Source organism: Panicum hallii, chromosome 4, assembly GCF_002211085.1.
Source record: "Panicum hallii strain FIL2 chromosome 4, PHallii_v3.1, whole genome shotgun sequence".
NCBI classification, from domain to species: domain Eukaryota; kingdom Viridiplantae; phylum Streptophyta; class Magnoliopsida; order Poales; family Poaceae; genus Panicum; species Panicum hallii.
In genome coordinates this window covers 47,248,547-47,307,870 of record NC_038045.1, presented here as the reverse complement: position 1 = coordinate 47,307,870, position 59,324 = coordinate 47,248,547, and the positions used below count along the sequence as shown (strand labels likewise).

General features: G+C 46.1%; 5 protein-coding genes and 2 pseudogenes across 5 annotated transcripts; 2 read left to right on the top strand and 5 right to left on the bottom strand.

Annotated features, from left to right (window-relative positions):
• Positions 1-641: 641 nt before the first annotated feature.
• On the bottom strand, positions 642-2,003 carry LOC112890006 (uncharacterized protein At3g17950-like). The gene is made up of 2 exons (XM_025956833.1): positions 1,446-2,003; positions 642-1,326 (listed from the first exon to the last, which is right to left on the bottom strand). The coding sequence occupies exons 1-2, from the start codon at positions 1,518-1,520 to the stop codon at positions 778-780; spliced, it is 624 nt and encodes a 207-aa protein (XP_025812618.1). The 5' UTR covers positions 1,521-2,003; the 3' UTR covers positions 642-777.
• A 6,092-nt stretch (positions 2,004-8,095) lies between these two features.
• LOC112890005 lies at positions 8,096-9,954 on the bottom strand (annotated as a pseudogene).
• Positions 9,955-10,468: 514 nt separating this feature from the next.
• Positions 10,469-12,581, top strand: LOC112890568 (annotated as a pseudogene).
• A 3,553-nt stretch (positions 12,582-16,134) lies between these two features.
• On the bottom strand, positions 16,135-20,515 carry LOC112890953. The gene is made up of 6 exons (XM_025957841.1): positions 19,724-20,515; positions 19,293-19,628; positions 18,610-18,668; positions 18,372-18,500; positions 17,456-17,591; positions 16,135-16,794 (listed from the first exon to the last, which is right to left on the bottom strand). Exons 1-6 carry the CDS (start codon positions 20,510-20,512, stop codon positions 16,471-16,473), a joined length of 1,773 nt encoding a protein of 590 aa, XP_025813626.1. The 5' UTR covers positions 20,513-20,515; the 3' UTR covers positions 16,135-16,470.
• A 4,745-nt stretch (positions 20,516-25,260) lies between these two features.
• LOC112889752 (THO complex subunit 4D-like) lies at positions 25,261-31,603 on the top strand. The gene is made up of 7 exons (XM_025956523.1): positions 25,261-25,648; positions 27,243-27,516; positions 28,013-28,156; positions 28,255-28,323; positions 30,191-30,387; positions 30,502-30,558; positions 31,083-31,603. The coding sequence occupies exons 2-7, from the start codon at positions 27,283-27,285 to the stop codon at positions 31,306-31,308; spliced, it is 927 nt and encodes a 308-aa protein (XP_025812308.1). The 5' UTR covers positions 25,261-25,648; positions 27,243-27,282; the 3' UTR covers positions 31,309-31,603.
• A 168-nt stretch (positions 31,604-31,771) lies between these two features.
• LOC112889753 lies at positions 31,772-33,140 on the bottom strand. Its single transcript, XM_025956524.1, has 2 exons — positions 32,329-33,140; positions 31,772-32,218 (listed from the first exon to the last, which is right to left on the bottom strand). The coding sequence occupies exons 1-2, from the start codon at positions 32,554-32,556 to the stop codon at positions 31,874-31,876; spliced, it is 573 nt and encodes a 190-aa protein (XP_025812309.1). The 5' UTR covers positions 32,557-33,140; the 3' UTR covers positions 31,772-31,873.
• A 226-nt stretch (positions 33,141-33,366) lies between these two features.
• Positions 33,367-39,270, bottom strand: LOC112889797 (condensin complex subunit 3). The gene is made up of 12 exons (XM_025956567.1): positions 38,872-39,270; positions 38,350-38,553; positions 38,113-38,258; positions 37,738-38,003; positions 37,374-37,459; positions 36,176-36,323; positions 35,634-36,073; positions 34,967-35,481; positions 34,827-34,887; positions 34,459-34,731; positions 34,053-34,314; positions 33,367-33,944 (listed from the first exon to the last, which is right to left on the bottom strand). The coding sequence occupies exons 1-12, from the start codon at positions 39,268-39,270 to the stop codon at positions 33,592-33,594; spliced, it is 3,153 nt and encodes a 1,050-aa protein (XP_025812352.1). The 3' UTR covers positions 33,367-33,591.
• Positions 39,271-59,324: the final 20,054 nt, after the last annotated feature.

Here is a 59,324-nt window from a genome sequence, read left to right as displayed (position 1 = left end):
CAAACTTTGTCCGTTGTTGCAGTCTGCAAGAATTAACTGGGGAATGGTCGCCGTGAAAAGTGGAGCTGGAGAGTTACATGCATTTTGAAAAACTGATCACTGCTCTAAAAGTAGGGCAAATTTTATTTGAAATATAAAGCTGGGCAAATTTGATGCAGGTTTTAAAATTCGCTCTTGATTCTTTTGCCGTGCAAGTAGTGAGCGTAGAAGGTTGGACGGGGAGCAAAAGCGAGTGAATAAGGCCCCGTTAGGTTTTTAAAGGCTAAACTTTAGCCCCAACATATAAAAAGAATCTTACCATTACCATTTAGAGTACTAAATAAAATTTGTCTAATTTATTTTCAGATGTGTGCTATTTCGCAAGATGAATTTAATGAGCCTAATTAATTTATAATTTGCAACAGTGATGCTACAATAACCATCCTCTAATTATGATTTAATGTTCATCTCGCAAATTAGTTCAGAAATTCTACAATTAATTTTATAATTAGATTTTATTTAATAGTTCTAAATAACAAAATTCTTAACTCAATAACGAGACACCCGCAGGCGGAATGGGGCGCCATCAAAATGGCATCATGGCGAAAAGGACCAAAGTGCAATAATTAAATAATGGCGACACTATAAAAAAGAGAAAGAAGGGAGACAAAGAGGCTTGATTAAAGGATAGCGTAAGCGTCCACTCCACTGTCGCATGAACACCCCTCCGAAGCCACTTAATTGCAATTTCGCGAGCACCGTTGGTTTCGGTCTGGTTGTTTGTACTGCGATGTGTTGTTACCCCGCGCCGCCGCTGCAGATGCCGGTGAGCAGCACCGGCAGACGCGCCAGCGATGACGAGCCCTCCGACGCCCGCAGCAGCCGCCACCTCCCGCGCTCCTCCGCCGCGGCGAAGGACGGCGGCGGCCGCACCCTGCCGTCCTCGAACAGGGCGGTGGCCACCGCCGCGGCCTCCCGCCCCGAGGCGCCGGTGCCGTCGCAGAGGAAGTCGGCCCCCGCGAGCTGCCGCTCCATGTCCAGGAACTCGCCCAGCGACGTCGGCGGGCAGCCGTCGCCGTGGTCCCGGCACAGCCGCCACCAGCTCCCGCCCAGGCTGCGCCCGCGCCGGCGCCGGCGCCGCCTCCTCCGCCGCCACACCCCGCCGCGGCGCCTCTCCTCCTCCTCCTCCTCCCGCGGCGCGCGCTGCGCCCCTCCCGCTCCCTCCTCGCCCGCCGCCGGCGCCCTCGCCGCGCGACGCTGCTGCTGCGCCTGCGCGCCGCCGAACGCCGACACGCCCATCAGCGTCCCCAGCGTCGTGCTCCGGTCCGGGAAGAAGGACCCCGTCGACTGCCATCCCCCCCAAGAAGCCAAAACGTTATCCACACCATGTCAGCTAGATAGATGAATGCGGGTTGACCAGGCAGCCAATGCAAGAAGACCCAAGAAGAACCTGGACGGTGAGTTACCTCGGTGTCGAGGTCGGAGGAGGAGGGCGAGGAGTCGGCGGAGGGGGAGGTGGGGATGTCGGCGTCGAGGTCCATTGCATCCGAGGACCCCGCCCGCTGCGGCAGAGGCGTGTGGCCGGGCGTGGGGAAGGCGCGGGGTCGTGGTAGTGGTGGTGGCCACTGGCGCTGGCGCTAGCGGACGGAGACTGAAGGGAACCGAAGCGAAAGGGTTTATAGGGAGGCAGTTGGCGGGGCAGTTGGTTGTGGTGCCGTGACGGCGATGTGGGCGGGCCGCCCGAGAGCACCCATGGCATGGAGAGGGAGGAGCTGCCTTTGCCTTTGTTTTCTCACCATCGGCATCCGGTGAACGCGTATAAACTCCTGTGACCCAACAGATCAGATGCACGGCCAGGGTGTGCATGAGTTTGAGGACTGTTGCGTCATGAGATCTTGGAGCCTTTCATCTTTCTTCGCTTCTTCGCTTGGTTTGGAAGACGGTAATACCCGCAAGACGTTTCAGTTTTGCCGTAAGTCAAAGCCTAACTTTAAACATGTTTGTAGAAAGTTAGGCAAACAGATATAGGATCAAATTATTAGTTCATCTAAAATCGTCAATAATATGTCCTTATATTCCATTTATTGAATATTGTAGATCTTAATATTTATTTCTATGAACTTGATCAAAATTAGAACTTTGATTTATAACGAAACTAAATCGTCTTACATTTGTTCGGATAAAAGATATACCTTGTTTTGGGTTCTCTTGGATTTAAGATGCTTTCATGAGAATTTTATGCGTTCCAAACACATCTTGATATAATTTATGTCAGATTGGTTTAATTGAGATGTGTTCTGATAATAACTAGTTCTACATCTGATGAAAGTGCCCCTCTTAAGGTGGTCCTCTCTTTATTTTTTATTTTTTCGAGTGGAGGTCCTCTCTTTATTTGGTCTTTGTGGGGCTCTGGGTTTTTTGCCTATGCCTCGATCTTCAGATTTGGCCCAGACAGGTGTTGCGAGCCTTCAGGGACCCCAGCGTTATCAGGGCATATGATGCAAATGCAAGTGATCGACAACAAGATGGTGCACAAGAACTTGAGATGATGCTAGATATGATGACCCCTTGGTTCCACAAAACCTAGTACTTCGTGCTAACACGAATCTCGGTGTAATGGCCAGGAGGACCATTTCAGTCATTCACCTAAGGACACCCCACACCCCAAACAAGAAGAGGGGTAAAAATCAACGAAAGTTTGGAACCACGCAGCAGCCAGCAACCAACCCAGTAATTTATTTATCTAGAAACAGGCTGAACAATTTTTAGCGCATGTAGCTATGCAGGGCATCAAGATTCCCCTCCTAGAAATAAACAAATAAATAATGAGCTAGAGCAGATTCCACTAGCGAAATTTCTTCAAAGACGCAACAACCCAACGACGCCGGTGACTCGATATGAACTATATTAGAACATTGAGCTGAAAAGAAGCCTGTGATTAGCTCAGGAATGAGTTAACTTAGTTGGACGATCAGTGCTAGCGCAAAGTGCACTGTGCAGGACACGGAGACAAAGGACTAGTGTTCCATGGTCATGAGGTTAACATGCCGTGGAGTACCCAAAGCAGATTGCTGACCCTAGCTAGCTAACATAGCCGTACAATTCCCTTTTCTTTTGTGGTGGGTCCTTGTCTGGTTGTCTCGTCCTTTGTGAAAATTCACGATGCCGAGCTTTGGTTTCAATCACCTGGCCTGGCTGAGTAACAGGGCATAACTATCCTAAACTAGTTGAACAAAGAAAAACAAGCTTTGCGTAGCATCACTCAGCTGATGACCTAACTCTATGCTAAATACGTAGCAAGATTATGCAAACTAGCCATGGCAGATAATCCACATCTACCAATTTTCTATAACTTCGTGCTAACACAATAACCCTAATCATGTTGCAAGAGCCCAGACAGAGACCATTGATTTATCCAAGAAGACACCGCAGACCAAACAATGAAATATCGGAATCCAGCCAGCACGCAACCGACCCGTTAACTAGGGTCATCAGCTCGATTTCTTTTTGCTAAAATAAACTAAAATCTCATGCATCGTAATTCATCTAGTAGAGAGAAATGAACTAAAATGACATACTATGCTATTAGTTAGCTCACCCAAAAACATCGTTAAGATTAGTAGCCACTTGCATCCCTTCGGCAGTTTGTCTAGAACGGCTGGATCGTTTGTTTGTAGCAAATCATGCTGTGCAGAGCTTCAAGATTCCCCTACTAGAAAAGGAATAAATAAAAGAAATGAGCTAGAGCAGAATCCCCTAGCAAGGTTTTATGTTTCTTCCTAGATGCACAGCAACCAAGGACGGAGGTGAAAGGAAGCCTGTGATTTGAGAAACGTACGTTTAGTTCGTCAAACAGTCCATGCCAGCACCCAGCATTACTTTTTGCTTCAAAAAAGAAGTACAAGTGCACCACACGGAGACAAAAGACTAGTTTCATGACCAGCCATGAGGGATTATATATATAAACGTGCTTTGAATTGAAAGAAGATTGCTAGCTAACCCTAATCACTTGAACTTATCCCTGCACTTGTTTTGACGATCGTTCCTTGTCTAGTTGTCTTTTCCGTTGTGAATGCTGACGATGCGGAGCTTGGGATCCATCCTATCGCCCTTGATTGCCTGATTGATTGACAAGGAACGAAGGAATATTTCTGTTCCATTTCCCGGCGCTCTTCATTTTTTTTTGAAAAAAAGGAATAGCCTTTTTCCGGTCTATGCAACTCAGCCATCCATTATTTTAGTATTAGCCATAGACTATTTCAAGGTGCCATAACTCAGCTCATGAAGATTTCAACAATTATCGTGTCAGAGTTCTGCAGTGCCCATCTCAATTGTGCTTGGCCTTCCTGCTTCTGTAGCAATGCCCAAGAACGGGCCTAGCTAGTGTGTTTAGACGAAGGTAAACCTACATATAATAGTGTATTCTCGCCTTGTAAAAACAATGTCATTTCTATTCAACCATATGGTCTAGAAAAGAGCACTTGCTCAACCATAATTTGGGACCTAAGGCTAAATGACCAATTCCCAAACAAATGGGAGCACATGTTCGGAGGATGCAATCCAAAAGCAACTTGTAACGTCCTCCATTCTCCTGAATATTTGGCAATGTAAATTCCTGCAAAGTTTCTCTCTTCTAAGTAAAAAGTATCTCAACTGCCTAACGATGCGCGTTATTTGCGAGATGCTGCTGCTCCGTGCTCAACTGAGATTTGGTTTCTGGTATGCAACAACAAGCTGCTAGCAGCTCCAAAAGAACTTTTACACAACATTCCATACATGCCATGTGGGAAGGATTCTTGATGCTGGAGAGAAATAGAAGGAGCCGGATATTCTGTGTACGTTGCAACTAGGGGAAAAAAAAATACATGGAGGGCTTTCGACGAAGGCACAAGGCCAGCAAAGTGGCATCCATCCACTTCAAAGAATTGGCAAGTATTACTTTCGAGATAAAACTCATTATTTTTTTGGAACCCATCTTCACAGCAAATAAATAAACTGCGAATGCAACCTTTTCTTCTTCTTCTTTCTCCAGGGATGAGTGTAAAAGAACACTTGATTTCATCTTTACACACCAGGCTACGCCCTGCAGCATGCAGGTTCCAACTGAAAAGTGCGCTCATCATCTTTCGACAAAAAAAAAAGTGTGCTCATCAGATTGCTCACTCAATCTTGGAGGAATAAATAAACTTAACCCGGCGGTTGCGACATCAGTCAGTCATGGAGATTTGGTCGATTCAGTCGGGCAGATGTATGGTCAGCTTCGTTTGGCCGCATCCATCCATGCATGGACAGAGGTGGTGGCGGTTGGACCTCGCCGAACGTGAACCGGACGGTGGGTGGGTTGCGAGGGAGGGCAGGCACGAGTTCTGACTCTGATTCCCCTGACAAACTTCAGTTGGCTATACTCCAGTCATGAGCCGTGTGCATACGGAGGACTATCACCGTCTCAGCCTTGCAGTGCTCACGGAAGGCAGCTGAGCCAAAATCTCTCTGCAGTGCAGCGCGCTTGAGTATCCGCTACGCTCTCGATCACATGATCCTCGTCGTCTTGTTCATCCCTCTCCTGTTCTCGTTCGGGGTAAAGGATAACAAACAGCGTTTCCAATTCCAAGATGGCAGTCTCACCTGCTACCTTGGAGCTTCAGGAGGAAAAAAGATCAGGGTTTCAGCTTAGCCAACAGCTGCCTTTGACCTTTTGCCGAAGACATGGAGCATGATGTCTACTCAACTCAACCACTCCGAATAATCCGCTATTTATACTCTGCTTGCTTCATATCTGCTCTTTGGTAATATTGAGTAGATTGGTGAGGTTTCGTCACTCACGTTTGAGTTCTTTCCAGCTCGAATTTTGGTGCCTTTAATTTGACTAGATTCTCAGCTGACCTTGAATTCTTTTCAAACCCTTAAGAGGGGCAAACTATTTAAGCATTGAGCTTTGGCCCAAGCATGAAAACACGAGGCTTAAGAATTCAATCACCGATGAGGCGCTCCGTGTAGTGCTTGACCAACCCCACCAGGCCACTATGCTATTTTGATTTTGATTCCAAAATTTCATTGGATCTTTTGTGTATGTTTGAATATACCCCCCCCCCTCCCAATTATTTTTGCATGAAGTTCCTGATATTTTGTTTCATCTCGAAAAACTCAAACTAAGAGCTTGTTTGGCACAATTACAGCTCAAAGAATTCTTGAAGCTAGAGCTGAGGGTACATTTTGAGATTTGCGCGAAACCATTGCTTTTAATTTAACTAAAAATAGATATTTAAACTATTTTGACCTAGACGCTTTGGGATACTTCTACTCGCTTCATTCCCAAATATAAGGATTTCTTGAAATTTAGGACAAAGTAGACAAGGAAAAGTCTTGCATGCCCCTCGTTAAAGCATTAGTGACATTTTCTAATTGGCCAGCTTTTAATTAGATTGGCGTAGTTAATGACCATGCTAGTTACTGATTGGCCAGCTCTTGAATGGATATTCGGGAATCCTTATATTTAGGGGAAAAAATTCAAGTACCGGTCATTATATTTAGGGATGGGCAAAACACTTTATTTTAGTCCAGAAACTCTAAATTGACATGGAGTTAGAAATTAGAGCTCTACCAATGAGAAACATCTCCATTTATCTCCCAATAAGTGACTCCTAATAAGGTGGTATTGGAAGAGCCCGAATACCATTTTAGGGATTGTAGGGAGAGATGCTGCTGCAGCCTCCCAATAATCTCACCCCCAATGACAAGTGGACCCCTAAAAACAAGAAGGGTATTGGGAGCAGTATTGGGGGAGAGGAGGTTCTCCCTCTATTTTGAGAGGGGATTGGTTTTTGAGAGCCTTCCAAAAAATAGGATTGTGTGGGCCATATTGGGAGATTGTTGTAGCAAATCCAAACCCTAATACTAATTTTTTTACTGTGGGGTTCGTCATTAGTTGCACACGGGCAGTTGCTGTAAAAATGTGGAACGTGGAATAAACACGCTCACAATTGGTCAAAGTAATCAGTAAACTATGTGCAGCTGATGACCACATCAACGAGGAGACATGGGAGGGCAGCACAACACTGTGTGGGCCTTTGAGGATTTGGGCTTTCCTTTTCCCTTTTGTCCTTCATCTGCTTGTGGGTCTCATTTGCCGAGATTCTTTCCCTCAATTTTTTCTTTGCCGTGATTCTGTTTGCTGTGTGAGCGCCATGATACATTCTGCTTCTTTGAAGGCCCACGCATGCAAGCAAGGCCACCAACCTGGTTCTCGGACACAGGAAGGGACAGTGTCTACATGTTGCTTAGAAGTCATCAAGCACCTGGAGCTAGAGGATAGAACCTGTGCACTGTGCAGTTACCAAGCTAACATCTCTTGCATGAGTGATCAAGACCAAAAGAAGTAGCAATTTCCTGGCAAAGCAGAAACAACAAAGGAGAAGACCATGGTTGTCATCTTTAGTTTCCAAACCCCCCCTGACTTCTTTGTTTACCGCAGCACGACATCGGGGTTTAAAAGGCATTACAAAACGCCTCTAAAAGACAAGAAAAATTCCTCTCAAAGTCTTTGAAGGTGTTCTGGAAACTAACAGCTATAATCATGGTGTTAAAGGTTTTTTAAAGCAAAAGGCATGATTTATAACCGACTTAGTTTGTTCAAAGCGAGAAGGTATTTCCAGTAACACATTAATTAGCAAACCTTCAGAGGCGTTTTGGAGACTAACTTGCATGATCACACTAGGTGATTTGGTGACTGCCTTCAAGGGTCATTTTGTCAGGTGTTTTGGAGAATACTTCCAAGATTGTTGCTTGAACATATAATAGAGCTTAATTCTGCTAGTGTTGTCCCACCAAAAATTATCAACTCGATGTAAAACCTTGAATTGAATAAAATTTCCCTTCTCGAAAAAATAGACAAGTCTCATCATAATCAAATTCATCCCACCTCTAAAAGATAGAGGATGGGGCACATCCTTAAAATTCTACATTGTTCTCCATAGTGACATGGTATATTTATATATTTTGAACATAAAACAATAATGATAGATAATACATTGATATGGATAGCAAACGTGGTGACAATAACAAATGAAAATCATTTATGCCTGTCACAACATATGCAAATCAATCATGCTTATGCCTGTCACTTTTTCTGCAGGGATAGTATGATGATTGAGTACTTAGTATTGTCCTCCCTCTGAAGGTACTCTGCTACCTTACTCGCAAATTCTTTGAAGAGTGCCTCGATCATGAATTCATCAAAATGGCTCACAAGCAAAGTTTCCATGACTGTCCTTATGCTCTTTGCGATGTTCACTCCACTCTGAATGCAATCTAGCACGTTGTTGTCTTCTGAGTCAAGGATCCCAATTCGGCTCAAACAAATCGATGTGATTAATGTCAAAAAGCCCGCTCTGATTAACCACTTCCTTAACTTCAGTAACAGATGCACCATAAATTGGTAAATTGAAGGAGTTCAGTTTCTTCTGGTTCACGAGATCCTGTTACAAGATATTCAAAAATCAACTTATTAGTTACACAATTAACTTTCTACTCTAAAAAAGAAAAATCCAAGCAATCATATAACAGTAGTAAATTGGCTGGCTCTGGTTGGTACATTCTAATATTACTACACAAAAGTTTTGACCTACTATACTACACATGCATAATGCATTTGATCGGATGGCATAGATAAATAATAAGAGTAGTTCGGTGTATGCATCCTTAGTGTCACTAACTTTTGTGGTTCTGAGATCGATATACTTGTTATCCCCATGCAGCGCATAAGTTTGTGGTACGTGAAAGTGAAATATTTTCCATTCTACTCATTACTCATCTACCTTCTCAACAAGAGACTGAAGAGATTGTGCGAGAAGTTCGTAAAGATAATTCATACTGCCACTGTATATATCCTCCTCCTTCCTGCCAAGAAACGTTAGCACCATTTGTCCCCCAAAAGCTAGTTCTCGTATCGTAGCTCAAGGAATAGTGTCCCTTCAAGTCCTTCTAAAACTGCTCCTGGTATAGTTTCACTACAGATGGTGGTGTAGTCTTTGCAATGTAAGTGTTCCCTTTGTTGCCATCTAACACATCAGGAAACTGAATGGTAACATCAACAGTTTTAACAATCATTACAAAATATATTCATAAATTCCAAGAAAAAAGATATACAAATAGGAAGATCTAGAGAAAAAAATTTGTCCCTTTGATTTTGGACCCTAAATAAAATTTAACCACAATAATCAATATTTTCAATAGGGTTCCCCAGTTTAGTTCCATAGGTGATTAAGGCTAGTTTGCCGATATCCAACTTATATATATGGTTTATTAGGGATGATAGAGCTGAATGATGCCTATTTGCTACAATCAGCTTAAGAAAGAACTGTAAGATGACACTGAATTATTGAGCATGAAGTTGTACATATATATATCGCCATCTTTCGTATACTTGGGAATGCCAGTGGAGGCTAAACGAAGAGTGAAAGAGATGGACACTTTGGAAAGGGAAAAGCCTGGTATAGTAGGACCCAGGTACCCCAGTAATATAGAAGGGAGGCAATCTTTCTCCCTTATGATCTGCTGCAGTTGAGTTCTTGAGCTGTTCAAATGACTGGAAGATGGTTGAAATCGTTGCCTGGTAGATCATTCAGGAAGAACTGCATCTCCACAGGATGGCCTCTCGTGGCATTGATCACCTCGGAGAGGAAGATGAGTGTGTTTCTACCTGAACCACAGCCTAAGTCACAAACCACCAGATTCCGAGGGAGGACAGCAGAGCATACTTCTGCCACAGCCTTCTCAAGCACCGGTTTAGTCTCAACCAAAGCTTTTTGCTAGGATTCAGAAAACAGAAAAAAAAAGTAAGGACAAGGAAGAAAACAGTAGCATTACTTGTCCATGTCGGTAAAGAGAGTACTAGGTACAAACTTGATCCATGGAGTTGTTGACGTAGCTGGTTTCTCCTACTCCATTCACCATGTGGAAGTCACTCTCCATCCTCATAGCTTCTCCAATGCTAAGGATTCAACACACAGAGCAATGGAATGCGCGGGGATCTTTCTGTTGCAGGTACAGGAACAAACACTTCGTACTTGTGACACATACTGATGAATCAAGAATCGGCTCCGCTGATTATATTGGTATAATTGCATGTTTTGCAGTTTTCGGAAACCTTGCGAACATGCGAGAACTGAATTTGAGCAAAAACCAGTTCAACGGAAGCCTCCTGAAGACTTTGCTCGCACTTCCTCACCTTAAAGTCCTAGATCTCTCGGAGAATTCATTAGTAGGAGGTATTCCAATCAGTTCGTCTTCAGATGAAGAACCGGTTTCACTGGAAGTGTTAAATCTCAGCAACAACAATATGAGCGGAGCTCTTCCAACCGAGCAAAGGTAAAAAAAAAAGACCATTTCCTGCAAATTTGGGTTCAGTTTTTCAAATCGATATGTCAGAAATGTCACATGATCTTCACATTTTCAACAGCATTTCGATACCTCAGAAACATACGGGAACTGCATGAGTTCAAACCATTTTAGTGGGAACCTTTCGGCATTCTTGTTTTCACTTCCACATATTGAGCGGTTGGATCTCTCAGGAAACCTGTTTGAAGGACCTATCCCTATAAGTCCCTCTTCAAATCTTTCTTTGTCTCTCAAGAGTCTTCGCTTTTCTCAGAATAATTTGAGCGGCAAACTATCATTCTATTAGCTGCGTAACCTCACTAAACTCGAAGAGATTGACCTGTCTGGGAACACTAATTTAGCTGTTCATGTGAATATCCCTGGATGGGTACCTCCATTCCAACTGAAACGGCTAGCACTCTCTGGTTGTGATCTTGACAGAGCCATTATTGAAGAACCACACTTTCTACGCACACAGCTTTATTTGGAGGAGCTTGATTTGTCCAACAATAACTTGTCAGGAAGCATGCCAAACTGGCTGTTTTCAAAGGAAGCAACTCTGGTTAACCTAAACCTTGGCAATAACTCGTTAACTGGATCGCTAGTTCCAATTGGGCACCCCCAAACTGCTCTGCAATCTATGATCATATCTAACAACTATACAACAGGGCAGTTACCCGTGGGCTTTGGCTCAATGTTTCCAAGCTTGTCCACTCTTGATTTTTATCACAATAACTTCTATGGACAAATACCAATGTCATTGTGCCACATCAACCGCATGCGACTTCTTGACCTGTCGAGCAACAATTTTTTTGGTGAATTGCCAGCTTGTGTGTTCACTGATTTTCCTGACATGTGGATGTCAGTATCTCAAACAACCAGCTTGGAGGTTTGGTTTTTGGTGGGATGAATAATTTGTCTGTCGGTTTTGCATTGCATCTAGGCAACAACAAATTTGAAGGAGCGCTGCCTCGTCTTTTATCAGGAAGCTTGGTAATCATGAGTTTGTATGATAACAAGCTGTCTGGCGAACTTGACACTTCATTTTGGAATCTGTCTAGCTTAGCAGTCTTAAATCTTTCTGGGAACCGTATGATTGGCAACATTCATCCAAAGATTTGCAATTTGACAAGAATTGAGATTCTGGATCTTTCAGCTAACGACTTTAACGGGCCAATGCCAAAATGTAGCAGTACATCTCTAAGTTCACTTAACTTGTCGGGGAATTCCTTGTCAGGAGATATCTCTCATGGTCTTCTCAGCACACCAAATCTTATGAGACTGGATACGAGATGCAATTAGTTGACTGGTAACCTCAGCTGGTTAGAAGATCTTGATAACATCAATGTACTCTCCTTGGGTTGGAACGAGCTTGAAGGGCAGGTCACTTCCAACTTGTGTAAGCTCTGCCCTAGGATAATTGACTTGTCACATGACAAGCTGTCAGGTTCGCTGCGGCCATGTCTTGGCAGAATCTTTTGTGACCGTGAAACAATAGAAGTAGATAATCCTTTCCTACTTATAAAAGTTATATTGGAGAGTTACATAGTGGTCGAAGACACGAGAGGCTTCACCTTTGGTACAAAAGGGAATCAATACACATACGGTTTCGACTTCTCCGATTTGATGTCTGGCATCGACCTATCTGCGAACATGCTGTCTGGGGAAATTCCATGGGAGCTCGGGAATCTGAGCCATATCAAGGCCCTCAATCTGTCCAACAATTTCTTCAGTGGTCAAATCCCTGCAAGCTTTGCAAACATGAGTGAGATCGAAAGCCTGGACATGTCACACAACGAGTTGACTGGATCGATCCCATGGCAGCTAACCAGGCTGTGGATGCAGGAGGTGTTCTCCGTGGCGTACAACAACTTGTCTGGATGTATACGCAACTCTGGTCAGTTCGGCTCATTCGCCATGGACAGCTACCAAGGCAATAGTAATCTCCACAAGATGTCGCAGGGAGACGGGTGTTCATCGTCTCATGGTTCAGGAGCAGGTGATATGCCACCGGATGGTAGCGATAGGGTAGTAGATGATCCGGTCCTCAACGCGGTCAGTGCTGCCTCGTTCGTCCTGGTGTTTTGGGCGTTGCGTCCATGGTTTGCCATCCAGTTGGGCGGCATGTAATCCTCAGGTCAGCGAAGATGGTGTCATGGTGCTGTCGGTAGTGATTCTGGACAAAAAATAAGAGTAAAGCACGCTCTTCTGAGCGGGAGTAGCATTGTATCTGGTTTACAACTTTTGTATGTTTTCTGAAATATGTAGCTACAAAGTTCTAGTAGTATGTCCGATTAATCTAGTCCGTTATAACTTAACCCACCAGTTGACAATGTCAATCTTTTTATCTTCCTCCTCCATGATGCTAAACCTCTGGTCAGGAAGTTCAGACAACCCACATCTTGTTTATTCATGACCATTGAAGTTTCAGAGCTTGATATCAATGTGTGTTTGTGTGGTGGATTCTTGTTTCTATATGAACTAGATCTATACTCGTGCGTTGCTATGGGCGAAACAAATTCCCTCTGTGACCATCAGTTGTAATCATATCAAATATTATTTAAGACATATACCAATAGAGACATACACTTTGCTTTACAGAATATTCATGCCCCAAGTACATCTTTGAAAGTGCACACATGAAGCAAGGGTGAAGAAAAAGAAACAAAGGTTATAAAGGTTTGCTACTTTATAAGCTTTTATAGTCTAATACATGAAAATGTTAAACCTCCCAATACTTAAAAAACCACATGTACAGCTGGTATGCAATTTATTACTTATTTACATCAGAGTCGGATGTGCTAAAATCGTCGACTAAAAAGATATCATGTTCGGTTCTACACGTAGAGCTGTAAAAAGGGCCAAGGGCCTAAGAGCTGACTATGATATAGATTATATTACAGCCAGAACGTATCAAAATTAGCCCTTTGTCAAGAATCGCTAGCAATTATTGCATTATTACAGCCAGTTCTCGCTACGAATCAATCGTGACAACCACTGATTTGTACCGTCGGTTCTAGACTTCGCAGATTTATACATTAACTTCTAATCTATTATCTATCATCTTAATATGTTAAAAGAAGCCACCACGTTCGCTAAGAGGGTCTAAAAATTCCCACGTTAATCTAAAAAAGATAAAAATTTGCACCGCTAGATTTTATGAAGATCTAGCGGTCTAAATTATTTCACAAATCCATATCAAATGAGGTTAATAAATAGCTAATTTTGGAATTTAAAAATTAAGAAAAATTAGGACATGACCAAAGAGTCCATATCGAACACGACTAATTTGGAAGGAAATAAAAAAATCTATCTATTATTCTAATACAATAGTGTTAAAGAAACCACCACATTCGTCGAGAGGGTTTAAAAATTCTCACATTAATCTAAAAAAGAGAAAGATTTGCACCGTTGGATTTTATATTTTATGAAGATCTAGTGGTCTAAATTATTTCACAGATCCATATCAAATGAGATTAATAAATAACTAATTTTGGAATTTAAAAATTAAAAAAACAGAACATGACCAAAGAATCCATATCGAACATGACTAATTTGGAAGGAAATAAAAAGAATCCACGTATGGCGTATGAGAAAGTTTTATCATTATTGGCGTGAGTATCAAATATTTAGCTTTCAAGCTACAGAAGTTTGTAGTTGCATCGCATGCAAAGGGATTAAGAGAAGATAGTGGTAGCTAGCAGCTGGGCAAGCGAAGCGTGCAAGATTCCGATCTCAGAGAAAAAAAATGAAGAGAAGAGAAGATCTGGATCGAAGTCATCCTGTGACGAAGTCAAGGGCACGTTTGGTGCTGGTGCCGCTCTCAGGCTGCTCCAGGCAGCTTCTGCTCCGGCTCCGTATCGATTCGCGATCCAATCATTTGGCAGAGATTCCCGGTCAGCTCCAGCTCTAGGACTCGCTCATGGTCAACGGGGCGGAGGCCGTAGAGGCGGAGGAAGAGAAGGGCAAGCCGCAGGCGAGCGCGAGGAGGCGCGGCCGCTGCTACGCGAGTCGTGAGGAAGTAGTGCGGGCGTCGAGAAGGGGCGACGCCGGCTGCTGCGCCGCGAGGAGGCACGGACGCCGAAGAGGGCTCGCGCGAGGAGTCGCATGCACCGGTTAGGGCTACGCCGCCTGCTGTGCGAGCGCATGGAAGAGATGCGAGCGCCGGAGAAGGGCCTCCTCGCCGCGAAATCCGAGCGCCGGAGAAGGATGCGGCCGGCAACCATGGGTGCGCACGGTGGATAGCTTGGACGGAGAGGGGAATCGAGGGTGAATCAGGGGGAGCAGGTAAATTCCGCTCCACGCCCGTAGGTCAAAAACATGAATCGATGCGGAGCGATTCGAGGGCGGAGCAGCTGGAAACGGCGGCGTTCGACAGCGCTCCGCCTGATTCTTGCGTGGCTGCATCTGCAGGTAGGCCCCGCCTGTCAGAGGCCGATAGCACACAAGCTAAGGTCGTTGACCGGCCGGCCGTCGTCGGAGATGGCCGGTCCGTCGTATGCGCAATCATCCATCACAGCTGGAAGCTGGAAGGAATCCTTAGCGGGATGGGCAATTTTTCTGACCATTGAGATAATATTTTCCAGTACAATTTTCTTCAAGGAAAATAGAAATTTCTTCAGTAGAGGAGTACTCATGGAAAGTTATGGTGGTGTCTCAGCATATAGCTACGGTGTCGGCGGGGATCGAGCTTCGAGGACACGTGGCTTGGCAGCTGTCGTTGGATTTTGTACCGTCATCCTCCACATTTGGCTATAGTACAGGAGACTTGGCATTCGACTCGAGAAGTTCACTATAAATATTTACATTGCAAACGGACTATCATCGTCGGTTTAGCTCAAACCAGCGGTGATAGACTTCTACTGCCGGTTCCACACCATAAGGTCGTAATGATCAATGGAACTAACGATAAAAGTGACCATCGCCGCTGGTTCGTGTTACACCCAGTAGATGAAAGTTAAAACTGCCATCAAGAGAAAGGGGGATAAGCACAAAAGTGGAGAAGGTGTACCTTACCAGCTGCAACAGTGAATATATGCAGACTCAGTTCACCGCACACATTGCGAAAAGATGCATGAATAAAATATTATGGGATTATGCATACATGGGGCTTTAGGTACCGGAGATTAGAGAAAAAAGAAAAGAAAGGAGATTATTTATTTCTATTTCATACATTGAACTACTTATCGTTGTCTTTACTGAAAATGTGAGGATAATTTTGTATGCCACCGATGGAATCTTAAGGAAAAAATTGTATCGCCAATCAAAAATTTAGAAAACTATATTCTTGCCAAAAAACATTCCATGTAATATAAACATAAGGCACTAGAAAAATATGATTGTACATCCTGAATTCATGTTTCAAAAATACTACATAGTGGTCCAAAAACTACTCAACAGGCTATGACAGGTGAGAAAAATGTATAGATGGTACCTCGGTTTAGGCCATCTGAAAACCAATTATAATCATATTATTCAAAAAATTATTTACATCTATTTTTAAGTAAAAATAACAAATAGAATGAAAAAGCTAGCTATCCGCGCTATTCGCCCAGGCCAACTCGCTTAGTTTTATATATCTGAACTGTTAATGCTTCACAGATTCGTGAATTTTCCTAAAAAAATGTTGAAGTATATGTATAAATGTACAAAACCATTAGCTTATAAAAATTATTTGTTATGGAGTTTGGAATAAAAAGGTTAAAAACAAGAAGAGGAAAAGTTTAGATTGCAATTATGTGTTGCGATCCATTATTGGACTGCAATAACTGGACCAAAGCATGAAGGCTAATCAATTATCATACAACAATTTTGGCTTCCCAAATAAATTCTCAACTTGCAATCTACAAGGAACAATTTACAAAGCCTGTATTGATAAATTTACAAGATTTCAAAGGTCCAAAAATGCACACAGATGAAGGCTCTACTCAGATGCGACCTAGACAGCCCTTTGCACTACCCCTCTTCTCTATACGGAAAAATGAATGGACCTCAAAGGATGTTTTCAACAGACTAGGGAAAAAAAATTGTAAAAATATATCGCAGCCACAACTTACTCCTTTATACATCCGGCTAAAAGAATGTACTACCATGTGCAGAGCAGTCCCATAATCGTCATTACTCAACAACAATCTCCTTTGCCATGTCCTTCTTCACAACAAGTTTCCCATCTTCATCCCTGGTGAAAAGCTTCTCCATCAATGCGTCCCAGCTGGTTCTTCCTGCAGATTTCGGTTCCATAGTCGTCTCGCTATGAGTATCAGAGGGTGGTGCAGTGCTACCATCCTCCAGAATTTCCTCTTCTGACAGGTCGGCAGCATGAGGAACATCCAATGTCTTTGCTCTCTGGAGGGCACTCTTGTGCTCCTCCTCAAAACTTTGCAACCTCTCCATTTTTTGTTGCGGAGGTGGAGCCATTGCATTGTCACTTTCCAGCATTAGCTGCAACAATATATAGATGTAGACATGCAGTCATAAACAAATATTCACTCTGTGAACTATGCAAATCAGTGCTAAAACCAATGGAAAATTCCAGCAGATGTGCATTTCTGAAAATTTTGTTTGCAATCAATTCCTCCTTTTTCTTCCAAGTTGATTTGGTACTAGCAAAAGCTAGAGCATCTCCCATGTAAACCATAACATGCAAAAAAAAAATGCAGAAAAGAGAAATTACAGAAGCAAAAGGCAAAGATGGCATGAGCTTGTAGTTGTGAGCTTGTGGTTGCTTTGGTGTGAAGTGTGAACATGTGATGAGAGTATTATAACCACAATTATTTTCCAAAAAGAAAAACACAGCACAGCACCATTTGGTCAGTGGTGTCATGAAACTTGATTAAACCTGCCAGATCCAGATTCATGATACAATATCTGGGCAATTGTTCAGTTCACCTCTAGCAGTATTTTTGGACCACTTGAACAGAAAGGGGGTAATGGTTTGAGACCTTTCACAACAGGTTAATTCCATCTTTAAATGATCAAGATCCCCTAGATTTAGCAATCGGACAAATATGCCATCAACATGATGCTACGTTTAAAGAAAAAGGAAAGGCTTATGGAAAACTGCTAAAATAAACCAGCAACATGTAGTGTAACATGTATATACCTCTAAAGCCTTTTGTGATTCTCGCTCGATCCAAGCAATCGCATGATCAGAAGTGGTACTGCATGATAGCACAACATGCTCAAATCGTCCTTCCACAGGAATTGCAGTTCTGACCACAGGCGGGAATCTTCCGCATCTACAGATGAGTAGTAGTTTAGTCATTAAACATCTGAAAAGGCACTTCTTGTGTACAACAATGCAGAAATTCTAGGAAACATCTCCAAGTTTTCTTATGATTTTTTCTGGCCATTACATGTATATGCAAACTGTGATGTGGCAACATACGTCAAACCTAGGTACTAACATGAATAATTTTCCATGATAAGAACCAAAAACTTATATTACCAATAATCCCTACCCAGTTTATGTGATGAGACAGCTTGCTAGCTGTAACTAACCAATTTTGAAATACCTCTGTACTAGGCTTCTGAACTCTACCTCATTTTTCCTTAGATTCCAAATTCAGTTTATTTTGTCATCATTTATCAGCAGAAACTACATACAGGAAAGTTGAGGAAAACAAGGGTATGCTCCTCTGTTCAAACGGTGTATAAGACTCAACCAGAGGGAAAGATGTCACTCTAATTTTGGTCCTATAGAAGATACCAAGCTTCAAACTAGGCCGTCATTCAAATGATATATAAGAACACATGAAATTCATATTCCTCAATCCTTGTTAGTTGTGAAAACCCATGCTCTAATGCACAAACAGACTTAAGCTTTGCTGCTTCTGCTAGAAAAAAACAAGACTAAAAATCCTTGCTTAAATCATGGAGAAAAAACTGTTGTAACTATTAAAAGCAATAGGTTAGAGCTTACTTATCCTAGAAGAGCTGGTTTGATATTTATGGTATTATGGTATTTACAACACAAACAGAAAAAATATTTAGCAGGTACTATTAAAGACACTAATTACCTGCAAAATTTCCTCTCAACAATATGATACATTCGCCCAGGAGCATACAATCTTCTTGGATCCTTGAATTTCCGCTTGTCTTGTTTAAATGTATCTCTCAAGCAAATGAGGAATAGCAAGCAGGGCAAACTGTCCAAAGTATAAAGGCCTGGTGAAAAATTCGATCACACGTGCAGTATTTTAAATGAAAGAAGCAGAACTACATAAGCATCTGGAGAAAGTGATCAGATCAGATTACCAGAATATAGACCCAAAAATGTACTCAAGTGGTGTTGGCGTTCTTGGCAAAAAGTCATCCTGGAAAAGATATGTAAATTTAGTCAAAGACTTCAGATGAGACTGAAATGCCATTGATACCAGAGATGGTAAGGTTTAACATTGAACTGACAACATAGGGCTGGTTGAGTTTATGTTCACCTACTCAGACTAAACAAGACAGCAACGGAGCAACAACCAATATTTGCAGTTGCAGCACACACAAATACTATATGGACAAGTGTGCTAGCCAAGTTTCTTCAGAAATAAAAATCTTGCTCCCTATTAATTCGACTTCCTGTGTAAAACAAATTAATTGTCCACTCAGGAAATGAGGAAAACACGGTACAATCTACTCGTACAAACTCTGCTGCTCCTCAAATTAAGCATTGCATATTTGCATTTGATGATCAGCAGATAGCACAAAATCTCCACTGAACAACCTTTCTTCGAGGCACAAATGTAGCCAGATTGAGTGATGGATTCCTACCGTTCTGTACAATCAAACTAGTTCACGTTTCTCAGACATTCCCCAATCAGGCAACAAGCAAAGCACATTTGACCAAATTGCTCGCCCCCAGACCATTCGAACAGGACAGCACCGAAATCAACAACCTGAAACTGCACGGCACCACCACCTTAAAAAGGTTAAACGCGTCCCCGTACCTGCAGCACGACGGAGTTGATGACGTCCGCGTACTTGACGGCGAGATTGAGCGACATACACCTGGCGGGCGCGAGCGCGTAGCACTTGATTCGGTTCCTGGGTATGTTGTCGAACTCCTTGCGGTTGTTGACGACGAGCACGGTCATGAGCGCGGCGATGCCGGAGCCGAGGGAGTGGCCGGTGAAGATGAGCTTGTACTCGGGGCCGTACCGGCGCAGCAGGTCCCGCAGCGTCTCCGTCTCCCGCTCGAGGATGAACTGGGCGGCCTTGAGCAGGCCGTGGTGCACGTAGCCGCCGTCGAACATCTGCATCCCGAGCTTGTTGTCCATGAGCACCTGCGCCGGCGAAGAGAATCCGTCCGTCAAATCTCGCCTCTGTCTCTGAGAAGGAGAAAAACAGCCTCTCCTCCCTTTCCCAATCATCAATTTACCTTGTAGTCCGCGTTGCGGACGAGGTTGAGGCCGCGCACGGCGAGGACGATCTCCTTGTGCGCCTCGTCGACGTAGATGAGGTAGGGCGGGCAGCGGTTGCCGACGTGGTCGTAGGTGGCGCGCCTGACGATGCCCCTGGGGTCGACGTCGGCGTACCCGCGGCCCTGCGGCGCGAACTTGGGGCTGCTGAGGTCCGCGTCGTAGTTGGCGAGCACGACGCGGCAGAGGCGCGGGACGGGCTCGAACTCGCCGGGGGACGCCGGCGGCCACGTCTCGCTGTCGTAGGCGCCGATGTAGGTGAGCCGCTTCCACGCCCACCGCGTGCACCCCAGGCACACCACCCACTCCAGCCCGCAGCTCACCGACATGGCCGACGCCCGCCCGCCGCCGCGACGCGCGCGACCCCCCGCGCTCGCTTCCCCTCGGCTGCCTCCGGCTCCCGCTGCTGCCGTCGGCTGCTGCTGGTTTGGCCGTCCAGTCGCGAGTTGTTTGTAGATTGAAAATGATTTTCCGGCTATGTTTCTTCCGGAACCCCCGAGCCCGGCGAGAGCTGGAGTGGTGGCCTCCTGGTGGGGCCCGGTGTGCTTTGCTGTCTTCTGCCTGCCGCGTGCGGCGCCGTGCAGGTGCGGCGCGCACTGGCCACTGGGGCTCCTCGCTTTCCTCTCGCGGGCGCTTTCCGGATCGACGCGGCCAGTCACGCGGCGGCGCTCGGCGGGCGCCGCACGGATCAGCGGCCGGGCGTCCAGCCGTGGGGCGGTGAGATCCGCACGGCGGAACACGGCATCCATCTCGGTCAAACGAAGGCATGCAGCAGTTTCCTTCTACGAGCGTTGCGAATTGCAATCGAGGGCGAATGAATATACTGCGGGGTCGTCGAGGAAAGCCTGGAAGCCGTCGGTCCTGGAAAAGGAAACTTCTCAAGAACAACGTCCAAATTTGTTTGGAAGCACGAACACAACGAGAATTCAACTAAGATTCGTTCAAATCCCTGTTCACTTCTCGACAACATGGTCGATTCCGCTGCCTGGCCGTCCGAGATGATGTTTTGGGTCTTAAACAACGTTGGGGCTGAGCGGTTGAGTGGCTGATCCTTGAAAGCAAAGCACATGGCGGGTAGGTGCGTAGCACCGCGGGTCTGCAGCCAATCATCCTTTTGCCACTTGCCGGCTGAGAAGCCGCGCGGCGCGGGCTGCTCCTCCGACCCGGACTCAGCGCTGCTCCAGCTGACCATCTTTTCTTAACACTCCCCATGACTGATTAGCGGTAAGCTTAATGCGAAGTGAGACTATGCGCCCCCCTTTGAAGGAAGAATGAACTGGCTCCATGCCTCTGCGCGGTCAGGCACAGTTGGCGCACGCCGTTTGGATGCTTCCGGTGCCACCGTGGCATGCATTATTGATGGGCGATGGGTAGGGGTTCTCGCCCGCGCAGGTGCGTGCCGGGACAAATAGGGGTTGTTGGTAAGAGAGACAGCGACCCCAAGGTCAACGGTTAGACAGGCGCGTCCAATCTTCTCTCTAATAGTACCGTGCTGTTTTTTCGCTTTTAGTTTTCGAGGCGATCGCGCATGAACCACGGCACACAACTCTGCATGTTGCTCGCTGCTGCCGACGAAGCGTTCGATCGGAGAGGGGGGAAAAAAGATTCGGTGCGGGTTTGGAAAACGTCCCTCCCGCATTCGGTCGCGAGGAAGCTTTGTTTCCATGTTCGGATGTGGAGCCGCCGGCACGGGGGTGACTGTGATTCCGGCCAGACTGGGTCGGCAGAGAGGGCAAGAGCATCAAGCAAAGTACGAGGCAAAGCCGGGGGCGCTTTCGTCACGTCATGTGGAAGTGGAGACCCGCTGCGGGCGGGAAATGGTTCCTCTGACTTTGGTCCCTCCGCGTGGGGCCGGGCCCAAAGTCAGGGAAGACTCGTCCCTGCGGGAGAGAGGAGGCTGGGCGCGCGGCCCCGCGGGTTCCTTCGAAGCCAAGGCCAGAAACTTCGGCGCGGAACCGGCGCCTTTCCGGCACGAGCGCGTCACTGGGAGTGTTGGGAACCTGTCGCCTTCGCTTGCATGCTCGCTGGCTGCTGCTCCGTGCCGTCGCTACGAATTTTTTTTAAGAAAGGGTTAAAAAAAAATTAAAATTTGAAAAAGGGGTGCCGGTTTGGAATATTTCGAAAAATGGGGGCCTCCCGCCCAATGAAAGGGCGGGATGAGAGTTGCCGCCCACCCAACGGGCGGGGGGCCGGCGGGGGGAGGAAAACCTCTTCGCAGGGGCCTCTTCGCGAAAATAGGCAACATCCCGCCGTTCCAACGGACGGGGGGTCTTCCGAGGGACCTCCCGCCCGCCCAACGGGCGGGACGTTCTGGGCCTCCAGCCGTTCCAGCGGGCGGGAGGTCCCTCGAGGGACATCCCGCCCTCCCAGCGGGCGGGACGTTCTGGCGAGGGGCATCCCGCCCCCCCAACGGGCGGGAGGTCGCCGGGAGCGGCAACCCGCCCTTCCAACGGGCGGGATGTCTCCCCACCACCTATTTAAGCCCCCCCTAATTCTCATAAAATTCATCAAAAATCAACAAAAAAGAAAAAGGAGGGGAGGAGAGGAGAGGAGGAGAGGAGAGGAAGCGGCGAAGCCCTGTCCACACGTCGGTTTGGAGGTATAATTATTAATTATTTTTTATGAATATTTGTTAGAGTAGTTATACGTAGAATTCAGTATTTTTAATAGTTTTTAGAAATATTTCTTAGGCTAGTTCTGTAATAAATAGTTTTTAGTATTTTCAATTGTTTTTAGATATATTTCTTAGGGTAGTTATATTTTGAATAGTTTTTATAATTGCAGTAGTTTTTAGATATATTCGTTAGGATAGTTATATTTCGAATAGTTTTTATAATTGCAGTAGTTTTTAGATATATTTCATAGGGTAGTTATATTTCGAATAGGTTTCAGAAATTTGAATAGTTTTAGAAATATTTCGTAGGGTAGTTATGTTATAAATAGTTTTTAGTATCTTCAATTGTTTTTAGATATATTTCTTAGGTTAGTTATATTTTGAATAGTTTTTATAATTGCAGTAGTTTTTAGATATATTTTTTAGGGTAGTTATATTTTGAATAGTTTTTATAATTGCAGTATTTTTTAGATATATTTCTTAGGGTAGTTATATTTCGAATAGGTTTCAGAAATTTGAATAGTTTTTAGAAATATTTCGTAGGGTAGTTCTATTATAAATAGTTTATAGTATTTTTAATTGTTTGTAGGAATGTGTCTTACGGTACTTATATTTTTCATGTAGATATGGTGCAGACACCAGAGCTCCTTGACGCGCACATCGATGAACGGCACACGTGCGCCGCATGGGCTGTCTTCCCTCTGCACGCATGACGAGGAGTACTGGCTGACAAAGGCGAACCTAGTGTTCGATATTCTCGTCGAGCCGTATTGCGTCGAGCGTGTGATGAGACAGTTCGGGCGACGACAGCAGTTTCCTCTCGTACCTCGAGCGTTCCAGGCCGTGCCGCGCAACGTACACGAGTAAGTTTGTGATAACTCGTTTTGTATGACTTATATATTCGTTATCATAAAGCAATGTTGAATTTCAAATGTTCGCAACAGATATTCGCGCAGGGGATATCATGCCAACGAGGTGAACTGGGTCGTCAAGATGCAGGAGTACGTGCAAGGGTGGCTTCACGCACGTGACGATGTGTGGGACGAATGGCACCCACACACGGACACGTCATACGACGCATACCTCCGCTGGTACCTCCTTCGCACACGTCCGTACGTCACTCTTTCACGTATTCATGACGCGGAGGATCAGCACCAGCCGACCATTTCTGACACGTATCCCTCGTACCGTGATCAGGACCAGCGTGGCGCGGTACGTGTTTCGCAACTTGAATTATTAAATCTTTTTTCTAAAAGATCGATACTAATAGTAATCTGCATCCCATTACGTATGCAGATCGATCTGATCAACTTCGCGGAGGTCGAAGCTACATCTCAGATCACGTTGATTGAACGTGGAGTGCGTGTACCGGAGGCACAGTACAAGGACAGCTTCCGTAAGATTCAATACAGCTTGACGCGAGCGTTACGTGCACTGACGTATCGCGGCAGAGACGACGTGGGGACCTCCAGTTCATCTCATGCGTCCGCCCACGTGTACACAGCCGGCCCGTCGACCTCTACAGCACCGCACGCAGCGTCCAGCGGTACTGCCGCTAATTCAAGCTGTAAGTTCTTCATAATTGCCATTTCAATCACCTATGATTTACACGACTAATTTCATTTCTTTTTGTAGTCATGCACTCGACGGCAATGGGACCTCCTCCTGCAAGAATGGAGCCTCAGACGTTTGGCGCCTATGCTCCAGGAACGTCTCTCCCGTCAGGCTCGAGGCCAGCTGCACCGTATTCTTATGGCTATGCTCAGCATGCATGGTCGACGGGAGCTCCTGCATACGGTGGTCCATTCGGTGTGCCGGACTGGGACGACTGGGAGGGCGGCTCCGCCACTTGGTCAGAGCTGGTGGGCGGCGGCGCCGAGCCTGACATCATTGGTCCATCCCAGACATATGATGCTCCAGGTGCACAGTCCCAGGATGACCCCTTCACACCTGCACCTCCTCCGCCTCGTCCTCACCGTGCTCCAGATGCATTTACGTACTCGGAGGACCACATACGCCGACGGCCTAGGACTAGGGGCGGGAGGCCCAAGAGAGCGCAAGGTCCGGGACATGCGCAGTAGATACTCCTGATTTGGTGAACTTTTTATATTTGAACTGTTTTTGTATGATACTATTTTCTTTTTAATCGGTTGATCTATCGTACTGTCGTAATATTCGGATTCTACGTTGCAAAACGTTATCATTTAACCATCTTCATACGAATTTTAGATAGAGCAATTTTCTTCGTAAAATTGAATTAAAATTTTATATGTATACAAAAGAGTATGGCGAATCAATATTGCATTTGAAAACAGTCTGAATTTCAAATAGATTGTAAATCATAAATTCCAAAGGAAAATAACAAAAAAATGGCTCTCAACATCCCGCCCACTGATCGGGCGGGATGCCTCCCGCCCTCTGGCCGGGCGGGATGCTGCCTCAGGGACCCCTTCGCGAATAAGAAACTTTCTTATTCGCGAAGGGGCCCTCGGGGGGGGGGCCTGCAAAAAGCTTTTTGAGCATCCCGCCCTCTGGTTGGGCGGGATGTCCCCGGCCCCACGCCTCCCGCCCGATGATTGGGCGGGAGGCACCCATTTTTCAAATTTTTCCCAACTGCCACCCCTTTTTCGAATTTTAATTTTTTTAAACCTTTTTTAAAAAAAATTCCCGTCGCTACAGGCTGCCGCCTAGGAGTGAAGGCCCGCCGCCCGTCGGTGAAATGATAGCTTACTGGGCCTTCACGTGGTGGGCCTTTACAAGATGGGGCTGGAAGCCTGGCACGGTGGGGACGCTCGTTGGGCCTAAGTTTGGACCCCGCACATTTACGTGGACCCCACCCAGCGGAGGAAGTCAGGAAGGAAAACCACGCACCAAAAAGAACCCAATCCCCTGGCCCCACACCAAAGCCCCACTCCTCTCTCTCCTCGACGAGGAGACGACTCGCCGAGTCGCTGGCTCGCCGCTCGCCGTCCCGGCCCCGGCCGAAACCTATCACCACCCCTCCAGGAATCGGCCGACCCAAGAGCCATCCAGCGCGCCGGCACGGCACCTCGTTTCTCGCCGCACCCCCGAGACCAACGCAAGCTCTCGCTGCCGGCGGCCGGCTGCGGGGATCGCACTTCCCGCTGTCGCCCACAGGAAGCCCTCAAGAGAGCCCTTCACCTCGTCACCCCGTCGGCCCCTCCTCGCCGCGTGACGGAATCGACCCCGGCCCCATCTGCCGTCACTGTCCCGCGGCCGTCCAGATCCCGCAGCGTCCTGCCACCCTCAGGTGCGTGGATCTCCTTTTGTTTATCGTTCTTCCAAATACCTGCTTGATTTTAGTATAGGCAGAACGATTGATTTGTAGGTACTACTAGCAGAAGTGTAGAGCTGCAATTTTCTTCACTTTAGTGATCAGATCAGGCACTGTGTACATTGTTGATGAAGCGCGCAAACTAAGGTGGTAGCTAGTTCTGCTAAATTACATTGTATCCCGTACTACCGATCCAGATTGGTGTACATTCATGTCTTAGGCCAGGCCCTGTTTCGATCACCTAGGACTAAAATTTAGGTGACTAAACTTTAGTCCATGATTGTTTGGATCCATGGACTAAACTTTAGGTGGGATACATATAGAAATATAGAAATGTCCTTTTTGCCCTTGGATTATGCTGCTGTTGTGCCTGCCTGCGTGTAGTGAGAGGTAGTTTGGTCTTTTCCCAGTTCTCTGGTTGGTTTAGTCAAATTAGATGAGTTTTGAGGACTAATGGACTAAACTTTAGTTTGGGTGCAACTAAACTTTGGTCTACATTTAGTCCACCTGTTTGGTTTACCTAATGAGCCTAAAGTTTAGTCTATGGATCCAAACAGGACCTTAATGCAAATTATCTTTTGTTCTTTTAGAGATCAGGAGTGATGGAATCAACTATGTTTTACCACAAGGATAGCTAGTAATTACTGTTGAATGTTCTATTTTGACCATGTTCTCAGGGGTGCACAACATTTGACATAAGTGCCTTGTTTCGGTTGAGATTTGCTAACTTCGAGTTTTAGTCAAAACTTGTTTTGCTGGCAAGTACTGCAGAAAAAAATATTTAAAGATCAAATTACATGTATGTATAAATTTCAAGTCTGAACGTTCTGTAATTGCTAGCTTCTACCAATTACTAGAAGAAAGAAAGATATTAGGATATAGGCCTTAACTGCCTAATGATTACAACATGTGCCAGACAAAAGGAGTGATTAGCTCCCTTGTCTTGCATTATCTGAGTCTAACTTATATTGCGGGGACAAATTCGCCCCTATATCAATATAGATGCTATCGCGCTGCGCAAACTCTTTGTTTGGAGTGTTTCCAGTTTGTTTGTGTGTTCTAACATGAGAACATGCAATAGGTATTGTAGAGGTTCGGAAATGTTATTGTAATAAACCTGGTGTTTGTTCAAATTATCATTTTTCCCATTTTACTTCTATGCTATCAGGGTGCCTGATACTGTGATATTTTAAAAATTACTGAATTTTTTTATGATGCCTGATACTGTAACTTGGAAGCTTATGATTGCCATACCAAATTGTTTATGTGTGAAAAGTCGGAGACAAATTTATAAGAAACATGATGATAAGTGTGGAAGAATAAGGTGGCAACTAAAGTTTCCATGTGTCCTAATCGTATAAAATCCAAGGCTGGAGATTTTCTTTAACTTCAAAATGCTTGGCTGCATACTTTGTTTTTATAATATTAATATCTTAATCATACCAAAGAAGTGAAAAATGGAGGTAACCTTAAGGCTGCGATTATCTCTATTGTGTGCAAGCGTGTGATTGCCTGGTCTACTGTGTTCAGCTGAACAATCAAGATACTGATATTGTTTTCTCCTATGCAGGGTTGTGTTCTTAACTTTGGGCCTCAAGTTTTTGTCTTGAATGGCAACATCTTTGGATGTTCCACTGGATGATTTAATTAAGAGCAGAAATGGGAGGGGAAGGGGAAGAGGCAGGGGACAAGGAGGGGGTCGAGGCAGAAGTGATGGCCAAAGATTGGCTCGTGGCTCATGGCGTGGGCGTGGTACTGGCACCTTCCGTGGAAGGGGACTTGGGGTGCCTTCGCGAAGGCCACTTGGTGTTAATACTCGGTCTTCATCCTTTGCTATTGCCAAGGCAAGCACAAAACTATCACTGTTTTTCTGTATACCTTCAAGAATCCAAATTATAGTAGGTACCTGAGAAGAAGTGGCTATAAATTTGTTAAAAGGGGACAGCCCAATGGTTCAATTCAGGCCATATCTGCTACCTTTAAACTGTGGAGCTTCAAAGAGGATCCAATGGGTTTCTCATTTCGAAGTACCAGAGACCTGGCCCTTTTCTCCTGAGTATGGGTGGCGAGATATATGTTGGTTTTTGCTGGTTAATGCTTCAAAGTTCAAACTGAAAACATTGTGTCTACTTGTTGTCAGCATGCTGATGGGCCACATATTAATCTGTGGATAAGGCCTTTGATTTATACAGAAATAGCACCATTTCTATGCAATGGTTTAGAGTTTTATGATTTCGCTGATGCTAGTTGCCTCATCAAGTACTGTGGATTGATGAGTTTTGTGATTTTATGCTAATACTTTCTCGTCACAATCTGGACATGCATGGCATGGAATATCAGTCATTCAATAAAGCAAAGGATTTTGTGTGGAGACATGATCTGTTTGAGGATAGCATGGTGGCAGCTGGGCTTTCTGGGATAGAATCTGGTACAAAACTGTACATTTCAAACTTGCACTATGGAGTGACAAGGGAAGATATACAGGTAGCTGGATCCTCATCTTCGTACTACGATATCTGACAGTCCCGTTCATGTTCAGCATTTCTGAAGCTGATGTTTGTCTATCAACAATATTGCTTCAGGAGCTTTTTTCTGAAATGGGTCATTTGAAGCACTGTGCTGTTCACTACGACAATAATAGACACCCAACTGTGAGTCTCTCTAAAGCTTGCTTGGTTCTTTTTCTGTGATATGTTACACACTAAACACATAGTTTTCTGATGCAATTTTTAAACCATGTAGTTTTTGAAATTGACACTTCAAATCAGTAATACTTCTATTTTAAATCTGCTGTTTATAATGATTTTGATCAATGTTTCAAAAAACGCTAGGCACAAGGCAGGCAATCAGGCTCTGCCTAGCGCCTAGGTGCTGTAATTTTGGCATATTGATGTAGGAAAATGGGGAAACTAGGAAATATTGTATATTAAGGACCAGTTTTGGCAGAGCTCCACTACCTGATTCTTCAGCTCTAACTCCTGGATTCTCTAATAGAGTGATTCTGGTGGGTAGCAGATGAGAAGTGATTCTGGTGTAAAATGAACAGGGTTCAAGGGGAGCGGATTTTTTAGCTCCCAGCTCGTAGTGTAAATGGAGAAGTGATTCTTGTTTGCTCCCCACCAGAATCAAGTTGTGTCCTAACCGTTTGGTATAGCTCCATGGAATCCGCTCCAAAGAAGCTGGGAGCAGAGCTCTACCAAACAGGATCTAACACACAAAAGTGGAGAAAATTGGAAAACACCTAGGTGCTAGTTGAAGCTGTGCTGGATCGCCTAGCTTTGTGTTTTTGAACAGAGATTTTGACAAATGATGTTTTTACAATCTTTCTGCTGTTTTTTTAGGGAATATTTCTGCTGTTTCGCATATTCATGCTTGGTTGTTTTCTCATAGTATATTACAAGTACATGTCCCTTCTGCCCTAAGACATACTGGAATGTTAATTGCATGTTTAGGGCTTGGATATTGCTTTAATCGATTCTATAAAGTTTGATGGGATGGACATGGGGTATTATAACCTACTGGAATTTAGTCTATTGCACCATACTAGTCTATTCTATACCTATTTCTAAAGCACGTAATATTTCCACCAAAATTTTTGGTTTGGTCCGCCTTATGTCATTGACAGGTGGGCCTTAGTCCATCGTGTATGCGAGTTGGACCAGCCCTCCGTCCACGACTCAATCACGTAGATCCCTACAAATTAACGTACGAGCAACTATACGTATCCGATACTTATACCAACTTTGTCTGTAGCAATGCACGGGCATATTTGCCTAGTCATTCAAAGTAGTCCTTTAGTTCCTTTGTTTTTTCAGATTTCCTGCAAGTGTATTTTTCTTACTTCAGCTGTTTTTTTATTAGTTTGTGACATTGTCTTCTGTTTCCTGGCATATTGCCAGTAATGATCACATGCATCACTCCACCTCCATCCATCTATGGGAAAAGTAAAACCACACATGTGCATCAAACAAAAATAATTACAGTACTATTACTTTTTTTTTAAAAAAACTCAAATTGAAACGTGCATTTAGAATTTGTTTTGTTATTAGGACAGCCGTAATTCTCAGTTGTGTATTTAATTAACCACTTTCAACAAAAAGACATGTTTAATTAACCAGTCAACCTCTACCTGCCCAAACTTTACAAAGTATTCAGGTGTTTCTGTTAAAACTTAGGACATTGACATGGTCTACAATACGCCACTTTGACTAGCTAAATCTATAGAAAGAGTTATTGTTAAAATAGAAGAGTTATTGTTAAAATGTTTTTCATGGTGAATCTGGTAACATCAGCCTTTGTTAATCTATATGATCTTTTAGCTAATGGTGGTCAAGATTAAAAAGGTTTGACATAAGAAAAACCTAAATGACTTGTATTTTGAGATTGGAGGCTGTAATCTCTAGCTAGTCAATAATGATAGTATATTTGTGCTGTGTAATTGCTTAACAGAAACAGAAACATGCTAATCTATACTAAATTTATTTATTCACTGGTTTGTTCATGGATATTCTTAAATAGGGTTCTGCCGAGGTGATATTCACCAGGAGAAGCGAAGCGCTTGCGGCGCTGAAACGATATAATAATGTGCGCCTTGATGGGAAGGCAATGAAGATTGAAGTGATAGGAGCAGATTTGGGTATATCTGCTGCTGCTGCACCCCGGATTAGTGTTGTTCCTGGTGCAAGGGGAAGAGGACAGAGAGAAGTTGTAATGATGTATGCCTCTTCTTTGGCAGTGTGGCTTAAATGAGGCATTTACTGTTGGATTCACCAGTCATGTTGTAGTAATTCTAACTTTCTTCCTTTTTTTTGGGACATGTCTATTTTCAGGCCTGGTGGAAGTGGGTTTGGTCGAGGTGCAGCTGGCTCATCTAGTTCGCTTCCCGGGTAGGTTCTCATGGCTATATATTTTCTTAGCTCATTAGAATTGCAGATCTCACAGCTTTCCAACTGAGACACTAGAGCATTAGAAATGTTACCAAAGAACCATTCAAACTAGTAGTCAACTGTTAGTGGTGTTTAAGCAGGTATTTCTTAAAATCTATGAAATCATGTGTGGTTGTGGCAGATTTGGTCTTTAAAATTATTTGGTGGTTGCGGGCTGTGGATAGGCTTCAGTCTGTCATGTATAAATGGAGCATTCTTCTTGTGGTAGTACCACATGGCATATGAGAGTAACTAGCAACTAACTCCATCCAATGTAACCTGAAGTACAAAAAAAGTATATCTTGTCAAAAGTATTTTTAAGCTCCCGTCTATCATGTTTTGAGGTTGTCTGAGGATCTTTATTTTATCAACTGGCAGAAAAACTCTGAAGATATTCATAGTAGAATGCAAGATTCCATCATCTACAGTCCATGCTTTTCCATTTGATAGTAACTGACTTTTTGTAATCATTGTGCCATGTTCAGGTGGAAGCGTGGAGGTTTTGCTCAAAGAGGGGGAGGACAAGTGCGCGGAGGTTTTACCCAAAGAGGGGGAGGACAAGTGCGTGGTCGCGGGCGTGGCCGTGGGCGTAGTAGCTTTGGCCAAGGCCGTGGACGTGGCTATGTGCGCAAGGGAAACGTGGAGAAATCAGCGGAACAATTGGACAAGGAGCTTGACAACTACCATTCTGGTGCGATGAATGTTGACTAAGATGGTGCATCCATCATCCAGTCACCTTGAATTGGATGCAGGTTGAAGTTAAGCTTGGAATTCTGTCAGGTTTGCGCATGTCTGTCTGCTTTCGCTGTCTAAGCTGGAAGATTAGATTTCACCTGCAATTTCTCGTTTGATGTTAGTCCTATGATACCGTAATTGGCTTGTGACTGAATGATGAATCGTGCTTTCCAGCCGTTGTGGGGTTTTCTGTTATTGTTTTCCATATTTTTCTGTAATTCCTACTGTTGTATTCAGTCTGGTGAAATTTGCTGGAGCTCAGAATTTTTTATGGGCATCAGCCAAAATGTTTAGAGACAGCTTGAAGGTGTTATCAAATGCCTCAAAGTAGAGTATGCGGCAGGACTAATGGGCATCTGCGCAGGATGATCCTTTTCTTGGTTTCCAGATTTCACTAGCATCAATGTAGCAGCCGGCACCTGACCGAACTAGGGAGTTTAATTAGAATCCTTCCTTTTTTTGGAAAATTATAGTCCTGTTGTTAATGGTTATTGCTAATGGCAAACGATCAACCACAACATTTGTATAACTGTATAGCTGCTTAGTTCGCGGGCGCAGCAGCGGAGATGGCGATGAACGCCTCGATGGCGTCCCTGGCCATGACGAGGACGTCCCTGACGCTGGCCGGGAGAGCGAGGAACCAGTTCGTCCCGTCTCCGTCCCTCTCGATGCTCCTCTCGATCTCCCCCGCGTACTCCTGGAGCTGCGCCCTGAGCGCGACCACCTCGTCGTTGAGCGGCTCGAACTCTCTGAGCTGCTGCACCATCAGGTACGGGTCCGGAACCCAGCAGGCCTGCGCAACGGCGGGAGGGGCAGGGTTCAGAGTGGTGGTGGTCTTGCGTCCGGCGTTGGATGATCCCTCGTCGGCAGCCAAAGCTCTGTTACCCTGCGACGTATACACGGAACAAAGCTTGTTATCTTGTTGATGAACAGCAATCTTGTTGTATTTAGTCTAGTTAGAAATGGAATGTACTACAAGGTTTGCTCGAAACTAACCTCCTCTTGATGAAGATGATGGTGATGGCGGCGGTGGTGGTGATGAGGAGGAAGTGGAGGGCTTGCTGCTGATAGCGGCGGAGCACCCTGGCAGCAGCGGCTGCCACCGTGCGGGCAGCAGCTGGTGGTCACCTGGCGCAGCATCTTCCAGTCAGCTCGGCACACGGCGCACTGCCACTGCCAGATCTCCGTCGTCGTCGTGGTGGTGGTGCCGGCGGCCTGCTGCATGTTTGCGCAGACTTCGCCGAGACCAAGAACGTGACTGACCCTTCGATGAAGATGATCTACCGCGAGCTCGATGCACCCCGAGCCTGTCTCTCTAGTCTCTACGTGGGTGTGGAGAGAGATAGAGGGCGATCGAGCTAGGAGATGATCAGCGAGTATTTATAGATGGCGAGTCTAATGCTAACGCTAGCCGTCAAGCCAGGGCACCACACACCGCGTCAGTTCCCAGCAACCCTTGAGGGGCGGTGATGCTTTCACTGCTCCTGGACACCTGCCCTGTTTTCGGTTACTTTTCAGTTGGGAGGAGGTCTCTTCGCCTGTCACGGCGTGGGATGCACGCGGGGTTTCAGTACGCAGCCGCACGGCACAACGCGGCACCGAAGTTCTAACTGAAGTAGGGCGGGCGGGCTATGTTCAGATCAGCCCCCAACTCAAAAGGCTCTCGCGATCGATCCATCGAGGCAACCTGGATTCGGAAAGTCGGTGGGAAGTCTGGAGATGCCTCAGCGAAGGAGAAAGCATCCTCGCGTCATCTGCGTACGGAGATCGACACCGTGACTGCGACGGATCAGTCTTCGGTGTGAATGGGAGTAAAGCAAGGAGTAGCTACGTGAACCATGGTGTGCCGCGGTCACTGCTGATCCAGCAAACGCTTAACCTGCACGCCATAATTTTCGTTTTACTTAGAGCTGCGCGTCTTTTAAAGATGTTGTCAGATGAGTGGTTTGGAATAGTGTGATTCAAAATTGTAAAAAAAAAAGGAGGAAAGAAAAATCTTATAAAGCCCTCTTCTTTTTGTGAAACCTCACAACCTACACGAACATTGGTATGCTGCTTTATACATAACCATACATATGCAGTGTCAGAGGTCAGCTAAAAATTGTAAATCGCAGAATCACAAGGTGATTAGTGATTACTAGCACAAGACGATACATAACGAGATAAGAATATCTCACCAACCTACTTTAAATAGGTACTACTGGGTTTTTTCCGGTCAAGAACGGCAGAAGAAACTTCATACCCTGAGACAACAACTGCCTACGATGATTCCTCGCCGGAGGAATCCTCATCACTCGTCAGGTCAGATTGGTCGTCCGATTCACCGCTGGAAGCAGCAGCAGCAGCAGGCTTTGCTGACAGCTTGCTCAAAGCGGCAGTCTTGCTTGCTCTCTGGGAACGTGCGGCGGACATGCTGGGAGTGGCTGGAACCCTGTTCACCGAGGCCGCAGGCAAGTTAACTTCACCATCCACGTCACTTTCATCGCTAGAGGATGGCGCTCGTCTTGCTCTTCTCCTGGGGGGAGCTGGAGGCCGGACCGACCGCACTGCTGGTGTTAAAGGCACTGCTTGATTGGTGTCCAACTTGAAGCCACCATCTAATCCTAGTTTCTCTGAGAAACAACAAAAATAAGGTGACAGGTTAACAAGAAAGGCAAGCTTATGAAGATGTGAAGTTGCATCGACATGGTAAATGGGTTCTAATAATTCATCGGACATACTGAATATGGCCTCGGCTTCATCCTGTGGCAAGTCTTCGTCTGGGCAGGCATCAAGCGATCTAAGCCGTGCTGCCATTTGAGCTAGCTCTTTCATGAGCTCCTTATCGGAAGCCACTGAAGCAGCCAAAGAATTAACCAGGCCTCTCATGCACTTGATGGCCTTCTGTTCTGATTGCCGGAATCTAATAAGCACAGCAACCTTGCACAATGCCAAAGCATATGCTTTCCCAGCTGCAGTCTTCTTATCTGGGCAACTGGCTACCTAGAACATTCACAGAATTTGATGTCAGTTTTTTTTTCCTAGAACCTCCATGATATAAGTTTTAACTAAAGTTGTGAGGATGTTTAGCTCAGAGTCCTGCAATAGTAGAAATATGCATCTTTTCCCTAGATTATTTAACCATACCTCCACAGCTATACGGATAGCGAGCCCTTCCTCGCTGATGTCAAAATTGTTCGACGCATCTGCTGAACCTGAAGCACTTTCAGGACTCTTAGAAGCTTGATCCGTACTTTCTGTTGAGAATAATTGGGTTTGCACCATTTGCACCATGAAACGAGAAGCTTGGACTGCAAGTTTACGCCTCTTCGAAATAACATGCGAACTACCCCCAGCGTTACCATATAAACCAGGCCACATAGCCCTCATGACTGGTACAAATGCACTAGAGATAGAACTCTGTGAAAAGAAAGTTTCAGTCAGTAAATTTAATCTGGGATTAAGTAGCATAAATGGTTTCAGTCTGTGACGTATTGTACGCTATATCAACTTGCCTTGTGTTTGTCTGAAAGTGCAGGATAATGCTGAAAGAAGACAGACAGACATTGTTTCAATCTGGACCCAAAAAGATACATGTTAGAATAAGCGCCAAACAAATGCCTTGAAACAACAGAGGACAAATGAGCAAACCAACCTTTCAAGTTCTTTAGTTTCCTCCGAGAAATACAATCTAATGAGTTGGGATAGGATAACAGTATGCAAATCAGAAGGTATACTTGGAAAATTCTCACTAAGAAGAAGAATTTTCGCAAAACCTTCACCAAGTATGGTTGGGACATTATCATGGTTATCACCCTCGAGACTGAATTCCCAATCATCTTTATGGAAACCAGAAAATAGAATATCAAGAACGCCAATGTTTAGATCATCATCATTCATTTCAGAAAGGTCAATTTGAGTGAACTGAGACTTTTCATAGCTAGGATCTGGCGATTCAATTCCAATGGCCTGATCTATTTCTTGTGGACCATGCCAAGTTACAAGATCAATCAAGGCCTTGCATGCCATGGCACTAACGAGGTCAGGTCCATTGATGAAAGATGCACGTAGCTGCTTCACCAACTCTGCATTAGGTCTATTCTCTAACAATCCAAGAAGACAAAGGCATCTTAAAGCAGCCCTTTGTACATCAACATGATTTTGCTTTGCCTGCAAGAGATAAGATCAAGGACAGAAACTTCACACATTCGGCTCAATGCAATAGCCTTAAGAGCAAGTGCAGTATATACGAAAGCTGAACAATATTAGCATATAAGGTAGCATCCAGTATACGCAGAGGACTATAGGACAATTGGACTTACAGCAGGAAGCAACAAAGAGTGAAGCAGCTGTGAAGGCTCGATTGCTGTGACCCGCAGATTCCGTAGGGTAGAAGTATTCTCAAGAAGAAGACTGGTCACAGCGAGGCAATGCATCCACTGCATGAAGTCAGCTGTTCTCTCCCTACAAGGTACGGCCAGCTCTTCAACAACAGCGGAGACCACCATTTCAAACTCACCGACAGAAGAATGCACCTTTTTGGCCAACTCTGCCACTGCTTTTGCCCATTCTTTGTCTCCTCCAAGACTCACACCATCTCCAATTGCAATCTGGTTCCCATCATCATCAACTTCATGTTCAAGAGGCCTGACCAGAAGCTCATGCAGAAAAGAACTCGCAATCTTTCGGTTCATTGTATCAGAAAACTCCATCATTTCACCAAGCAACAACAGTTGCCTTGATGTAAACTGATAATTTGGTCCTGTGATGCCCAATTAAGCGAAGGAATTAGTCAGTGTGTACAATGAATGCTAAACTTCTATATCTTCTTGTGAAAAACCAGCCCACTATAACTCTTGCTTACCAGCAGAAAGGTGTGCTTTTACCAAAGCAACGTAATCAGTAATTGTGCTGGGAAGGACATTGTCTAGAAGATCATTTTTATCAGATGCCTCGGAAGCATATACTGCTGCTTCTGCACCTGTAGTTGTTGCAGCCTCTGAGCCTTTGACCTGTAGAAAAATTACTGATTTGATAAATAAAGTGTTGATGTTTGTTAAACTTCAAAGAATAGTATTGCTATCCAGGAACAAGCCAATATGAGCGAGTAGAACTAGCATAAAACTTCCATAATCTCGATAGATCTTATAAAAAATTAGCAGAGCACGTCTTTAAATGCCTGTTCAAGATTACATCCAACAATCCTATCAGAAGGTGGATAACCATATGAAAGACATGGTCAGCTGGCTGGGAAGGAGGGGGAGGTATGTGAAAGTAGAAGATACCAAGATATACTGGGAGGAAGAACCTTTAGGGACAAAAACTAATTCTAACTGGGAGGCTATTATGATTGAAGGCTAGACAAACAACATGACTGACGTATGTAATCAAAGCAGTGAGATGGCTTTATAATATTATATAGATATAGAATATCAAAAGCAAAAGCCTGATGATGGGTTTCAAAAGAAGAAAAGAAAAGAAAGAATTTAGGTTTATATCTTTTTTGTGCGCCTTTTCACCTCCCTTCCTGTCAGCATCTTCTTGTTAAATCAGTCAGCCTAAAATCATGTCCTCATACATAACAAATGCCAACGATAAATCCTACGGATAATTCACTTCATAAAGAAAGTAATTAACTCACAGTCTGCAGCCTTTGCAAGTAATCAAAGCTGCTATTGTTGTGAAATAGCATTAGTTATATTACAACATGTTGGGTGGTCCCGGGCATCTAGCATTCTACCCGCAATGGTTGGACATACAATCTTGATTCATAAGAAACTTGATATAAGACCAGTGATGCTTCCACATGATCATTTCTTCTCACCACATTCACTAAAAGAAGTCATTTCTTTGCTATGCCAAGCATCCAAGAGCTAGTTAGTACTGCCTCGCTTTGGCATGTTTATTGTCATTGAACAGTTTATTTGCCAAGCAAAAGAAAAGTTATATTTCATGTTTATTGACATTGAACAGTCGGCAACAGTGCTATGTTAATGATCTGATTCTTCCAAGAATACCATAAAAATGTCGTATAGTAAGCAGAGATATAGCCTGGTGGTCACCTGTGCTTCAGCTTGCAAATGCTTGCACATTATTTTCCAGTAAAGAGCAACCTCAGCATCCATGAGTTGAATATTTGATACTTGTTCTGCTGAAAAATGTTATCAGGATGCCAATGTCAACCAGCAGAAAAAGGAGGAATGGCCAGAGATAACTTTATTTTTCTGATATTTCCAAACAAAGCAATTTGAGAAAACACAACAATTGCCAAGACTTGTCATTCAGGTTTGTTCACTTCGTTGGAGTTAATTGCTTTGTCCTTCGTTGGTGATTAATAATTCAAAATGGACATAAATTGATCAACAAATTCTGCAGAAAGGTCAATTGGAAAGTAGGAGATAGACTGGGTGGTTTCATAGGATTTACCTTCATTTTCACCATTTGCTGTGAAGTACTGCCTAATACTGTGCCCATCTTGCACTCGCAAAGCACCATCTTTCAGAAGCACTGCCATCACAGATTCTCCAACTGATTCGTATGTCTCAACATCAAGAAACCTGAGAAGGGCAACTACATCTCCTCCACAGTACTTAATAAGCCAGTCATCCTTCAGCATCTTCAGGCACTCATTGTTTACTGAAGCAGACCTATCAGAGAGGCCCCTGTGAAGGAGAGTAGTCCTTTGCTTGATGCTGAAACCAAAACAAAAACCATAAATTCAATGACAGTAAAAATTGTGAATCTTATACATAGTTACGTATGCTTTAGTCTGTTCTCCTCCCAATGTATATGATTACTCACCTAAGACTCTGCAGAGGGAATTTAGTTGAAAGCGCAGAATATGCTGCTCTCCTAACTGATTCACTAATGTCGAGTGTTGATTCAATAACACTCTCCAATGTAGCATTACATGGTGGAAGAGACAAAACAATTGTCTTTCGGACCTCCTTCAAAAATGAAACAACGCCAACAATCAGATGCAAGAAGAAGAAGTCAGGTATTAATAACTGGGAAGTTATTAAGAATTATCTGGCTTACAGCATTTTGTTCATTGTCTAGGGTCTCTAGAAAGAGATCAACAATTCCACCATCCTCTCCATCGCCCGCAAAACGGGATAATGCGCGCACAGCAAAGGAACGAATAGCAGGGATTTTATCTTGAACCCGAACCTTCATGCCATCAATCAAATGATCCCAAATGTCATCGCTCACTTCAGCATCGTCTGGCAACCGCATTATAATCTGCAAGCAGAATTATAAATATTTACAGACATCTTCACAGCCATATCAAAATTTTACTTTCGAGATGCAGGCTGAAGAAATCAAAGGATTTGATACAAGGGCAACATCCAGACTAGCGCTTTATTGGTACAAGAGAGCTGAACCAAAGTTAATTAAAGAATGGCACAATTAAACACAACAACAACATCACTTTTAACATTTAAACAATTTTATAGCGTATTAAGGGAAACTAATTTTCACTAAGATAAAGTTCTACCATCTCGAGTGGGGAAAAACCGAAAACTGAGACAAACTTTAGAGTAAGTTTCCTTGGCTCACCTCGGAGATGATTTGGCACGCGCGCAGTCGCGCGGGGCGGTGCGCGGCCTCGGACGCGGTGATGAGGAAGCGAATGAACCCCTCGAGGAACCCGTCCCCGCCACCGTCGGCCGAAGAGGCGGACGCCGACGCGAAGGCGGCGACGAAGCGAGCGGCGCGGTCGGATCCCGCGGACCGGCGGGCGAGGTCGAACAGCGGCGTGACGGCGACGCAGAAGGCGCGGAGGAAGCGGCCGCCGCCCCCGGAGGCGGCGCGGATCGCCGCGAGCTCCCGCAGCTTCCGCTGGTGCACGGCGAGGGAGGCGCGGCAGTCGTCCAGCACCCGCGCCACCTCGCGCGCGAGGCGGGCGGAATCTCCGGCGCCGGCGCCGGCGCTGGCGACGGCCGCGGCGGGCGCCATGGGTGCGGGGAGGGTCGAGGAGACGGGGTTGGGGTTTGGGCGTTGGAAGAAGGGAGAATTTGAATCGTGGGGAGGGAAACGGGAAAAAAAAATTTGGAGCGGATTAGTGCGACGCCACAGCACTGCACTGTGGGACCGACCAGGGACGCGGTCACGCGCTGGTCGTTGTGGGCTGACAAAGCGGCGGTTTTAGGGTTTGAACCCCGGACCTTGTTCGGTGGTGTCACTGCTATATTTGAAATGCTTCTATTTGCAAACAGGGGCGGAGCTAGAGAGAGATAGAGGGGGGCTATGATACTTTATAGGATATGTATAATATTGAAGCAAGTACGGTGAAAATTCCAAATTTGGTGGTTAAACTCTACCGCGTAAATTCCAAACAAAATATCGTCAGCGTATCGCGCATAGTTGCAAGTGATTGTGGATTTTTTTGGGTGCGGCCGCACCCTGAAGGTATAACGTAACTCCGCCCCTGTTTGTAAAAATCGCACTTTACATTCGTAAGATTTGACCAGAAGCGAGAAACTCCCGGTTGGTTTTATACTTGTACTATATAAGGGATTTGATTACTAAAAACTTCTTTCTAAGTAGCGATAGGCAAAACTCCTTCTCATTTATCAATTCAAAGAGAGATTGCTTCCTTTCAAAAAAAAGAGATATCGCTAAGGAGACATATCGTTTATTAAGATGTGAGAAACTACAAATCCTTCTTAATATTTTCTAGTATAAAATATTCCATCTGTCAAGATTGTAATTATGACAAGGTGCTAAGGATTTTAAGGCTAGGCATAATGGATATGTTTGGATTGTTACCTTTAAAAAAAGAGCCAAGCAAAAACTTGGCAAACACTAATTAGGGCATGGCCAAAATTCGGTCTTATTAGACACGTTGGAGGATTAACAAGCCAATATACTAAAACATGCCAATATTTCTTACCATAGCGAGCATGACATGTGGGACCCACATGTCACTAACTTTTTAGCATAACAATATAGTCAACATTGATCATGTTTTGTAAACAAAATCACAAGAAATATTATACACGGTACGAACAACTACAAATTAGTCATATGGTTTGAGAATCAAAAGTTGTTGAACTTATTTAGCCTGCCAGCAAAAATCGGGGTGAGCAAATTGGCCGCTCACCTTCTGTCCTAGCTACACTATATGCTGTAGTTGGGTTGTGTCATATTCACTTTGGCCTGCCAAATTTCGGCTATTAAGCAAACAGCGGTAAAATTTTTAGAGCATGCCAAGTTTAAGTTTGGAATTTCTAGACTACAAACCTAACGCATCCAACAAGCCACAACACATATTTCTTCACCTAACCTGTCTTCTTTTTTTGAAATTAACCTAACCTGTCTTCTTCCTTCGCCTCCCTCAACCATTCCCCCCTTCTCTTCTTCCGCAGCCGCATCGCAACTATTCCCCATCCTATCTCCGTGCCGCTTCCAATCCATATTGACGGGTCCGGGGACCCGGAGGGTCCCATCGGGCTCACTTCTCGTTGACCAGTCTAAGGCCGCGATTGTAACAAGCGCCTGTCTGTATGAGACGACAACTTCATCGGGGTCGCCTCGGTCCACAACCCCGACTGACAACTCGGTCGGGATAATCAAGGCCCATATCCCCGACTGTGGGAATGGTCAAAGGCTGGGTCCGTACCAAGGCCTTACACGTGCCCGCCTCCCCGACCGGCAGGCTAGTCGGGAGGCTAGGCCCGGCTTACTAGCGGGACCTAGGAGTACGTGCGAAGGATAAGGATGAGCCTCGGGGTCCACTTGTCGTACACGGCCAGCCACTCCCTCCACGGGGGCGGGGGTTACAGTCCCCTCTGCTGTGGCAGCAGGACACCACTGTTCTACCTGCCCGTCCTCACGAGGGGACGGGACGCAACATCATCATGATATGGCCAATACGCCCCCGTCACGATGGAGTGACCGGGCGTGGCGCCAGGGATGGGGCATGATAGCCGTACCGTACCAATCAACGCACCCACGACCACCGATCGACGGAGCATGATGTGCAAGGACAAGACAAGACGCTTGCCCCCCAACGCAGGACTTGGACGGTGTCACCAGAAGACTCCGACTTACAGGATGAGAAGACCCGACCGACGAAGCTGACGGCCCCAACTGGCGGGATCGGGATCCCTCTCTTTCTATCCTTACACCCTTAGTTCCCCTGTAATGGAGGCCCCTCCCCCCAGACTATAAAAGGGAGGTTCATCCGCCTAGGAAAGATGATCATATCTCTCGATAGATAACGTACCGCATCTTCCACTCGAAATCTTATAACTTCCCAACTCTCACGAGCGCATGGCTCAATCAATACATTTAACTGACCCCGACTAGACGTAAGGCACGATTGCCTGAACCAGTATAAATCTTGAGTCATTGTGTGCTAGGCCATATCCAATCATGACACGCGATACACACTTCGAGTAGGTTTAGCTACCGGCCATTTTCGGAACCGACACATATAGTCACAACTAAGCCGCAGCCCAACTAAAGAACCTCCATGCCAAGATAAAGAGATTCGAGGACATCAAGATCCAAAGGAAATCATATGCCTATCAATAGATGAGATGCAGCATCCGCCGCCGGCACTGGTGCTGATCTCGACCCCTACAGATGAGTCAAAACAGTCACAAAGTGAAGAATTGCAACAGTCTACAAGAGATTCGGAAGGAGAGGAAGGAATTGATCGTATCAGTGGCCTCCCGGATGGCATTCTTGGTGACATCATCTCACTCCTCCCTACCAAAGATGGAGCGTGCACCCAAATCCTCGCCTCGCGGTGGCGCAACCTATGGCCGTCTGCCCCACTCAATCTCGACCACAACGGACTCCCAGCCAATGAGGAGGTACAAGCTAGCCTCATTTCTCATATCACTGCTAACCACAATGGCCCCATTCGCTGCCTCTCTTTGCCGGTACTCCACCTAAACCATCATCGTAAAACACTCAACACCTGGCTCCTATCACCGGCTCTTAACAACCTCCAGGACCTTGAGTTTGAAGCTACTGGAATGATCCACACATCATGGTTGCTGCCATTGATTTCATGCCATGTTTTCAAATCCTCTCACACCCTACGCATAGCCACCATCAGTGAATGCCATATGCCAGATCTGATTGAAGTGTGTCACTTTCCCCATCTCAAACAACTCGGACTTGAAGGTGTCATGATCTCTGATTATGCACTAAACAACTTGGTGGTTGGCTGCCTTATCCTAGAGTCCTTGCTACTCAAACAATGTTTTGGTTTTAATTCCATTCAGATTAATTCAACTAGCCTTAAAAGCATTGGCTTGAGTGCAACCTCAAGGACAAACATCATCATTGAGGATGCCCCTTTGCTTGAAAGATTTCTTATACTTGAGCATTTGCTTGGAATACACTTTCATGTGATAGTAGTTTCAGCGCCAAAACTTGAAACCTTTGGCTGCATTTCTGACATTGATTCTTACAATCAATTGGTATTTGGCACAACAATAATGCAGGTAACTAGCCGCGCTCCTCAGCTCCGCCTCATTGTTCCATGGCCGATCCCTATACCCTGGCTGACGCCCTTCCATTCCATGGCTGATCCTGGCTGATCCTCAGCTCTTGCTCCGTCCACCTCCATGTCACCACTGTCTCGCCTCCTCCTTAGCCTCCCAAAGCCTGACACCGCGAGGCACCCCCACACCTCTTCCACGGTGGCGCTCGACGAAACGAAGAGGGCCAGCACGGTGAGGAGGAGCCAGGCCATACCCGCGCCATCCTTGAGTCCCACGATGCAGCCCTCCGGTTCCTCCTCATCGGGACTTAGCGTGGAGGAGGCGGTGGCCTCAGACTCGTGGAGCTCCGCGGCCTCCGTGAAGGCGATCGCCGCGGGCTTGGCCTCCTCCGCCGCTGCCGCATCAGGGGTTGAAGAAGGGGCTCGGGTTAGGGTTTGCATGGAGAAGGGGAGGTGGCGGGGGCGCGCGTGGTGGGGAGGTGGCGGTGGGGACTTAGCATGGAGGAGGCGGTGGCCTCAGACTCGTGGAGCTCCGCGGCCTCCGTGAAGGCGATCGCCGCGGGCTTGGCCTCCTCCGCCGCTGCCGCATCGGGGGTTGAAGAAGGGGCCCGGGTTAGGGTTTGCATGGAGAAGGGGAGGTGGCGGCGGCACGCGTGGTGGGGAGGTGGCGGTGGGTGCGCGGGTCGGGCAGGCAAGAGGAAGAAGACGGAGGTGGAAGAAGATGACTAGGTCCCACAAGTCATAGAGACAGAAGAAGAGGGATCAATGTATACTGTGGTAAGGTAGGGGTAGGAAGGTCTTTCGCGTGCCCCTTTCATGCTGGCTAGCTGACTCAGCATGCCATGTCTGTAAATTGGCAAATAGATAGCTTCGCGCGTAAAATAAGTGACAAATATATAGAAGTCAAAATAAGAGTGGCTTTTGAAGAGGTGATGGTAAATAGTTAAATACCCCTAATTCTATGGGTCTGCTGTAGGCTGTATGACATGCCAGCCCAAATACGAATGGGTCGATTGGATCCATGCCATTACAATTATCCAAGTTCGTAGATCTGCCATTACAATTCGTTATATTGTAACCGTTCTATTACAATTCTACGACTCTTCGAAACACACCACTACTTACCCCTTCGATATGTTTCTGAAAAATTTTGGACCACAATACCCCTGGTCTTCTTCTTCTTCCTCTCATCCCCTCTCTCCTTCCTCTCTCCATGGCGTCCAGCTCTCCATGGCAGCCGGCAAGCGAAGAGAAGCCAAGCTCGCCGCTGCCCCTGCTCTGTGCCGCGCGTGACGCGCCTGCGAGGCTGCACCAGCGTGGCCGTGCCTGCGAAGTTGCCCTATGATGAGGACATGACTCGTATGGATACAAACATAATAAGAACATATTTGGGGAGAGACATGGATGATGAGTATGTGATATGCTTATGTACAACCATTCATGCTAAAGACAAGGTGAGCTTGTTCCTATGTTATTTGTTTACTTATTTTGAGAATAGATTGCTACCTAAAAATATTATTATAATTATAAATCATGGAGATGATGATGGAGTACTCAAAGATAGGCATGGAGGGGGAGACCACCAGCAAGGGACGTCCAACCCAAGTTAGAGTCCTAAACAATATCAAATTCGAGTCCACCTCGGATTTCAGAACCTTACTTCACCAAAACTGATGCCCTGGCCACATACGGAGTCAATTTGGACGTTCTATATATGGTTGGAACCAGAATTTCATAGAGCTTCCAATGGCACCGGTCCTACCTCAAAATTCCTTCTGAGTCGACGGGAATCGTCGACACAAGTGGGCATCCAGAATCTGACAGGGTGCTGCGTCACCGTCTTTTGGGCCGTTGGCCCGTGTACCGTGTTGAAGCCCATTAGGGTTGCATTCAGGGGACTTGCACACCCCCAACTCCTTTTTATTCAGTAGCCGTCGCCACTTTAGGGTTTGGGTTTTGCTTAGATTCATTCTGTCATCAAACAGTGTCGTCGTTCATCGGTTTGTGAGACCCCATCTCGTAATCAAGTCTGTTTGATTGCATCTCCTGTTCTTGCTTGTGTTCTTGATTGCGCTTGCAGGGATAAGCCTTCGTGGCGAGGTCATTCGTGTGACACGGGTGATAACCAATGGAGCAGTGGTGTAGTGATTGCGGGGTTCTGTTCATTCGGAGCCTTGGATCATCAACGTCGAGTTCTCCACCAATCAAGTTTACCGTACCTCTCGGAAGATCGGTACTCAACCTACTATCAAGTGGTATTAGTTATCAGGTTGCCCGTGAGGTATTATCGTGTGCCCTTTAGATTGATTTTTGTTCCTCGTCCTGAAGTCCACAAAAAACCCCTAAAATGATTTGTTTCCTCATCCTACAACCATCGATTAGCCTTTGCACTTTCGTTTTCAGAGTCTGCATCATTGAATTTGTGCCCTAGTCATAGTATTTTTTGCTGATTTGGGTCGTGTTTTTGGTATAGTTTACGTTTTGCATGGTCGTATCTTGTCCGTTTCAATCTCGTCGTCGCGTGCAGATTAGATTCGTTTCTATCCTGTTTGGTATTTTGATCATAACTCTATCATACGAACTCGGATTTGAGTGTTCTTATACTCTATGGAAAGCTTGTGAAATTATCTATAGCTTTGTCAATAGTGAGATTGTCCTGAAAAATCGATATCAGAGAGTAATATGCATAGGGACAGAATCTATTTGTGACCCAGAAATTGTTGAGCAGTCTGTATTTCGGGGCCCATATCTCTAGCTTCCTTATTTCAAAATATGTGTTCCATATACTTAAATTGAAGAGAAAAAGTAGAGCTACAACTTTGGTATTATGCTTTTTGACATTTGAGGCCGTTAAGAAGGTCAGATAGTCTGTTGAATTTGAACCTGAAAATCTGTGTTATACAGACGAGAATTTTGTGATTGTCTTCAATTGTATCTTGTTCTTGTGGCACTTTTGAGAAAACAAAGATATTAAAAAAAGGCAAGTGCAAAAAAAAGAGCCACACAAAAAAGAAAAAAAAATCAAAAGTGCTTGCATCCTTTGTGTCCCTTGTGATTCAGTGTATGATCTGCTAGCTTGAACTATTCTAGAAATACGTTTAGGCCAGCAATTTTGACAAGTATTTGGGGCACTTATTCATCTTTGCTATCTGTTATCGAATTGTGTTCCACCTCACCACTATATTTGGCCTCCAAAAGCTCCACATATATAATCTTCTCTCGACTAGAACAGGTACTCCTTTGCAATCACACCCACGCTCTACGTGTTATCACTCCTGCCACCGTTTGCCACTTGCAGTGCTGGTAAGAACCTTGTAAGAGCGGGTAAGATGCTTCATATTATGTGATTTCATATCCACTCGCTTGAGTAGTCATAGGGGTCATATCATTGTTGTCTTCTTTTATTTTCACTAAAATGACAAGAACATCCCATCTGGAGCTCCACGACATGATGAGAGATCTGTGTGATGCATTCAACATGGGCACTGAAAAGTTGAAGAGAGTTTCAGGACTTGTTGAACGGATAGACACGATGGCGACTCGTCTACCACAACCTACAACTTCTTCCGCAGATTATATATAGGATGTTGAGAGCGAGGATGCGAGAGACAACCCGTTGGAGAAGAAAGAACTTGTAAGCAAAGGTAATGATATTGGTGCTACAACTCGAGGTGAGCATAATTTTAATGCGCTCGATTTTCCCACAATTCATGCTACTGTAGAGCAATTTATAGTGAAACAATTTCTTAATTTATCTTTATCACAAGATGGTTGTCTTGATATTTCTTGTGATAAAGAAAAGTTGTGTAATGATACTTATGTTGTTTCGGTGCCACATCTTATGACAGAGATTAATATTGTTGTTTCTAAAACAACCACATGTGCTGAAAATAATATTTTTGTTCCTATAACTAGTCACATGATGAGCTCAAATTGTTATCTTCCTTAAATACTTTGGGTTATATTGAATTTGATATGTTGTGTAATCTGAATTGTTTAGAGGATACACTTTTTGCATGTTATAAATTGACACATTTGCATAATCATACATATCATTTTATTGGAAGGTATAATTATAATGGACAATATATGGTACATCGAGTTTATATTTGTTCAGATCTAAAAGCATCTTTTGTTGCACACCAACATGGTCATATAGAGAGCTACAGTAACACTAATCTTATAATATCAAGTTTCTCTAGTTTGGTTTTAAGAAACAGGTTCACTTCCAAGAAGGGGAGCATTGTTGGCTATTAAATAGGACCTCTTCAACACTTGCACTCAAACCGAGGACGGTTTGCTTTCAAGAAGGGGAGAATGATGAGGACATGACTCGTATAGATACAAACATAATAAGAACATATTTGGGGAGAGACATGGATGATGAGTATGTGATATGCTTATGTACAACCATTCATGCTAAAGACAAGGTGAGCTTGTTCCTATGTTATTTGTTTACTTATTTTGAGAATAGATTGCTACCTAAAAATATTATTATAATTATAAATCATGGAGATGATGATGGAGTACTCAAAGATAGGCATGGAGGGGGAGACCACCAGCAAGGGACGTCCAACCCAAGTTAGAGTCCTAAACAATATCAAATTCGAGTCCACCTCGGATTTCAGAACCTTACTTCACCAAAACTGATGCCCTGGCCACATACGGAGTCAATTTGGACGTTCTATATATGGTTGGAACCAGAATTTCATAGAGCTTCCAATGGCACTGGTCCCACCTCAAAATTCCTTCTGAGTCGACGGGAATCGTCGACACAAGTGGGCATCCAGAATCTGACAGGGTGCTGCGTCACCGTCTTTTGGGCCGTTGGCCCGTGTACCGTGTTGAAGCCCATTAGGGTTGCATCCAGGGGACTTGCACACCCCCAACTCCTTTTTATTCAGTAGCCGTCGCCACTTTAGGGTTTGGGTTTTGCTTAGATTCATTCTGTCATCAAACAGTGTCGTCGTTCATCGGTTTGTGAGACCCCATCTCGTAATCAAGTCTGTTTGATTGCATCTCCTGTTCTTGCTTGTGTTCTTGATTGTGCTTGCAGGGATAAGCCTTCGTGGCGAGGTCATTCATGTGACACGGGTGATAACCAACGGAGCAGTGGTGTAGTGATTGCGGGGTTCTGTTCATTCGGAGCCTTGGATCATCAACGTCGAGTTCTCCACCAATCAAGTTTACCGTACCTCTCGGAAGATCGGGACTCAACCTACTATCACCCTGCTTCATGCCTTTGCGCTGCCCGCGAGGCCCGCGCCTCGGCGCCACGGAGAGGAGGGGAGACGGTGAAACGAACCGGATTTTTGAAATGAAAATCTGACTCCCTGTATCTTCGTGTTAGTCCCAAGATCAAGCGCTATTAGGTACAGAACTCATTCCAGATACATATCATAGTTATACAAAGCGAAAAGTCAATACATAGGTTTAATTATTACATATTCCGACTGAAAAATATTACGATCTCATTACAAGACCCTTGGGCTAAATCGAGCAAACAAAAAGCGGAATGCAGTTACTAGGCTTCTGGCCCTTCCTCCATCTTCTGGAAACTAGCTTTAAGTGGACTATACTAAAGGTATAACATAAATTCAAATAGATAAGTTGCGGTTTTCTATGCATGCGCATCATCAAGCATATCATCTTCGAAACTCTGAACTCGGGCAGTTCCGGCACGCCAGACTTCCAGTCCAACTCACACCTTCAAAAACCAAGAACTCCCACTCCTCGCACCTCAGCTGCCCCAGGCAGAAAGTCATCACTAGAGGGAGGTAGAAACATGAGTAACACTAACTAATAAGAGCAATAGAAGAGTAGGGTTGTCCATGACCGAGGACACGGTTGTACGTATAGTTTTCACCCTACAAGGGTTGTACACCTAGACCCACTCGAATCGAAGCCAGCCATGAGCGACCCAACCGAACGACGAAACACCGATCTACTAACACAGAAAATAGTAGCCTCGGTACCATCCGGCTTTCCCGAGTCTTGGGCCCATTGAAGCGCCCCGACCCAGAGGATCGGTGCTTATAATGTATTAATATACCAGATAACAGTCTCTGGTACAATACATTAAATAGGTGGAACCAAAGTCATACAAGCTTTATTTTTATACAGTTCATCACGAAGATCACAAACACTAGGAACACGATTACGAACAACATATAGGCTCCAAGCTGCTTTTCGCACGTCATCGACACTACTACTAGACTATGGCTCCACGAACACAAACTTGGGTGCGGGCACGGACTACTCGACGTCTTCTGGAACGTAATCAGGATTCTCTGAAAAACATAGCAACAATAGGGGTGAGTACAAAAGTACTCAGCAAGTCCCACCTCACCCTATGAGAGGGGGTTAAAGCAGATACTCATGCAATGATCAAGTAGCTAAATAATGCAATAACGAATGCAACAAAAAAGGTGACAAACATCAAGCTTTCTAGGTTCATCTCACCAGTAACCAACTCAAACAGGGCTAGGATCCTCGTTGTTATGTCCACACCGTAACCTGTCCTATACCGAGGACATGGCCATTTGAATGGGTTTATACACTCTGCGGAGGTAGCACGCTGTACCCACACGCACGATGTTGCTAAAGACAGTATCGACATAGCCGACACCCAGCCATGGCATAACCTCGCCTAGCCGCCCACATACCCTCGGGTCCCGACCACTCTCGGTCTCCACCCATGCATAAACACATCCACCTCGGCGCGACTACCAGGCTAGCCAGTGGGATTAGGCTAAGTCCGTCCCATTCCGGAACGCGTGGTCGCACTGAACATAGGTTAAGTGAGATGGCAAAACAACTTGGTCCTTGGGTTTCACCAGGGCAGTAACCATCCTCAACATCCCAACATCGAGCCTACCACCTTGGCAGCACTCGAACGTAAGTCTACCACCACGATAGCGCTTACACATCCACTATCCCAACACTGCCCTGGTCGACATCTCAACGCACATCAGGTTCAACTTAGCATATCCAAGAACAATAGGCAATCATCATGCAAGACATCACAACAACATGCTAACAAGGTAGTAACTAGGTTCATCTCAATCACTCGGCAAATTTCAGCGTCGCATGCAATAACCTATACTAAAAGTTGTACGGGTAGATCATCACAATAGGCGCACTATGATCAAGCAAGGATCGATGAGGCTTGCCTTCGCTGGCGTAGTTGTCCTCCGTGTCGAACTCCGGATTGTTCGGTCCTTTCGGGTCTCCTTCGTTTACGGGTTCTGCTTCCGATTCGCAACACGCAAGCACACAGCATACACACATAGCAAAAATCAGCACATCACACAAACATTGGTTTCTTTTGATAGCTATTGCTTTTATATGAATTTAGGAAAAAGAATTGGGTCAAACGGAGTTTAGATGAGTGAGCTATGGTCTGATCAGTGTAGTGGGTTTGGGTAAATACGAAAATAAAAGGAATGAATTAGTCGTGGGCCTACTCCACGTGATTAGACTTAAGTGGGCTTGGTTTAGTTCTAGTTGGCCTATGCGCAAGGCACAATGGCCCAAGGCCTGTTTAGTGGCTTCTAGCTTATTAGGCAGATGGATTAGACAGGGGGAAACGGAGGCAGCGCTCTCTGCTCCGCTCTTCAGCCGCCATGGCCACGAGCAGAGCTCGGACTGGCAAGGGAAATCGACAGGCAGGGTGCTCCAACAGAGGGGAAAGGTAGAGAAGGATCTGCCGGTGCTCACCTTGCTTCCGGTCGGCTCAGGAATCTCTCTCTGCTGCAGATCGACGAAGGTGACGAGTTGGGGATTGGGAAGAACGAAGAAGCTCGAGCTCGATTAATTGCAGCCGGTCGGGAGATGGTGGTCGAATGGAGTAGGGGTTCTCGAGAGGCCACGGGCTCTTCTTAAATAGAGGAAGAAAGGCGATGCTTCACCGGGAAAAATCTCGCCGGCTCTTGTGCGCATGGACGCACGCACAGTATGAGCGCGGACTGCTCGCTCGCTATTCAGGGTGAGTTCGCTCAACGGGTCAGCAGAGTGATACATTTTCACGGTGTGCAGAGGTAGGAGAAGGCTGGTAGCGGGCTGGCTTCGCACTGGTGATCGTTTACCGTAGTAAAGCCTGCGTACGGCTTCTTCCGGAGACTTCGGCGCATGCGAAATCGGTGGAGTACATGACTGCCGAGGTTGTCCGTCTTGCCATCGCGGCGTGCGTAAAGGCAGAGGGAGGACAGGAAAATTTGCCGGAATATCACGCAAAGCTAGCAAGCGTGCTGCGACACTTCGCAGGTTTCGGGGTGAAAGGTAAACGGTGGCTGGGATGAAGTATGTTGTACGGTGGGTTCGGGAGAATTCTGCGAGAAGGAATGGCAAGCTTTGGTGACGCTTCTGTAGTGAGGAGGAAGAAGGGTAATAGGAAATTTACAGGGTTACGTTGGAAAGAAATTTTGTTAGGTTTCCAATTTACTCCGAAGGGTATCGACACGGATCGGTTGTGGGTCGACACGGAAGAGCATGACAGACATGTTATTTATTTATTTATTTTGGGATGAGAACAGAGTGAGAGAAAATTTTAAGTAATTTATATGATTATTGTATTTGGAGTACTTTTATTTGATTAAATTGATTATTTAATATTAAGCAGCAGTTTAAGCAAGAACAAAAATCGGGATGTTACACCCATCCCCCCGCAAGAGGTTGTAATCATAGTTACTCTCACCCGGTCCTCAATTCCTGAAGTGAGCATCTTTGTCACATGCATCTCCACTACAATGGTCCGCAATGGCACCCGTTACGGGTGCCCCCACCTCCTCAACCAAGTAACCACAAAGTTGTAGCCGCCACAGGTACTCCGTACAGTGTGCCAAGATACACACCCCAAGCCCTCGATTCAAGATCGAGTTAAGTTCATTCGCTCCCAGTTTAGAAAGCCCTATGCACTACCTCATCAGAAGTGTAACTCCACTCACGCCAAGACTATCCATCCATTCCCAAACATGCACATGCAAAGCATAGCAAGGTATCTCATAGTCATCAAGTGTATAGGATAGCCAGGAGTTTAGGTAAATAAAATAGGTCATGTAGGTTTATCTCATAGTAGCACGACATGGAACAATAGCATTTCTAGCAAGCAATGCCTAATAGACATTCAGATCGTAGACTTCATGGGCCTCCTGGTACTTTCGGTAGTCCTGGACATCGATCGGCTCCTCGTCGACAGGTCCTATTCGTAATTACGAATAAATACGGGGGCCAAAGTGCAAAAGTGCACAAAAGGTATTCAAACAAGATCCAAATCACAACAAGACCCACTCTAACGGTTGGATCATGATTTTAGAAAAATTATAAAACTGGTTTCATAATTTTCGGAGGTCGGGTTGGTTTATTATGATATTTCTAAGTCTAAAACTATTTCTAAATTTAATAAAAGGATTTCAAAAAAGAAAATCGTCAGCGTCTGTCGGTGTTTAACCGGCTGCCCACCGAGGGATATGCCCAAGGTGGTAAGTTTTGGGTGAGGAGACGCCGAGATCAAGAACTCGAAAGTGCAAGAAACACAAGACTTAGACAGGTTCGGGCCGCACGGAGCGTAACACCCTACGTCCTGTATGGTTTGTATTGCCTTTGATGTAGAATGACCTAATAATCTTCTCATTTTGAGAGGGGTCCCTGACCTCCCTTATATATCCGAGAGGCCAGGGTTACAAAGATACTAACCAATACCAGCTAAGGAATCGTACCAGAACATATCTCGAGTAGATTCCCCCTGTATCGGTTAGGCTTATCTCTTATTTAAACGGAATGAATAAGAGATAAACAAGATGAATAAGAGATAAGACGGACTTAATCTCTTAGATCTCTTTAAACTACGTTATGTGCCCAGCCCGGTGACCCCGGGTCTGACAAGCCCCCGAGCTCTTCGTAGCTGAGTACTGCAGGCTTATCGAGTACTTTCGAAGCAGTCTTCGACTTTTTCTGGATCTTCGTCTTGAAGTCCTTCTTCGAGTACTTGCTGGGCTGCATCGAAGCTATGAGGTGCTCATGCCCCGAATTTTTATTATGGTGTGCGATTTAAAAATCGCACTCCATATGAAATAGCCCCCGAGCCTTAGGTTGAATCGGAGAATCAGGCTGAGGGCCCCATTAGTATGTAACCCTCCTTATCCTTCAAAGAAATTTGAAAAATAAGTAGTCGATGCCACGTACCCCGCAGCCCCCGAGCCTTGAATCCAAATCCCACAAAATTGGAGGTAAGGGTCCAAAAATCGTGGCATACAGGCTAAACAATGACACATTAAGGGGAGACCAAAGTGATGATACAAATGATGTAATTAGACCAAAGATTCGAAAAACCCCTTTTTTCGGGCTAATTAGCCTTGAAAAAATGATTAATTGAATATTTAATCCAATCAGATCACCAAATGACCCCTCACCTTCGGAATATTCCACAAAACGACTCTTGAACTTCAAAACAGTAACTTTTCCCCATCCCGCTGGTTACTTAACCCCGCGGCAATAGGAGGGAAAATTGTGCTTTCAGTCCGCATTCCGCCAAAAACCACCAAAACCCCAATCTGAGCCAAACGCCGCCGTCATCCCCTCAAGGAGATCCTCCCGCTCCAACCTCTCTACCCCTCTCCCCGCAGCCCCCGAGCATCTCGTGGCTTAGCGCATCGGAGATGGCGTCCAAGAAGTCGGAGATTGGAGGGAAGAAGAAAGAGGCGGAGCCGTCGACCGCGGAGTGGACACACAGTAAGTGCTCCCTCAACAATCTGAACAAACTAGTTTCCGAGGGGTTGCTGCAAGAGAAAAACCTTGTTAACTGGCGCCCCTCTTTCCGTGAACCTTTCCCCATGGAGAATGTCGACGAAATCGTGACATTCTTCCATTTTGCCGAACGGGGATTGGCCCTCCCACGTGTTCCTTCTTTCGTGGCCTTCTTTATTATTACGGGCTTGAGCTCCATCACCTCAACCCTAATTCCATTTGCCATGTTTCCATTTTCATCCACTTCTGCGAAGCATTTCTCGGAATCGAGCCCCACTGGGATCTATTCCGCTTCCTCTTCCGCGTCAAGCCCCAGCCTACCACAAAGAAACTTGCTGTAGTGGGGGGCGCCGGCATCCAACTGCGTCAGCAGGCCGGCGAAAAATACCTTTCCTACAAATTTCCCTCAAACCTTCCTGGATGGAAAAACCAATGGTTTTACATTGAAAACCATGCTCCCCAACTCCCGACGAAGTCGAACAGACCACCTGTGGTGAGGGGGGAATGGAACCTTGAACCCTCCGGCATGGAGATGAGTCCAGTCAGAGAGCTGCTGGAAGCCATCGAAGCACAGAAGAAGAGGGGAGTGACCGGCGCCTCCGTCATGTTCTCATTTTACAAGCGCCGCGTCCAACCCATCCAACAGCGTTGTTGCCTGGGCTTCGAGTAGTACTCAGTAATAATATAAATACACCAAAATTTATTCGGTGTAAAAATTTCGCGTCTTGCTCTTGCTAGGCCATGTAATTTCCCCGGGCAGTTAGCCTGTTACGTTTAAGCACCTGATCCCTGATGGCCGTAGACCATAGCGTAGGGAGCTTAGCCGCATGCACGTGTAGGAGCATAGGCTTACAGAAGAGTCGAGGTTTCACGGATTAAGGCGTGTGCTACCCGAGTACTTTAGCAACCGTTAAGAGAAGACAAATAAGTTGTCATGCGACAAAGAGGATGCGCAGTGCGCAAAGATAGTCGGCGAAGTGTAGCTCTGGAGGGTTTCATGCCCATCGAGAGATGTACACGGACAAGTAATCGATCATGGTGTAGCCCCCGAGGGTTTCATGCCCGTCGAAAGGCGTACCAAAAAAGGTAGCCGATCTTGTGAAGAACAAGTTGGAAAAGGTATAAATCACTTAGCTTGATTTGTGGACGAATGTCGACGAAGCCGTGGAGCTCGTTGATGAAGCTGCGACGATTTGTTGATGAAGCTCGACTAGTTGGAACCGATTCCGACTAGTTTTCAAGTCGAGACGAGTAGTTGATGTAGTCGTCGGCGAGCTGCCGATCGTCCTCGCGAAGTCGAAGTAGTCGAACACGTTGCTGCCGCGCGCGGATATTGCGGCACGAGCCGAAGTTGAGCCGGGTCGTCGAGGTCGACGGCCGCGGTGTATCGACGCTGTAGCACAAGGTGAAGTCGAGCCGAGTAGTCGAGATCGATGTAGCCGTTCGCTGAAGGATCCGATCTCGAACTCGATGAATCGATCCGTCAATGCACATGCGTGAAGGTAGCAATCCACCACCTGGTGAACTAGAAAGATGCCATCGAGTTCGCCGGTGGATCTTCGATGCGCTCCCCTATCTGGCGCGCCAGCTGTCGGTGTTTAACCGACTGCCCACCGAGGGATATGCCCAAGGTGGTAAGTTTTGGGTGAGGAGACGCCGAGATCAGGAACTCGAAGGTGCAAGGAACACAAGACTTAGACAGGTTCGGGCTGCACGGAGCGTAACACCCTACGTCCTGTATGGTTTGTATTGCCTTTGATGTAGAATGACCTAATAATCTTCTCGTTTTGAGAGGGGTCCCTGACCTCACTTATATATCCGAGAGGCCAGGGTTACAAAGATACTAACCAATACCAGCTAAGGAATCGTACCAGAACATATCTCGAGTAGATTCCCCCTGTATCGGTTAGCCTTATCTCTTATTTAAACGGAATGAATAAGAGATAAACAAGATGAATAAGAGATAAGACGGACTTAATCTCTTAGACCTCTTTAAACTACGTTATATGCCCAGCCCGGTGACCCCGGGTCTGACAGCGTCACGTGTCAGCACCAAAGCATGCCACATGGCATGCTGATGTCAGCAGGTGGCTCGGGATTGCTGACGTCAGCAATGGGCCCTGCTGACGTTAGTGTTGACTGGTCAACACTGATCAGTCAAGGGTCAACGGGTCAAAGGTGGGGTCCACGGGCCAGAGGTCCCATCAGTTAAAAAAAAGGGTCACTCACCAATGGGACCCACGTGTCAGCTCTTAACCAAGAAAAAGAAAAGGCTAGGGGCGACTCGGTTCATCGGGCCAAAGTGTTGGGCTGGCTCGGCTGGCCTAACAGACTTACGGCTCGGTTTGGCTCGGCTCGACCTACGGCTAGCAGGCCAGCTTGGGATGATGGGCGATGGCTCGGTTCGTCGGCTCATGGGCCGTCTCGTTTCCACAGGCCGGCCCATAGGGTCTTAGGCTTGGTTAGCGGCTCGACGGGCTGGCTCCTAGGCCTGGTCGAGCTCCTCCCTCTCTTCTCACTAGCAAGGTGGACCCACGGGTTAGCGGCTCTACCGCGCACGCTAGCTGGTGGGGCCCGCGGGTCAGTCTCACCACCGGATCTGGTGTGGCTGTGCCAAGATCCGGTGCGGCACTCCTAGTGTGCGTGTGTGCTAGGGCGTGTGCGCCCGCGGGGCATTCGATGGAAGGCTGCACTAGCCTGCCCGCGACGCGAACACGATGTTTCGGCCGCACTTGGGTGGTGACCACGCACGGCGAAGCCGTGGCACTGTAGGCACGGCTCGGCGGGGAAACAGGCGAGGCCTTTCGGCCTTTGCTACGATGATCTCGTATGAGGGCGTGTCCCTGGCCTCCTAGGGTCGCGGCACGATGGTCGGGCCAACGTCGGCGAGGTGGGGATGGTGGCAAGGCAAGCGCAGCTGGGCTTGGCGCGACAAAGCCAAAGGCGGGGCCTTGGCTGGTCAGGCGGGTGTGCGCGCCGGCGTATGGCCTCCTCATGTTCTAGGGCTGAGGCGCAGAGGCGGGACGGCGTTGCCATGGCCAAAGGTGGAGCCTTTGTCCCAGTGGTGCGGATGCGCACGCACGCGTGGGCTCTTGGTAATCTAGGACCGCAGCGTGGCCTCCCCGTGCGCGCGGGGGCACCGGTGCTCCAGGCCTGCAGCGGCGAGGATAGTGGCATAGCGAGTCAAGGGCAAAGCCTGGCCATTGCAGACTGCCGGGAGATGGAGCGAGCGCGCGCGCGGGCACTCGGCATGGCCGATGCCACGTCCCAGCCGCGACGCTCGCGTAACTCCGGTGAATCGGGCCGCGATGGCGTCGGGCTGTGGGGTGGAATTAGGCGTCGACGACGGGCTCCTGCACAAGCATCGGGACGGGGACCCTACGGCTGGCTAGAGAGGGTTCATCGGCACGGCGGCCGGCGGCAATAGGGATGAGGCTAAGGTCATCGATGGCCTACCGGTCGGATTGAGGAGGAACGAGGCGAGGCCGTGCCGTGCTGCGCGGCTACATCGGCGTAGTCGTGCAGGCGCTGGCTCGGTGGTGAAGGTCCGGTGGTAGCAACGTCTTCCTCCTTGCCCTCCTCTTCAGCTCCTCCTCCTCCTCTTCTCCCTTCCTCTCTTCTCGGTGGCGGCGGCAGTTCTAGGGGTAAGGACCCAGGGTTCCAGGGCTTTGCGGCAGCGGGGTCGCGGGGTCTTTACGGGGGCGGCCGCTAGGGTTCGGGGGATTCTCGGAGTCTGTGCCACGGACGCGTGGTGGAATTCCCGGACTATAGCCGCTAGGGTTTGGGGGAGCGCGCGGGCGGTCATAGGCGAGGGCACGGGGTCATGTGGGCTGCGGCAGCGCGGGGCATGGCCGTTGCACCCGTTGTCGCGGAGCGAGGGCGGCGCGGCTGACGCAGGCGGTGCGGGCAGAGGCGAGGAGCAGCCGCGTCGAGAGGTAGAGGGAAAAGCTGACATGCGGGACCCGTATGTCAGTGATCCCGGGTGTAGGAAGGGCGAGGGGCGCGTGGGTGCCGTTGGGCCGCAGTGTGGGCTGTGCCAGTTTAGGGGTCGGCCAGCAGGCCGGATTGGCCAAGCTGGGCTCGATCCAGGGTTTGGGCTGGACTCGAGTTAGGGTAGGTCTAGGGTTTGGTCTTGGGCCGGGTTAGGCTAGGGTTTGATTAGCTTTTGAATTCAAATTCGAAGGTCAAAGTGCATCTAGGCCTAATGACCTATTTTGGTGATTAATAACAACCTAAATGAGTATCTAATGTTTCAATTGAGTATAATGAGCAGGGGTCAAAGAAACCAAAAAGGAGAAAAGAAAAGGAGTGAATCTTGACGATCATTCAAAGTTGGAGAACAGTACCGGATCAAGAAAAGAGTTGCAAGTAGAGAAATTTATTTGTTTTATATTTTCTTGAGTTTAGGTATACCGTACTATCAAGGGGGACGTGGAAAGTGTGTGGAAGATCACCAATAAATCAAATCTGGAGAGTAAGCCTTGTAGAAACTTATGCAAATCTGAGAGCTCCTGGCGGACAGTCCGCCAGGTCACTGGAAATTAGCCTAACGGCTAGTTTCCAGTGAGGTGATATTTATACCCCACGACCCCTAAACGAAAAATACTCTTGCCTAACCTGTGAAACCGAGTCTCAAGCACATTCTAAGCACTCCAAAGCTCCCCAAAGTGAAACCCTAGCTTCCCCACTCCAAATCTTTGGTCTAGGGTTGGGTTTGAGCAAGATCCAAGCAAGATTCAAGTTCTTCCCAAGAGATTCACCTCTCTTGGGCATCTCTTGGCACTCTCCATCGCTTTCCACATCTATTACTCTTGGAGCTTGGCTCCTAGACGGTTAGAGGTGCTCAAGAACAACCAACTCGTGGTGTGGTTGGATTGAGAAGTTTGTATTACCCTTGTTGCTAGTGAAAAGCTCAAGTTTGACCTTTGTGGTTGCTTGAGAGAGGAAAGGGTTGAGAGGAACCCGGTCCTTTGTGGACTCCTCAACGGAAACGTAGAATCCTTGAGTGGATTCGAATCTCGGGTGAAAATCTTGTGTCTCTTGTGCTTGATTATCTTACTTCATTCTAGTGTTTTTGTTATTCCTACCTTCGTCTAGTATTCTTGCCCGATCTACTTGTGTACTTACTTTGAGCTAGATTTCTTCCGCATTTAGTGTTCCTCACTCGTTTTAGAGTCTTTCTATTCAAGTGGATTTTGGTATACAAGTTTTATTCTTTGAAAGATTGCATTCCATTCCCGAGACCTCCCAGCGGACGTTGGAAGTGCCCAGCGGACACTCCCAGCGGACAGTCCGCCAGGCAGCCTCGGGCTGAGATTTTTGTGTGCAGGTTTTAAGCGACGAACGCCTATTCACCCTCCTCTAGGCGTACTTTCAGAAGGGCACACTTCGAATTAAATTCCACTCACTTTCAAACAAACAAGACAATTCCAAACGAAAACCAACATACTCAAACAAACAAATTTGAAGAAACTCGAATAACTCCCAAACATTTCATACTAACAATATTGTACTTTGATTACATTGGGTTTTATTTTGCTAGGAATTTACAAAGAGAGAAGGGGGATCAACATTAAATTGAATCTATCTATAACATTTGCACAAAAAGGTTTTTGAAATTCATGATTTTTCCATGTCATAACATTCCAGAAAAATTTGGGATGTTACATGCGGCGCCGCTGAAGGGAGGGGAGGGGAGGAGTCGTCGACGGTAGAGGAGGGGAGGGGAGGAGGAGTGGTTTCGGCGGTGGTAGAGGAAGGAAGGGGAGGAGGCCGAGAAGAAGAAGCCGGCTGCCTAGCTCGGGAG

Excerpts from the sequence above, each read along its gene's own strand:
- LOC112889752 (XM_025956523.1), top strand. The coding sequence starts at position 27,283 with ATGGCAACATCTTTGGATGTTCCACTGGATGATTTAATTAAGAGCAGA. Across the intron at positions 28,324-30,190 it reads ACAATAATAGACACCCAACT|GGTTCTGCCGAGGTGATATT; the intron begins GTGAGTCTCTCT and ends ATTCTTAAATAG. Across the intron at positions 30,388-30,501 it reads CAGAGAGAAGTTGTAATGAT|GCCTGGTGGAAGTGGGTTTG; the intron begins GTATGCCTCTTC and ends GTCTATTTTCAG.
- LOC112890953 (XM_025957841.1), bottom strand. The coding sequence starts at position 20,512 with ATGGATGCCGTGTTCCGCCGTGCGGATCTCACCGCCCCACGGCTGGAC. Across the intron at positions 19,629-19,723 it reads TCCGCAACGCGGACTACAAG|GTGCTCATGGACAACAAGCT; the intron begins GTAAATTGATGA and ends TCGCCGGCGCAG. Across the intron at positions 18,669-19,292 it reads TCAACTCCGTCGTGCTGCAG|GATGACTTTTTGCCAAGAAC; the intron begins GTACGGGGACGC and ends TATCTTTTCCAG.
- LOC112889753 (XM_025956524.1), bottom strand. The coding sequence starts at position 32,556 with ATGCAGCAGGCCGCCGGCACCACCACCACGACGACGACGGAGATCTGG. Across the intron at positions 32,219-32,328 it reads ATCATCTTCATCAAGAGGAG|GGTAACAGAGCTTTGGCTGC; the intron begins GTTAGTTTCGAG and ends TATACGTCGCAG.
- LOC112890006 (XM_025956833.1), bottom strand. The coding sequence starts at position 1,520 with ATGGACCTCGACGCCGACATCCCCACCTCCCCCTCCGCCGACTCCTCG. Across the intron at positions 1,327-1,445 it reads CCTCCGACCTCGACACCGAG|TCGACGGGGTCCTTCTTCCC; the intron begins GTAACTCACCGT and ends GGGGGATGGCAG.
- LOC112889797 (XM_025956567.1), bottom strand. The coding sequence starts at position 39,270 with ATGGCGCCCGCCGCGGCCGTCGCCAGCGCCGGCGCCGGCGCCGGAGAT. Across the intron at positions 37,460-37,737 it reads AGCAAATGGTGAAAATGAAG|AACAAGTATCAAATATTCAA; the intron begins GTAAATCCTATG and ends ATTTTTCAGCAG. Across the intron at positions 34,888-34,966 it reads GAAACTAAAGAACTTGAAAG|ATTGAAACAATGTCTGTCTG; the intron begins GTTGGTTTGCTC and ends TTTTGGGTCCAG.